Genomic DNA, 54,676 nt, shown 5'->3' on the forward strand with positions numbered 1-54,676 from the left:
TATTTTTTATTTTGATATTTAGCAAGTGTGTGAAACACATTCATATTGGACAAAAACAAAACGCTATTTAATGAGAAGTTGGAAATTGACGCTTCCGTAGAATAGGGGTGCACATGGGCCGGGTGAAGCCGAGTTCGCGTTAATCCGAACCCGACCCTAAATAATGATCGGGGCTATTTATGAGATTCTTACCCGACCCTAAACCCGATGAAATCGTGTTATTTTCGGGCCACACTAAAGCCGAGTCTAGACCGGGTGAAGTCTGGGTCTTGATCAACTTTATCACGACATCACTAAAAGTTGGATTCTACATCTCTTAAACCTCTAAATTTTGGAAAATAATTATTCCATAACATCACAACATTCACATAATAACACAAGAATCAACCTTTCTTCAAAATTAAAGCATAACCACAATCAATACTAATATTGTCTAATAACACCAAATATTTAAATCAATACAAATAACATAATATTATGCATTCCAAACATAAAATAATAAAATATTAACTTATAGTCTTATAATGACTAATAACACAAAATATTAAGGTTTACAATACTTAAATTCCACATAAGAATAGCCATAATTCATCACTAATAACACAAAATATTAATTGTGTATGATGACCGGGCCGAGTTCGGGTGACCCGAGTTATGGTCCGGACCCAACCCGAAATAATGACCTGGTCTATTTTTGAGACCCTTACCCGACCTTAAACCCAGTGAAATCACACCAAATTAATACTTAAAGTATTCGGGACTGGGCCGGGTCTTCGGGTCGGGCCAGGCCATGTGCACCCCTACCGTAGAAGATACTTTTAGAATAAAAAATATTTTTTCTATAAAATGTTTAGTTGGGGTGTTTACTAAATTTTTTTGGCATAAAATAAATAATATATTATATTCTATATAAATAATTATTTAATATTAAATTAGATGAGATTAGTCAATAAATTAGCTCAAATAGTATATTCTCTTCGTATTTATTTAAGAAGTAAGAATCACAAATTCAAGTCTCGTTATTAAAAAAAAGGAAAACACATTAAACACACGAATCTTGACAAGAGCAACACTAATCTTTAGCTCTTCATAACAAATTTGGAGTTTGAAGTTTGAAGGTTTGAACCTCTTCAATATAATAACAATAATAATAAAAAAATAAAATCATACAAATACTTTTTCCCCAAACAAAAAAATTACAAATATTTAGTTGGGTCCACCATATATCCAACAGCACCTCCTCACTGTGTTACACTCCTCATTCCCCACTCCATTCACTTCACTCTCTCTCTCTCTTTATATAAGTACATGCAAATAGCATTCATTTTCTTACTAAAATATTGTTCTATGTACTTTTTTTTTTTCTGTTAAATTTAATCTAAGCTGCAGGAAAGAGAAAAGGCAATAAAAAATAGAAGGGGGATGAAAATTGAAAGAAAAACTCAAAAACAGTGTCTTTCTGAAGCTCCCAACTTGTTTCTGGCTACCACTTCAATCATTCATTCACTGCAAAAATAAGAAAAAGAAGGATTAAATAATAGAAAGAGAGAGAGTTCATAGAAGACAAAACACAAAAGTGTGAGAAAGAATCAAAAGCCATTTCCATGTTACTTCCCTTCTTCATTTGCTTAGAATAACACAACCTGCATTTGCTTTTGCTTTTTGACTTTACCAAGCTGAAGGGGGGGAAGTGAAGGTCTTGTTCTTCAATGGTGAGCATGAGCCTCAAGCTCATAATGTGGAATGTGCTTCTTCCCCTGCTGCTCCTGGCATCTTCATTCTTTGTTTCTTGTAATGCTTCTGTGTCCTATGACTCAAAGGCTATCACCATTAATGGCCAAAGAAGGATCCTCATTTCTGGATCCATTCATTACCCTAGAAGCACCCCTGAGGTATTGCTCTCAGTCTCCTTTCTGGTTTCTGATGTTCTATTATTCTTTTTGCTCAAATGGGTACCTTGAAGTTTCTTCCTTTTTAGTGTTTTGTTTTATGGATTCCTGAGGTTCTGGTCTTTGCTTGTGGCTATTTCAGATGTGGCCAGATCTCATTCAAAAGGCTAAGGAAGGAGGTTTGGATGTGATTCAGACTTATGTTTTCTGGAATGGCCATGAACCTTCACCTGGCAAAGTAAGCTATTGCCTTGTGTGTTTTGCTTTTCACTGAGTGATTAATGGTTAACAAGTTTTTCGCCCTTTGGTAATTGTAGTATTATTTTGAGGGAAACTATGATCTGGTGAAGTTCATAAAGTTGGTGCAGCAAGCAGGCCTTTATGTGCATCTAAGGATTGGTCCTTATGTCTGTGCTGAGTGGAACTTTGGGTAATGAAAGCATTGATTTCCTTTCCTCCTAAGAACATTGGAAAAATTATTCTGGCACATGTTAGAACTAGAAATATCTTATAGCAGTTTTGCCTGATTGGATTTTAGGGGTTTCCCTGTTTGGCTGAAGTACATTCCAGGTATCAGCTTCAGAACAGACAATGGCCCTTTTAAGGTAAGATAGGAGACATAATTGGAAAATGTCAACCTTTTTCTTCTCCATTGATGTCATGTGAGCATCTTCTAATTAATCTTGACTTCTGCATTGCCATGTTGAAGTTTCAAATGCAAAAGTTTACCACGAAGATTGTCGATATGATGAAGGCAGAAAGATTATATGAAACTCAGGGAGGTCCAATAATTCTATCCCAGGTATGTGCTTCTGCAATTCCTCTAATAAGTCCAATCTCTTAATTTACATTATCTTGCAGACATCACTTATTTGTTTACCTTGTTTGTTACTTAGTCCAATCTTGGAGACTTGTATTGAGACTTTATATTTTACACTGGTGTCATTGACTCATTGTGCAGATTGAAAATGAATATGGACCTATGGAGTATGAAATTGGTGCTTCTGGTAAGTCCTACACTAAGTGGGCAGCAGATATGGCTGTAGGACTTGGTACTGGGGTTCCATGGGTCATGTGCAAACAAGATGATGCTCCTGATCCTATGGTAAGTTCAACCTAAACTGTAATTCTCTTTAGCATTCTCACCTAAGTGAGGATACTAAAAAGGGTTATATTTTTGAAGCCTCTATTATTGCATTGTTGATGCAATGCTTTATAGGTTTTAGGCAGCTTATAATTTCAATGTGAAAAACTTTTTTTCAGATTAACACTTGCAATGGTTTCTATTGTGATTACTTCTCTCCAAATAAGGCTTACAAACCAAAGATGTGGACGGAAGCTTGGACTGCATGGTATTGATTCCCTCTTTCCTGTTTATTATTTCTTCGGGGTTTCCATGAGAATTAGTAACATACAAGCTAGAGGGTAATGCCTGGTTTTTCATTTTATGACTCTTTACCTTTATGCTTTTTCAGGTTTACTGAATTCGGAGGTTCGGTTCCTTATCGACCTGCTGAAGATTTGGCATTTGCAGTTGCAAGATTTATACAGAAAGGGGGAGCATTTGTCAATTATTACATGGTAACTTAGTTTTTTGTTGGTATCAGTTTTTAGGTTCACTTTTTCTAAATACCCATCCTTTCTAACTATTTGTTCATTTCAGTATCACGGGGGAACAAATTTCGGTAGAACTGCTGGTGGTCCATTTATTGCTACAAGCTATGATTATGATGCACCTATTGATGAATATGGTAAACACACAGCATTCAAATACTTGACATGAACCATAAATACTTTGGTTTGTCTCATTATATACATTAGATTCCAAAATAAGAAATAATTTGAAATTATTCATTTTCAACATCTATTAGTAGGTCCTTTTCTGGAATTGCTTCATTCTTTCTCTTGTAGACTCTATCATACTATATGTGAAGTTAACTTGATTGACATAACACACATTTACACATTGGAGTAAATTGGACTATATTTTTCTTCCTATATTCAGGACTTCTCAGGCAGCCGAAGTGGGGTCATCTTAAAGATTTACATAGAGCAATAAAACTCTGTGAACCTGCTTTAGTTTCGGGGGATCCTGCTGTAACAAAGATTGGAAACTATCAAGAGGTATAACTTGATCTAGTAATGTGACAATTATCGATCCTGCGTGAGATGCTCTAATCAAAGTGAATTCCTAACTTTCATGTCCAGGCTCATGTCTTCAAATCAGACTCAGGAGCTTGTGCTGCATTCCTTGCAAACTATGACCCAAAATCATTTGCAAAAGTGGCATTTGGGAATATGCACTATAACCTGCCTCCTTGGTCTATTAGCATTCTTCCTGACTGCAAGAACACTGTTTATAACACTGCAAGGGTGAGCGGATCTTCTTTAGAATTATAATATAATTTGAGATTTGATTAAAGAGATATACCAAGTATATATGATTGAGTGAATTAATAGCATGCTTGAAATAAAGAGAAGGATATCCTCTTTCACCATATTCAAGATCAAGTATAGATTTCAGTTGAAGTGAAGTTGCAAATATCTGTACAGGTTGGTTCGCAGAAGGCACAGATGAAGATGACCCGAATTCCCATTCATGGAGGACTCACTTGGCAATCATTTAATGAAGAACCAGCCTCTACTGATGACAGTTCCTTCACCATGACTGGCCTATTGGAACAGTTAAATACAACTAGAGATTTATCTGACTACCTTTGGTACTCCACAGAGTGAGTGACATACAATTTCTTTCTATCACAATCCTTTTCTATAAACTTAACAGATCATATTCCAGTTATCCATTCTGGTTTTTCCATATCTTAAATTTGTCTTGCTCCATTTCTTGCTAGTGTTGTGATTGATTCCAATGAAGGATTTTTGTGGAATGGAAAGGATCCTGTTCTTACAGTGTTATCTGCTGGGCATGCCTTGCATGTGTTTGTCAATGGTCAGCTATCAGGTGAGCAGCATATTGCTGGTTTATGAATTTTCGGTTATACTTAATTCATCATAAAACAAGTTAGTGTATTGTATTTGAGATTTGACAAATTAGAAGATTGAATGGAATTAATATATCAGGGCGTCATCAAGTAATTTATGTACATAACACTTGGTGAACAGGAACTGCTTATGGAAGCTTAGAATTCCCCAAACTAACATTTAGCCAGGCTGTGAAGCTCAGAGCTGGTGTTAATAAAATCTCTCTTCTAAGTGTTGCAGTTGGACTACCGGTATGTTCTCCATCACACACACGTGCGCACACATACACAAACGATATTGTCAGATTCACCACCTTCATTTCCACTCTGCCAATTTTCATAATCACGAAATGTATAAATTACATAACTAACTTGTGTCTGTTCCTGACATGCAGAATGTTGGTCCACATTTTGAAACATGGAATGCTGGTGTTCTTGGCCCAATTACATTATACGGTCTCAACGAGGGGAGAAGGGACTTGTCTTGGCAGAAATGGTCTTATAAGGTTCTTCCTAAAACATTCATCATGCCATCTCTTTCTATTGCTTTATTTTGCTTGAGATTCACTTGAATGCTTGTTTTATTTAGATTGGTCTTAAAGGAGAAGCCTTGAGTCTCCATTCTCTCAGTGGAATTTCCTCAGTTGACTGGATTCAAGGGTCTTTAATTTCTCAAAGGCAGCCACTGACTTGGTACAAAGTGAGTATATCACAAAGCTTCTTTAGCATTCTTTTCGGTTGCACTTGTTGAAAGGCTTATGATAACATCCTACTCTCTTTTTCTTCTTTTCTTGTCTTTTCTTTATTAATTGCAGACTACTTTTGATGCTCCGGCTGGAACCGCACCATTTGGTTTAGATATGGGCAGCATGGGCAAAGGTCAAGTGTGGCTAAATGGACAGAGTCTCGGTCGATACTGGCCTGCTTATAAAGCATCAGGTACCTGTGATTCTTGTGACTATGCCGGAACTTACAACGAGAATAAATGCAGAAGTAACTGTGGGGAGGCTTCTCAAAGATGGTGAGAAATATACATACAGCTTTCTCTGAAGTTGTATCAATGCTGTTGAGAAACTATTCACAAACTGATGGCTGGCTGGTAATTTCAGGTATCATGTTCCTCATTCATGGCTGAAGCCAACTGGAAATTTATTGGTTGTGTTTGAAGAACTGGCGGGAGATCCCAACGGCATCTTTCTGGTTAGGCGCGATATAGATAGTGTGTGTGCTGATATTTATGAGTGGCAGCCAAATCTTAGAAGCTACCAGATGCAAGCTTCTGGCAAAGCTGACAAACCTATTAGGCCTAAAGTGCATTTATCATGCGGCTTTGGACAAAAGATCTCGTCGATCAAATTCGCTAGCTTCGGTACTCCAGAAGGATCTTGTGGAAACTTCCATGAAGGAAGCTGCCATGCTCACAAATCATATGATGCATTTCAAAGGGTATTGCTTCCTTTCTTGCAGAATCTTCAAAAAGTTCAATTGTTACTTTTACTTGGTTCATAAGTCAACAATGATTTTGTTGTTGCAGAATTGTGTTGGACAGAGCTGGTGCACTGTAACAGTGTCACCCGAAAATTTCGGAGGAGATCCATGTCCAAATGTTATGAAGAAACTCTCAGTGGAGGCCATATGTACCTGATAGTTCCATTATTATTATTATTATTATTTTTTCCCCTCAAATTCAATACAGGTTTATCTGGTGAAGTAAAGTTCACACTTTGTTAGAGCAGCAGAAGACAAGCATTGATTTTGGCTTCTTCCAAAGGTGAAGTTGAAGAAACCACAACACACCATCTGGTTGAAAGCCTGTAGAGATTGCAGACATGAATGTGGATATGTGTATATACATTGGTGTTCTGCTTGTTAATTGTTATACAAAAAAGGTGAAAGATTAAGAAGATTTGGTAGATGCACACTGAGACATGCTAATTAAGTCCATGTGCAATTGCTTTTTTTTTTTTTTTTTCTCTTAGTGTGGAAGCCTCTTGCTTCCTGTAATATTATTTTCCATTGTAAGCTTCATTCATATATGATATTAGCTTAAAATTCAGTCATATTTCCCACCTCACCCCCCCCCCCCCCCCCCCCTTTTTTTTTTGGTAAAAAACCATTTTAAGCCAATACAATGTAGAATTGACGTATATAAGCCAAACTGAAAATCGTTTCAGTAATGCGCCGGATCCTATTTTTATATAATTCGAACCGATATGGTTCGAATTGCATATGAGAGTAATTCGAACCAGGGCAGTTCGAATTACGAGTTGACTTTTCTTCATAAATCAAACCAAGGTGGTTCGAACTACGATTGCAACTAATTCGAACCAGGGAGGTTCGAATTATAGAGAGAGAGGCCGGCCATAGTATTTCGAACTAGGCTGGTTCGAATTAAACAAACCATAAATCGAACCGGGCCGGTTCGAATTAGTGGCAGTCAGAGCTCCATTTAACCGGTGTAAACGTGAGTTGGTCTCATTAGAGGAAGTAAGATGGCTAGTGAGGAGAGTTTTGTTGTTTTGGTTCACCACAGAGGATCCATTAAGAGGAAAACTCGTTTCGGAGTGAAGTTCACAGATAAAGATCCTCTCTGTATTGTCGTTACTCCTCGGACGAGCTATGATGACCTTGTTAGATCTGTACTGATGAAGCTCGGTCTGGAAGATGCGAAGCGGGTGAAGAAGTTTTTCTATCGCATTCCAGTCACGGTGCTCCAAGATACCGTGAAGTATGATTGTTTCACGATTAGTAGTGATGAGGACTTGCAGGTAATGTTTCTTTGTCGGCAGCAGTTTCCGGAGGTCAGGACTCCAGAGTTGTTGGCAAAGCTGGTTGATGTGGTATCCAGCTCAGGGGGTTCGAATCGGAATACCACCACTTTAGCCACACCAGCCGGTTCTAGTTCCCGGCCTGCCGTTGCTTCTTCCTTCGTCCCTGTTTACCAGCCAGTGGTCCAAGCTGTCGCCTCCCCGTCTTTTGCTGTTGATCTCAATGGCAGCGTAGGTGACGACGTACGTTCAAGGAAAAATCTGCCGAATGATTTACTTGGCGTTGCACCGCTTGGCGTTGGAGACGGAGTGTTGGGTGATCCAGATGAGGATGACGTCGAGCCGGATATGATTGACGATGACAGCGGCGATGATATTGGAGCGAGTGAGCCTGCATTGGCGGCGGGTAGTTCTAGCACTGGCACACAGCAGTATCCACCACATTTTTCCTCCTTGGACTTGGATGCCATGAGGCAGAAGGGGGTTTCTGGGCACTCTGTTGGATTTGGAGCAAGAGATGCGGAAGGGACTGCTGGTCTGATAGAGTTCCAGGTTGGTCAGCAATTCCAGGATAAAGATGAGGCCCTTCTAAGTGTGAAGACTTACAGCATCCGGCGAGGGGTACAGTACAAGGTAGTGGAGTCCGATCACCGCCGGTATGTGGGCAAGTGTTCCGAGTTTGGGAATGGGTGCACATGGTTGATTCGACTGAGCCTCCGGAAGCGCAAGGGCATTTGGGAGGTCAAACAGTATAATGGACCTCACACTTGCCTGGCCACATCCATCTCGAGTGACCACAGGAGTTTGGATTATCATGTGATTTTGGCGTTCATTATGCCAATGGTTAGAGCTGATGCATCCGTCAGCATAAAGGTGCTCCTGAACGCCACGGCAGCACACTTCAGGTTTAGGCCGACTTACAGGAGGGTCTGGATGGCAAAGCAGAAGGCTATTGCCGTCATCTACGGAGACTGGGATGAGTCATACAACGAGATACCTAGGTGGGTGCTGGGTGTCCAGCTGACGATGCCTGGTACTGTTGCAGTCCTAAGGACGAGCCCCGTTCGAGTTGGAGGACAGGTGGACGAGTCTCAAGCGTATTTTCACAGACTTTTCTGGACTTTTCTACCGTGCATCGAGGCATTCCGTCATTGCAAGCCGCTAGTCAGCATTGACGGCACACATCTGTATGGGAAGTATGGGGGAACGTTGCTCATCACGATTGCACAGGACGGAAACTCCAACATTCTACCTGTTGCATTCGCACTAGTAGAGGGTGAGAATGCAGAGTCCTGGACATTCTTTCTCTCGCACCTTCGACAGCACGTGACACCCCAACTGGGACTGCTGGTTATATCGGACAGGCATAACGGCATCAAGGCTGCCCTTGAGGCCCCTGACGGAGGTTGGTTACCTCCATCTGCGTACCGTGCATTCTGCATTCGACACGTAGCGGCTAATTTTGCCCTTACGTTCAAGGGCAAAGACGCAAGGAGGCTTCTAGTGAATGCGGCGTATGCGAAGACCGAGGTTGAATTTGATTACTGGTTTGATATTCTGCAGTCTGAAGACCCGGCGATGTGTGAGTGGGCGAACCGGATTGATTATCCGTTGTGGACTCAGCATCGTGATGCGGGGCGGAGATTCGGTCACATGACGACGAACATCTCCGAGTGTGTGAACTCAATCCTCAAGGGGTCAGAAATCTCCCTGTAGCGTCCCTGGTGAAGGCAACATATGGTAGGCTTGCGAAACTCTTTGTTCGCAAGGGGAGAGAGGCTGAGGCCCAGATGGGAACCGGACAACAATTCAGTCAGCATTTGGTGAAGTCTATTGAGGCCAACTTGAAGTCGGCCAGGTGCTTCACGGTGACGTTGTATGACCGGGATAACTCCGAATTCACCGTAGCAGAGACCACTCCGACAGGTTCTTTCTCCTTGGGTACTTACAGAGTATCACTTGCCTCTCGGACATGTGACTGCGGGTACTTCCAGGCGCTTCATTTCCCGTGTCAGCACGCACTTGCATGTTGTGCCTACGTACGGGTTACCTGGACCTCTTACGTTCACAGCGTCTATCAGATTAGTTCGGTGTTCAGTGTGTATCGGATGAGATTCACACCTCCAATCCGGGAGGGCTTCTGGCCACCTTACGACGGGCCCACGGTGATTCCGGGCCCTGACAGGAGGCGTGCGAGAGAGGGTCATCCTAGATCCACGAGGATACGGATGAATATGGACGAGGCAGATCCGAACTGGCCAAAGAGGTGTGGCCTCTGTCGCCAACCCGGACACACACGACGTAGCTGTCCACAGCTTGGAGGATTGTCTCAGACAGGGGGCCATTAGTTGGCATGTTGTTAGTGTTAGTAGTAATTATGTTTAACTTTTCCTGTTAGATGTTATGTTTGGGAACTTATGTAACTGGTTGATCTTTCTACATTGTACTGTGATTGTTGCGAGTAGTAATGACTATGTTGTGTTTCACTTTGAGTATTGCTACAATTCCCATAAATGCAAAATTTAATAAGTAAATGTAAACATTAAACTATTACATGATTCAATGATTATAAATAGTCACTGTCCCACTAAATAATTTCCAGGTTTCAAAGTACGTTACCATGCACAAATAACATAGGAAAACAGACTCTCAAATAAAAAGAAAAGTACATATGGCTATCATACATGATTGAACCATAAGGAACAAAAATACATGAAACGTAGATCATCTAAACAGATGCGAGCCAATACCACAGCGACGGGCTACCCGTGCCCTCTGACCTCTGTGGATAAACGGCTCCTCATCCTCGATGTCATCCCCGTCATCATCTGGGGCAGGCTGTGCAGGTGGCGTAACATGGAGGGGTGCCACAGACGGCCCAGCCACAGACTCTGATGCAGCGATGAAGGCGGATGGTGGGGTACCTCCGAGACCGAAATGGTCAGCAGCGGATGAAGATGGAGGCTCGTTCAGATCAACATCTAACGGTGCCTGCGTGCCTGAGGTCTGGCCACGCCTGTGGGGAGTCACGTCCCCCTGCATGATGGCGGTAATCTCCTCTAGGAAGCGTGGACTCCCAAAGTCCGCATCAAGCGTATCTGACCCAAGGAAGTCTGACCACTGTGATCCCGGAATAACCCAAGGGGTACCCCTGCTCAGGCTGGTCATCGGCTGGCACACCAATGAAGTAATGTCCAAGAGGTCCTGATCCAAGTCCAGCGTCACCTGTGTCAGCCCCGTCACCCATCCCTGAACCATACCACTCACCCCCATAACCGCCATGGTGTGTACTAGCACCAGCAGCTACAACAGCCCCTGCACCATCCCCACCAACGGGCCCATGTTGATCGTCGTGGTCGTCCCCACGGTCAGGACCAGGGTGGTCCTGACCATGACGCCCTCTCGCCCTACCTCCCTGGTCTCGTCGTCCGCCTCTAACGGGACCGGCGTCGTAATCATCGTCCATAGCATGATCAGGCCACCTCCACTCACGCTGGCTCCGCCGTGTCCCCACACCAGCTCTCCTCTCAACCCGCCGCCTGTCCGGCACGTCCTCAGCGCGATCCATGTCAGGAACTCGCCCCGGACCCCACTGTGAGGCCTCAACTGGAATCGAAACTGCTCTCGGATCCCCCAGGTGCGTCTCTGGAGACAAGAACCTCTTCCCATGCTGACTCCACCACTCCAGGAACTCATGCGACAGTCCGGGGTCGGCAACAACGTCAAACCGCATTACACTCTCCGCACGAGAGTCCCAATGGAGATGCCACTTCTGCAAATAATACGGGAACCATCGATCGCCGCCTCTCCCGTCCTTCGACATCAGAAAGTCGATGTTCAGGGCGGGATGTGGAGGGGGCTGCACCCCTCCGAACTGCGGAAGAACCCGATCTATCTGATGCCACTCTATGACGACAAAGTAGATCAGTGCGGTCACAGAGCGCCACAACGCCATATGCCGAGGCTCCAAAACCTCTGGATGCACAACCTGAAGTACGTCGGGGCTACTGTACGTCATCCATATAAACTGCACAAAGAACTCTCCATTGTCAGGGCAACTGTTGGACGCAACTCGAAAAGTTTTATTATAAAAAGAAACTTATTAACTAGCATACTCACCTCCCTGTCCTGTAACCGGTCTATCCTGAGCCTCCACATCTGCACTCTAGGACCCTTCTCGCTCCCGGAAGGGTTGTAACCTGACCATCTGCACCATACACATGTGTTACATCTACTGAAATATGTGTTTTCTGTATGTGATACACTATTAATGAATACGGAGTTATGTATGTTAAATTAAAATAGAGAAGGCTTAGTAGAGTACCTCGAGGCCAATGGCCAGCTGAACGTCTCATACCCTGCAGGCCTAAACCGCGGAAATCGCCAAAAGATCCAAGACTGAAGTAGGCCCACTAACTTGACGACATGTCTGTTCGTCACTCGGCACATGCACCAGTACAACCATACCAGTGCTGCAGAACCCCAGCTGTAGGTACCCATCTCCTCCAGCCTAGCTACGTACGGCAGCCATCTGATGTGAATGCGGTTTCCGGACTTGTCCGCAAACAGCTGCGTGCCCAACAACATCATGATGTACGCACGGGCATATCGGCGCACAATCTCCTCATCGGCATCCTCAGGGCACTCACCAAAAGTCTCCTGAAACCAGCTGTAGTTCATTGCGTACTTCTGAACCTGGCTAGGAAGTGGTATCACTCCGAGCAACTCCTGGAACCAGACCCAGGCTGGACGGCCATCCTGGATGTATATATGGAATTCTGATAGGCACCCGCTCACGTAACGCCCGTCCACTGGCAAACCCAGCTGGTATGCCACATCCTGGAGTGTGATCGTGCACTCTCCGAACGGCATGTGAAACGTGTGCATTTTCGGACGCCATCGCTCCACGAATGCACTGACAAGGGCCTCGTCTAACCGGAACCATCTGTCGTTCAGCCTTGCAAGATGGTAAAGACCGGCCATCTGCAAGTACGGAACGTATCTGTCATCGAGTCGCATGCCCTGCTGCCGCCGCATGCTCCTGATGCATCGCTGGGGCTGCGCATGAAATGCACCGCATAGTTAGAACCATCTTAATAACCAACGACAAGTTTAACCAGCACGATAAATCAGCAACAAAACAATGTATTAAATAAAACCGCATTAAAATCATTGAACAAAAACCACATGCAAAACAAACCCCTAAACCGCACAACTGAACCGCTAACATAAAACAGCGTAAATAGAAACACTAACATAAAACAGCTAACGAAAAACCATTAACATAAAACAGCTAGCATAAAACAACTACCACAAACCACTAACATAAAACAGCTAACATGAAACCACTTACATGAAACCACTAACGTAAACCACCTTGATAAACCACTAACATAAACCACCTACATAAACCACTAACATAAACCACTAACATAAACCACCTAGATAAACCACTAACATAAACCACTAACATAAACCACCTAGATAAACCACTAACATAAACCACTAACATAAACCACCTAGATAAACCACCAACTAAACCACCAACTAGCCCGCATGCAAAACCACTAAGTCACATATACCACTAGCTCGAACTTATTTCCGTACTAACCTCGTCGTTGATGACCCCGGCTATATGAGCAACTCCGTCCAAGCGATATAACCATGCCGGATCGTCCCCCATTAGCAGAGTATACCGTTCAGGTCTTCGTCGGAGAGAATCTGGGTCGTTTTCTCAGAGATTTGGTGGGGTAGGGGAAAGGAAGAATGGTTCGAATGAGGCTGATTCGAACTCCTTAAATAGCCGTATCACTACTAATTCGAACCAGGTAGGTTCAAATTATTAAGCCTCCACACAAAGGGAAGTTCGAACCAGGTTGGTTCGATTTACTCACGTTGCACTCTTAGCCATAATTCGAACTAGCCTTGTTCGAACTATGTAGGATTAGAGTTCGAACCTCATTGGTTCGAATTACTTGCATCGTTCTCCCAACCTAATTCGAACTGGTATGGTTCGATTTACTAAGGATTGTAATTCGAACCATGTTGGTTCGAATTACATAAAGATAGGTCCTGACTCATTGCTGAAACGAATTTCACTTTGGCTTATTTAAGTAAATCCCAACTATCCTTGGCTTATTAGGATTTTTTGCCCTTTTTTTTCTCTCTTTTTTCAGGGTCTTTTCTTAGTACTATTTTTCATGATTTGTTTTCTGGCCAATGCTAATGCTTTATAAAAAAAAATTAGTATTCACCGAAAATTAACTTATTATTAAAGGTTAAAAAATAATATTCTAAATTTTTAAATTTAAATTATTGATCTAAAATATAATAAAAAATAATTTTTTTTCGGCTCTCAATTTTAAGCATTATACAATTTTCGAATTTAGTGCACTAATTGTAAGGTATAGAAAATGACCACTAGACCAAGGTTCTACGTGTTTTTTGTATGGATTTAGTTTAAGAATTTAATTTTGATGCACTATAATATAAAATTGTTTTATACCTGTATTCAATTATTTAATTTTATATTAGTAAAAATAAATATTTTTTATATTAACTATCTAAATGATTATCCAAAAGAACATTATCCCAATAGTGCAAAACACTTTATTGATTTGTGGGCTATTCAAAACTCAAACTAATGTGAGAAAAGTCAATTAACCAAACCCAAACTCTTAGGCTGTTCGCTTCAAACTAAGTTGGGCCTTATCTTTTGGATCACAAAAAGGAATTCGCTTATGTTGCTTTTCTATTGGGTGATTCTGATTAATTGGTGTCATAAGTCATAACTCAAAAGCATAACCGACCTGACACGTTTACACACTACAATGCATGATATGATATGATCCATTCCTTCAAATGGTGGAAAAGATCTTCTTGTCTTGGTTAATGATTGGACAAATGCAAATCATTTTTCACGAACTTGTGGAATTTGTGCCTTAGTAGTCTTTGGATTAAATGCGAAATTATTAATGTAAGAGCATAAAATTATGTTTCCTTAAATATATATTATCCACTCACTAGTAGTCAAGATGCTGTCTCCTTAACTTCATCAATAAATTGCATCCAAATAATCATGTCTTTAAATAAAATGTCAAAATCTTGATTGGACCTCTAACTTAAATAGGACTACTACTTCTATCCTCTTATGTATATTTTTTTTAATATTTTTCTACAAAACAATATTTATTTTCGTTTGGTGTTAATTCAAAGTTCAAACGTTAGTTTTTTTAAAGAAGAAAATAACCTAATGTCTAATTTTTTTCCCTTCTTTTGGTCACTAACTAAAGTCTGATATGTTGCTTTATACTATAATCAAAGACTTGAGCTGCCTTGAAATAAATCCTCTGAAAACCAAATTATTTATTTAAAATTTTAGATGACGAATTTAGGATAAGTTACGTAAATAAATTAAACTAGTTTGGAGTTATGTAATTACAATTTTTTAAAATAAGTTATATATTTATATTTTTTAGTGTAGTAAATTATGTTAAAATGTGTGCAAAATAGAAACCGCTACAAAATATTGTGTTTATGAAGAAATTATCAAATTAGACCATGCACAAACTTCTATAGAATTCAGTGATTTATGTAAAAACAAGAGTGCAGGTACTTCGCTTAATTTTATAGTGATTTATGCATGACCAATTTTTTTAGAAATTGCGACACGCTGTGGTAATTTCTGCTTTGCATACATTTTTAACGTAATTCATTAAACTATAGATTTTTTGAAATTTAAACTAAAACATAAAAATTAAATTTTTATTTTTATTTATTTTAATATTTTTGATATTTTATTTAAATTTAATTAAAAATATTTTTTTATTGATATTTATGTTTTAAAGTTAATATAAAATAAATAAACAATTAACTTAAAAGTAGTAAATACTAAATCGAATTAAACTAATTTAATTTATATATATATATATATATATATATATATATATATATGCTGTATTAGTAGTAAATTGAATCAATTAGATTCAATTTACTACTCATAGACTATATTTCGAATATCAATCCTTGGTAATTTGAATCAAATAATTTTGATTTATCAATAATCCTATTAATTCAACTCAAATTGATTCGATTTAATACCAGAATATAGAATATGTAATTCGAATTAAATCAATTCGATTTACAACGATAAATGTATGGGGACATTTACTTAACGTTTTTCATTTTGAGACTATTGGGTAATATTAGTAGCTTCTTGTTTTATTTAGATATTTTATCCAAATTTTAGCGTCAGACATTTTTGTCCCTAATAAAATTTTATTATATCAAGATCTTTAAATTTTACAAAAGTAAGACACACAAATTTTTACTTTAGCCAGATTCATTATTTTTATTTGAACAAAAAAATTCTCAAAAATATAATAGAAGGATTTATATATATTATTTTTATAGAATTCAAAAATATCAACATAATAAAATTTTTGTGAACGAAAATCTTCGATACAATATTTTTAAAGACTATTTGAATATATATTAAAAATATAAAAAATTTACATAATTATTCAATTAAACTTATTTTTTAAATAACTCTTTAAACAATGAATTGAAAATTAATTATTTTTTATGATATAACAATATACAATTAGATGCCTATATAGAACTAGTTTATAAATATATAATTCATAAATATAATATAAGATTATGATAAATCATCTTCATCAATTATCTGATGGAAAAAGAGAAAAAAAAAAGAAGAAAGAAAAAGAATCTCTTTAAACTTGAACTTGAAAGCCTAACTTGGAAGTTGGAAGAGAATATTTTCATCACTTTGCTTCTCACTCTTCTCTCTCTCTCTCTCTCTCTATACATGACGCGCTTCTTCCATGGCGCCTCCACCATCCTATTCTCTCTTCCATGGTAACCCATTCTCACTTCACCTTCTTCACTCCCAAATGCACGATCCCATTTTCTTCTTCGCCTTCCTCGCTTCTCTCTCACTCCTCTCTCTCACTTTTCTCTCCTTCTCCATCTACAAAAGATTCTCCAAAACAGATAAACAACACCACCACCCTCCTCCGCCGCAGAACCTGGAAACTCCTAACGACCCAGTCGACGACGGGGTTCCTCGACCCGGAGAAAATGCCCCGACCCATTTGACAAGTTCGGTTTTTTTCGAGGTTTTGCCCTCCGATTCTGCGAAATGGGCGTGCTTGTTTGAAGATACGGATTCAGTATCTTCCGCTATGGAGGTTCCTGGAGCGGAGCAAAGAGGGAAGAAGAAGAGAAAGAAGGGGAAGAAGAAGAAAGCGAATTCGGGAGTTGAAGAGAGTGAAGGTGCCAATACGGGTTCGGATCCTGGGGTTCATTTTGAATCGGGTTGCCTGTACCCGTTCACTTCTTCAAGCAGCGCTATGCAGAGAAGGATCAAACTGCAGTACGATGAACTCGTCAAGTGCAACGAGTCCAAGAAATTGACACTCGCCCAGGTTAGAAAGAACACATTTTTCTTAGAATTTGAGCATGTTTTTGTTTTTGTTTTTGGTGTTTGAAACAATAGGAACAAGCTTTTATGGTTAGCTTTCCATGATTAGTTATGGTTTTTGAAACTGTTGCTATGTTTCTGAATTTTCTACCGACTGTTGGATTATGTGATGTTAGTTTAGTTTAGCTTTTGTTAATGAAATCATGGAAAAAGTTTGAGCAATTCTATCTCTTAGTTCTCCACTTAGTACCAGATGTCATCGTAGATTTTTCAGAGCCAAATGTTCTTGCTGCTTGCTACAGAGTAATCTTAACTTCTATGTTTTGTAGCAAGATGAGTTTTTGTTTTATATTTGAAATTCACAGTTCGTTTATTTTTGCAAATCATGATGTATGATGGTTTCCTTTTCATTTACATACATAGAAGTTGAAACTTATAATATTCATTTTCAAAATGAGATAGCAGCACCAATTTTATTTGAATGCCATCCACCTTCAAAATTTAATACTCTACTCTTTTGTAATGCAGGTTGTACAGTTTGCTAATTGTTTGGTTGATGTTAGGAATGAACTACAACACAAGTATGTTCAAGTTTATTCTAAAGCTGTTACTTCAGATTTTTCTATGCTTTTGTTTTGGCTTTTATTTGCTTAGAACTTATGTGATCTTATTCATCATGAAATTAAAGATTTTTGTTCATCTATTAACTAATGTTATAAAGACAGCTACCCTAAGGTTTTCAGTTGATACCATAATCTTGTGAACTTAATATTTTAAATCCAAACTGCTTTAACCTGGGGGCTATATATTCAAACTTAGGCTTTAGTAATAATATTCTTCTCAAGTTGCATAAATCTTTTCAAGTTCTGTTGACTGTTCTAATTGCTTTTACATGCTCTTTTTGTTATAGGGCTGATGTGATCCAACGTAAGTTTGTAATAACAAAGGCTTTATTATGCAAGGCAGACAGATCTTCTTTTGATAGACTGCGTCAACAGGTCGGTTAAGATGAAGCTAGCAAAACTTTTGTGTCATCAACTCATCAAGTCTGCATATGGCATCAATGAGTATCTAAAATTTTTTAGTATTACAGATATACAAGCTTGAATTGGAGCAAAAGAGATTAGAGGAGGATGCTTTTGTTTATAATTCACTTCAACAGCAGCTTAAACTCTCACCAGCATACCAGAAGGTATACTGTTAATTCGAGTCCATCATAAGAGGATCGATAAATATCTTTGCTTCAATTTTGTTGCAGAAATGTGTTAATGCTATTTAAATGATGCTTTAGTTTTCCTAAGACATTTTGTATTATCTAGTTAGTTAGCTTGGCTTCTGCTTATAAAGTATCTCTTACATCAATATATGCTATGTATTTAACAAAGATGCTTGAAGTTGGGGCTTGCATGGACAAGGCGAAATCCCGTGAACTAGAGAACAGAGACGACGAATTTGCTGACATTTCTTTTGAAGAATTATTAGCACAAGAAAAGAAGGATTCATTCTGGTTAGTTTCTTTTTCTGTTTCTCTTGTTCCTCTTTCCTTAAGCTTTTTAAGTTCATGAGAGCATCCTATTCACCCAACATTGTTTTGTATATTTGGACAGGCAAAAAAATGGGAAATCAAGACTGTGCTGAAGCTAATAACAGTTACTGGGCATGCTAACTGTAACCAGAGTTAGTTTAGTATGTAAATCCAAGGTTTACAACAGTGTACTGTCACTGTCACAGCAATGTTCTTTTTGGTTCTTTGTCTGTGCCATTTTTGCTTGTTTATGGGATATAGATATGAATACAAAAAACATTGAGTTTCTTGGTAGAATTTCTAAATGATATATCGGTATTGGAGTTGGAGAACTATCCGTATTTTGATAGATCACCGAAATAGACATTGTCACTCATATTTTGATGATGTCATTTTTTTAATTCATGTAAACATATAATATAAAAAAAAAATACTATTTAGACACTAAAATCAGCCACTAAAATACTATTTTGATAATGTTATTTTTTTTGTGTACACGTAGCATTAACATAAAAAAACATCATGTGTGAAAATATATGGAGTGACATTATCAAATGAGTGAAAATGTTATTTTCCTAAATCACTAAGCATTATAGGCAATACTCACTGCTTGAGAGAGACATCGATAAACTTTATTAGTGGTTGGTAGTTGATAGGTTCGTATAATGATGTGTACTATGGCTAGGGCCTAGGGGTCCAATGTTTCCGTGTTTGCCACATTTCATAGAATTGCTTCTTAATGATTTCATGCTTTGATGCAAGCATCCATATCTCTAAGCTCTTGCTACATACATTGTCTATAAAAAGTTTTTACTTTTTAAGCTCAACAGACCTTTTTAAAGTGTTAGAATATTAAATACATTAAAAAAAATAAAAAAAATTATGTATATACAGAATCAATTATCAAATTAATCACTATATATTAATATATAAATATATTTGTTTTTTTACATATATTTTATATTTTAATATTTATTTTATACAAATAATTGATTTAGTAATTTATTTTTTTATATATAATTATATACTATAATCATAAATATATATATTTGTTAGTATTTTTTTTAAAAAAATTGAGTTTTATCATTTATACCATTTTTCAATATATCTTTATCTATATTTTTATTTTTTGATTAAAGAGTGAACATAATTAAATACAATAAACAATTATTATTTGTAAAAAGATAAACTGCACTAAGTGATGAAAGTATTATTTTTCATCTACTAGAGAAAATATGATGGATTAATGTTAGCAAGGATGGAGGAAGTTAATGGGATGTGATATTGGTGGGTATGTAAAATATATATTCCTTCCCATAATAATTTTGTTGTTGGTGGTTATCTTGAAGATTTCTATAATATGATAAAGTATTTTATGGGAGAAAATGTTATTGAAAAATCTGATGGTGAACCTATTATTATAAGTTTTATTGACAACAAAAGTATAGTAGAATGGCTAAATAGGAAAAAAATGGGAGTGGATCTTCTCAAGTGGAAAAAAATTGGATAGTGTCCAATGTTAAATCTAATTTTTTATTATTTTTTTTTATATTTATTTTTTGTCTCACTTATAGAATTAAAGGTGAAAGATCACACCTCATTTTCTCAAATGTTAAAAAAATTCGAGAAAATCTATTTTCGGGAGAAAAGTACGTCTTGGGAGCAATGGAACTTAAGAAATAAAGCACATGAAATAAAATATTTGGTACAAAATATTAGGATAAAGTATAGGAGCATGAGAGATTTTAAAGCAAGACAGGAATGAGAGAATATGGCTATAACAAACAATAGTTCTTGGGTGAAGTAGATCACATAAATATAAATGAATGACAATGAATATGGAATGAATAAAGTGAGTCGGAGAAATTAAAATAGTATGATTGGTCAGCATGGTGAAATCATTTGAAAAAAAAATCAACACAAGACAAACATAATATTTAAAAGGGGAATGCTAGGAGGACAATGATTTTGTTGAACAATATGAACAACTACCAATCAAATTAAAACACACCACACCTCTAAGTTAACCCTCTAAATTTTAATATTAAAATAACCATTCGTACACTAGTAAAATGAACATTCGATATATCTATTGTTTAATATTTTTATTGTTTACCTATACTTTTCCTATTTAAAATGTTCAATAACAGACGTGAAGAGATTTATTCGTGTTTTATCATATAATGTTACTCATTATTTATTTGTTTGAAGATCTGTTATGTTTTGGTTATTAATTTCTAAACGTTTTTAGTGTGATGTGTATTTTGTTTAATTTGGATTTATCCTTGTCGAAGGGAATAATTCACAAATTAAATCTTCTCTCCCCAGCTTGGGTCTGAGTTCTGTAACAACCATCTAAAAAAAATCTACCAAAAAGAGTATTATTTCTCTTATAACAAATTAATAAAATTTCGAAACTTTAAAATGTTTCAAGTTTTCCCTTTTTTTTTATTTGTTACAAGTTTTCCTAAAATGAAGGATGCTGCAGTAAATCAAATTTTACATTGTTACTTCATTCTTCTCGTAACCGAAGACAGAATAAATTCTACACTAGATCGTGACCGACATACAAAGAAATCAAGGATTTAAGGGGTACTTCCTAAAATCTGGGTTCTGTATGTATCTAGCTCAGCCAACACCTCCTTCTCTGGCCGATAAATCAGATCAATCATTCGCCATACCTGCATCATAACAAATTATAACGTAATTCTTGAGTAATAATATTATATACATGCTGGAATGCCTTTATAACTTCGTTTCTTCACAATATTCAAATCAAGAATTTCAGAAACTTGTGTTTACCTGTAAGGTACCACCACCGCTAGTACATTCACAATCATCTGAGACACTAACAATTGTCCATGGGTCAAATGCATTCCAGTGGAAGTCAACGACCTTGTCCCTGAATACATAATAAGAAGTCAAACTATTTCAACATAACCAGAAACTGAGTGAAGAGTAATAAGAGAATTTCTTTGGTGAAAAGTAGAATTGGATAATGAGCAAAGGTTTTTACTAAATTTATAAAGAACATGTGCATTGCACAATATATTTCTTTTGTGGGTTTTTTCTTTACTAAAAGAAGCAATATACCATATCATTACCCGAGTAATAATTATGATTGTGTTTATAATATACATACCTATGGCCAGCATGCCGAAAAAATAAACCTGATGGAGCACTTGCTCGATATGGACCTGATGTCTGACCAACCTAAAAGTAGCAATTCCAACGTTACATTGAATAATCTTGGACAAGAAGAAATGAAAACGAGATACAACATAGAAGCACAAGACTGATGAGTATGAAAGAATCAACCTTCTCATGGTCCCAAATGTTTAGAAAGCCATCCTCAGCAGAGCTTCCAAACACAGAGGACTTGTCAGGACACCACTGAAGCATATGCATAATTATAGGTTAATATTCACTGTAGAAAAATCTCCATAGCTGACTGTAGACAAGAACTGCAAAATTAAAAGAAGCAACAAAAGCATGATCTCCTTGATACCTGTACACAGAGGATAGCTGCCTCATGACCTTCAAATTTATATACAGGAGACCCAACTCCCTCACTGTTAAGCTTCCGGCGATCGAACATTTTGACTGTGTTGTCAGCAGAACTGAAGCCAAAGCAACAGAAAATCATAATGAAGATCCAAAAGTTTGATAAATTGTCTGGTATCTGAGGGAAAGGCTCCAACTTCTAAGTTAATTCCATTTATGGCAGTAAGATGTAGAATGGAAATGCAAAAATTAATTAAAAGAATCAGGTGAAGGACATATAAATTGTAATTCAAGTTCATTTAAATGCACATGCAGCAAGTTAATACCCAGTCAGAATGAAATTTATATCATGAGGATTCCAATCAACACAATGAATATCTCCATCATGTGCCTTGTTGACCTGTTTAAGAAAGAAACACGAAAAAAGGGAAAATGCAACAACGTAGTCACATATACTAAATAGGAAATATTCATAATGGTATTTAAAGCATGAAATATCGAATAAGAATTACCAAGACGCAATTTATGCAAAATGAAATTTACATAATAAGTTGTATTCAGTATTTTTCAAAATCTACCACCAAGGATTAGGGCATAATAGTTCACAGGCTGCCAAAACCTTGATGCATAAAAATCAGATTCGACAATCAACTACTTGCAGTGATAAAGAAATACTAGAGGGGAAACTGGTGGAATTAAAGAATGTAATAGTACTTCGGGAACCAGGCCCACCTCTTTTAAAACTATATTTACCACAAATCTCGAAAGCTATAATATTGAAACTTATATCGTCAGAAGAAATCAACATACAGAAGTTAAAACAGTTACTGATATCATAAAGCTTAATTTTATTTCTCTCTTCGCCTTGAACTAATTTAAAAGTTACATTTCATGGTTCTAATCCTAAAGCAAGCAGCACTGATATAGATGAGTTGAGGAAATCAAACCTTGGCAGCTGGAACTGATCCAACTCGTGCATCCCAAAATATGAGGCAGGAATCATCACCAACACTACAGAACTCCAGTGCACTGCATTTGATAGAGACAAAATTGCATAGGAAGTATATCAGGAAAAGATAAGAAACTCATGGAGCCAACCTCTTAAGACAGAGTAGGAACGTAGATTTGCTTGAAATTTATAACCCCGTTAATAATTTTCAGGACTAAGAACTCAAGTGCACGTCTCCTTTTTAATAAATTAGATTTGTTTTATGATAAACTAAATGAAGTATATCTGTAAATATGTAATACAGATAATCTTGTAAGCAACCTTGAAATCCATAAATAATAATGGCTTTAGTTACAGAGTATGACACAAGTACCGATGAAAGCAAGAAACAGCTACCTTGATGGGCAAAATTGCACATCTTCAACAGTGTTAGTATGACCGTGGAAGATGCCACGTGGTCCAACAGAAGGACTTTCTGTAGCTTTCTGACTACTCTTAGAATGTTTAACATTGGAACCTGATTCAGCTGCTAAACTTGCAATATGATCCTGAATACTCCATAGGACCACATACTTGTCCTTCCCTGCCATTGAGAATTGTAACCGAGTTAACGAAATAAGTGTACAGCATAAAAAGGGCACCATCCAGAAAGAGTAAGAACCTGACCCTTTACTAGTGTGTGTTTTGTCTTTTTTCTTTGACAGGAAATTGATGTTTAAAAGTTTAACGTTATATATTATGTTAGCAACATTAACACGGTAATGTATGTCTATTACACATACATTTGTAAATGTATTTGTATTTGTTATTTTTTCCGAGGTCAGTGTCTAATACAATTGTATTTCTATTGTTGATAATATGTAAATTTTGATCTCAGTTCCTTCTAGTGAACCTAAAAAGCTAGTGCATGCATAAGGGGTAAGGTGTTTCTAAACCAACAGAAAGGAAACTTTTGATATCATTCACAGTTAGATGACAACTAAAAACAAAGAAGACTCTAACCTCCCGAAAGAACAAAGGGCTCAGTTGGACACATAGCAAGAGCATATTCAGCATTATCATCATGCCCAGTTAATACCTGCAACAAGGCATACCTAAAATTTCAGGTGGTCTAACACGTTAATTCAAATATATAAACAGCATAATGGCTAAATGATCAATTCAGCCCTTATAAGTGTAAACTAACACTAGTTACAATTACTACAAAATTTATTCTTTGGACAGTAATATATATATATATATATATATATATATATATATATATATATATATAAAATCTGAAGAAATTCCCCATGGGGGAATAATTTTTAAGAAAAACAAACCAGATCTGGACGGGAAGTGGGAGCACCCAGAAGAGCTTGGCGGTTGGGCTGAGTTTCAAGATCCCAAATAAACACCTTTTGTCACAAATAGAAAAAATAACAAAATTCCACATCAAACTTACACCAACAAGATTTTGGATAGAATAGCGTAAGATTGAAAATCTCAAATGATAGACAATTTTTACTTACTTCAGGACTATCAGTATGAGTGGCAACAATCTTACTATTTTGCCGGAGCTCCCTGATTCTATTCACCTGAAACATATTTATAAAATGCACAAAAAATTATAAACAATTTTTACATCGCAAAACGATTATCGGCCTTCGAATGTACGCATATGCATACCTCGCCAGGGTGTATGATAGTTTTATACTTCTTGACAAATGGAGAGCGCGATTCTTCATTAAACTGAGATAAACAACACACGAGTTTCAATTAACAACGGACAAAAACGCTAGATTCAATAATGAATGAACTATTATGGTTATGAAGTAAGTAATAGTGTCATTGAAACCTGAGAGATATGTTCAGCGGCGGCAACCCTAGGTTTAACAACTTCGACATTAGCTACAACAAGAGTGTTGGGAACACTGCCATCAGTCTGAGAGAGAGAACAAGCAAGTTTAAACACAAGTAATTATTATGATTAATGAGTATAAGCAAGATTAATTAGTATAATTGTGTAATTGAAGTGATGAACCTGTTCAGAGAGATAGAGACGATGGCGGTTCTTGTAGGTGGCTTGTTCGAGGAGAGGGCCCCACCGGCAAGAGAGTGAAGGCCAGACCAGGTTGTGGTTAGCCAGCCAGTCGTACAACACTCCCACCATTGACTTCCATTCACTGTAACGATCCTTCACTCCCATTACCACTGTCTTCGCCTTCTTCATCTCTCTCTGCTTTTTCAATTATGCTTCCATTTATATGAAGAAGAAGCAGTGAGAGAGAAACGCGTTTCGCTGTCACTTTCCTTTTCCCGTTTCATTTCCATTTTTTCCCGCCTTTTCCTTTTGCAGTTTCCCGCATGCGAATTGACAATATTACCCCTCTTCATCTCGAATATCCCTTACCAATTACCATGTCCTACACTATCCTGTTCCCGCCTTACCTCTAATCTCGCACTATTCAAAATTTTGTTTCAATGGTTATTAACAAATCACTGAGCTTCTATGCATTGTTATATTTCATCATGGAAATAATAATAATAATAGTCCTTCTAAGAGAGCCAATGGAATATTTGTACAATGTTTACAATAGGCTATTTATTTTGCCAATATAAGTTAAAAAATAAATTTCCAGGGTAAAATACTACTAATTTCTCAAACACAATACACCCATACTATCCAAATAACCATCCGGGTACTAGGAATAATAAACATATGATATCCTACTGAATCGAATAATCATCCGGGTACCAGAAATAATAAACATCTGATATCCTACTGAATCCAACATCCCTATACTCCCATTATACACATTGTATCTCATTGGCTCTATATACTTCCTCTAATAATAATAGTTACGTTGTAATCTTTTTCCCATTGTATCTCCTAATTATTAATCTATTCTATTGCGAATTTAAAATTTAAGGATCTAATGCTAACTTACACTGTTACACATATTAAAGAGATTCAAATTCTATGACTTATTTGAATGGACAAAATATCTTTTAACTTAAATATTTATTAGATTTATTCATTTTGTAAGACTTTAGTTGTAAACTTGTAATTTACTTTATTGTTGAGACTTATCTTTTTGGTATTTCAAAAAAAAAAAACAAATTTGAAATATTCTAAAGGAAAAATAAATAAATAGTAATGAAAAGAAAATATGCTGACAGCATTTCCAAAAATAAGAAAAAGGAAAATGGTAGTGTTAGTTAGTTTGAGATGATGGAAGGCAAAGGCATTGAAGGCAGAGAGTGATTATAAACACGAAAGGAAAGGGCAATGGTGATGACAGTGTGAGGCTCTCTCCCTTAACCATTTTTCGATCGCGATCTCATTCCACTCTCCCCTATGGGTACGTCTCTTCCTTTCACACATTTCATGCAACTCTTTTTCATTTTAACATTTGTAATTTGTTATTCAATTGATATTGGTTTGATTTGATTCATTTTGATAATTTGTATTATTGCGATTGTTGGATCACTACCGTTTATGTCAAAATGCAATGTTGCAATCACATTTGAACCTGTTCTTCTTTCTTGTTTTGCTTAATTTGTGTTAACAGCTTGGAAATTTTTATTTTACGCTTCTAAGTGCTAACGCTAGATGTGTAAATTGTAAAATTATGGTTATGCAGCGAAGAGTGAGATTCGTTTTTCTACTCAGCTTATTGATGGAGATGGCACGTTCAATGTTGAGGGAATTGAGAAGTTCATGAAGGACGTTAAGTTAGCTGAATGCGGGCTTTCCTATGCCGTAGTTTCCATCATGGGTCCACAAAGTAGTGGTATGTTCCATAAGCTAGCTTTTTGCTTCGGCTTTATGTTCAGATGATTCTTACGTCGCCTTTGGTAGCCGTGACAATACTCAATCGAATACAATATTTGAACTTGAGGATTTCTATTTTGATTATGCCAATCTTCTTATGTGGTAGACCGAGTAAGCAATATTTTGAAGTTCATCTTTCTATTTATTTGTTGGTAAGGAGTGACGAATCTTTCTATATTGGTGTAGTGTTCGGTCTTGGTAGAATTTTATTATCAAAGTGAGATAGATGCTGCTCATATAGTTAAGCAATATTTATACAATCTAATTCTTCCTTTCTGGCATGGGCAGGCAAGAGTACACTATTAAATAGTTTGTTTGGCACTGATTTTAGAGAGATGGATGCATTTAAGGGAAGGTGTGTGTTTGCACTTCCAAGATAATCACCTCAATGGTTCAACCTCATTCACGTAGCAAGGATGTTTTCACCTGATGGAATGCACTGATTTTTTTTCAGATCTCAAACAACCAAAGGAATTTGGTTGGCAAAATGTGCCGGCATAGAGCCTTGTACACTTGTGATGGACTTAGAGGGCACAGATGGAAGAGAAAGGGGAGAGGTGATTTTTCCCACCTTAACTTTATTTGATCATTATGAATATGGTCCAGATTCTAGGTTTTATCATGATTTTTTTGGCATCATTTGTTTATTTTATGCCTTTGATTGTTTCCTCAACATATTAAATTTCTTTCTCCCAGGACGATACTGCATTTGAAAAGCAGAGTTCTCTTTTTGCTTTGGCTGTTTCGGATATTGTGCTGATAAACATGTGAGTTCTTTTCCCCTTGTCCTCCTTTAGAATTCTTTTGTACAATCTAACTCTAGAAACTTCCAAGTATGTTTTGGCTCCTGTAATTCTTGCTTTCTGGATTGAAGGTACTCTTTTTTTCTCTTTTAATTTCGTTGTGCAACTGATTTTTTACCCTCCACATACACTTGTAAAGGTGGTGTCATGACATCGGCCGCGAGCAAGCTGCAAACAAGCCACTTCTAAAAACTGTGTTTCAGGTATCTTCTCTTGGCCTATTGACTACATGCAGCTATCTCCAATTTTAGAATATGTCTATTGTCCAGTTACACGATCGTTATTACTTTCAGGTCATGATGAGGTTGTTTAGTCCACGCAAAACAACATTGATGTTTGTCATACGTGATAAAACAAGGGTGTGTAAATAATATTCGCATGTTAGTCATGTCTATATCTTTATTTATTACGTGATCACAAATTTCCTTTTGTAGACACCACTAGAAAATTTAGAACCTGTCTTACGAGAAGATATTCAGAAGGTATTGCATTGCTTTATTTATTACATGATGCTGTTAGATTGGTCTCAGGAATTTCTGTTCACCTTTTCTTTCTTGGTGATTTTTCCTGTACTTTTCCCACTGCAGATTTGGGATTCTGTTCCTAAGCCACAGGCCCACAAGGAAACCCCACTGAGTGAATTTTTTAACGTAAGATAATCATTCTTTTTGGGATCACTAAACTTAATAATGTTCAGATGTGGTTAGCATTTTATTAGAGTTCCCTTGGTACTTTGCAATAATTGTTTGCTCTTGGCAAAAAATGATCAGGTTGAAGTTGTTGCTCTTTCTAGCTTCGAAGAGAAGGAAGAGCAATTTAAGGAGCAAGTATGAATGAACTGTGTTAATTTTGCACTACGGTGGAAAACAGAATTAGCCGTTTGTTTGTCAGTAAATACCTGAGCTAAGTTGTGTATGTGTTGTTACTTTTGATCAACTCTAAATGTAGGTTCATGAGTTGAGGCAGCGATTTGTTCATTCCATAAATCCTGGTGGGCTTGCGGGGGATCGGCGTGGAGTTGTTCCTGCTTCGGGCTTTTCTTTTAGTGCTCAGCAAATCTGGAAAGTCATCAAGGAGAACAAAGATCTTGACCTTCCCGCACACAAGGTAATATCTTGATACCTGATGTGATTGCTTTTGATTATTTTAATGGAAATATTACTTTTGTTTTAGTTGTATATTGATTTCATTAATTATTTGTGGTTGAGCCACTTGTAGGTCATGGTTGCTACTGTAAGATGTGAAGAAATTGCCAATGAGAAATATGCCCTTTTTGCTGCCAATGAGGTATTTGTTTTTCTTTAACTATGATTATCCAATACATTTTGATAGTCTTATATACTGTAATTACTGAAATTAGTTGAAATTACCACTCAGGACTGGCGTCAGCTAGAAGAGGCTGTGCAATCAGGTCCAGTTGCTGGATTTGGGAAAAAGCTCAATTCGCTTCTTCATACTTGTCTTTCAGAGTTAGTATAGTTAATTTTATCTGACATTTTATCCATGTAGTATATTCTATTTTATATGAAATATGGTAAAAATTGTTAATAAGCTTTGAGTTAACTCTCTAAGCTTTTCATATCATTTTATGGAAGTACTAAACTTAGCATGTTGATTAGTAGGTTATAACATATTTTCACATTTATAAACATCTGTATTTTTGTTTACCTATTTGTTAAAATAAGAAATTCATGAAGGTATATTGAGTCTCTTTTGTTTTTTCTTCTTTCAACATAGGTATGATGTTGAAGCCACTTATTTTGATGAAGGTGTGAGAACCGCTAAACAGAAGCACCTTCAAGAAAAACTGTTGCAAGTAACTATTATCAACTTAGCTCTTGTGCAAACATGCTTCTTAGACCTTCCCCTTTTCCATTACATAAAGGAATAGTGGTTATTGAAAGAGATAAATAAGTTGGCATTACGAATGAAGATTCATCATTTAAGATACTGGAATAGTCATGTCTATCTGTTCTATTCTGCCTTCAAATGCTTTTCCATGTTTGTGATATTAATTATGTTACTTCATTTCCCCTATTGTCTTTTCAATGGTATAGCTTGTCCAACCAGCATTCTACTCTGCCCTTGGACATATAAGGATTGGAACTTTCGATAAGTTCAAGGAAGCATTTGATAAGGCTTTGAATAAAGGGGAAGGGTTTTCTGAAGCTGCTAATAATTGCACAGGGATTTTTATGGCTCAGTTTGATGACGCCTGTGCAGGTATTCCAAGTCCAGCATTTGTCTATCCTAATTCATTAGGCATCAATAGATTAAAGTTGAAAAATATGTCAAGTTTGTTGTATGCATCTAACTTGCTCAAATGAATTACAATTTAACAGTGATATAATATCGTTGCAGATGTTGTTATTGAAGTTGCAGACTGCGATACATCTAAAGTAAGGGAGAAACTACGACGTGATATTGATGCACATGTTGCATCTGTACGTGCAGCTAAGTTATCGGAACTTACCACAACATATGAGGTACATGTCTGAGAATTGAGATTTATCATTCTCTTACAAATTTGTGAGTGTATCCTAGGCCAATAACAATGTAACATCATCTCAGATTAAATTTTCTCATTTCATTGTAGTATGAAGTTGGAACTAAGCAATAATTGCAGTAATAATACATTCATCAATGGGTTAAAAAGGTAGATTGATAAAATTTATTGTCAACATTTTGCCTGCTGTAATGGCATTCAAAATTCTTGTATGAAACTTCCTATGCTTAGCTAGTGGTTAATACTGTATTTGAACCGAGAAGTTTTACGAGATTTCTATTACTTGTGAGTTGTGTCATTTGCTATTCTTCTATAATTATCAAGCTAACTTCTTTGCATGTTTGCTGATAATATATATAATATACCTTTGCAGGAAAAACTAAAAGAAGCTTTGTCTGGACCTATTGAAGCACTTTTTGATGGAGCTAATAATGAAACTTGGCCATCAATAAGGAAACTCTATAAGCGTGAGACTGAATCAGCTGTTTCTGGGTTTTCTGCTGCGCTTACCAGGTTTGATGCAGATGAAGAAACACAAAAGAACATGATTGTGAGTTTAGAGAATTATGCAAGAGGTTTGATAGAGACAAAAGCTAGGGATGAAGCTTGCAGAGTCCTAATACGTATGAAGGAAAAGTATGAACCTTATGCAACTATCTAAGTTAACTTTTTTTTTTATTTATTTTTTCCAGTGGCCCTAATGTCAAATATGAAAACAGGTTCACAACATTGTTTAGTCATGATGCTGAATCAATGCCGCGTATTTGGACAGGAAGCGAAGATATTCGATCCATCACCAAGACTGCTCGATATGCTGTATGATAAAATCAAGAATAGTATTTGCCAATTGATTGTGTTTTGGCATGTCTTTTAAACAAAATTTTAAACATTTGCAGTGCCTGAAGTTGCTATCTGTTATGACCGTAATTCGTTTGGATGATAAAGATGACACTCTTAACATTGAGAATATTTTAGCAAAAGCATTGTTAGATTCACCCAATGAAAAAGAGAAGAAAATCACAACAGTTGATCCACTGGCTTCAAGCACTTGGGAAAAGGTGCATTTTGATCAATTGTTTACCCATTTCCCCAAATTCTACCTTTGCTTTGAACTCGGTTAGCACAACTAATTTTATGATATATTATAAGATAATAACATTATTTTTCATCATCACTATAATTATAATTAATATATACATATGATATCACTGCCTTTGGTTTGGTTTGCTATAATTTACTCTTTCTTTTCCAAAAATAAAATGCAAACGAATTTATTATGTATCGTCTGGTAAATTAATTTTCCTGACTATTGCATTTTGAGAACATTATCTATCTTAGGCATTGATCAGTTATTCCTGATCAAATTTTTATGCAGGTTCCAGCTTCTAAAACATTGATCACCCCTGTCCAGTGTAAATCTTTGTGGAGGCAATTCAAGATTGAGACAGAATATACTGTGTCTCAGGCCATTGCTGCACAGGCATGGTTTTTATTTATTTATTCATTTATTTATTTATAATATTCGAGGCTCCTCTTAATTACTCTACAATAATAACAAGAACAATTAAGTGTTATCTCAGAAGGTGGGGTTGACTACATGACACCGATCATATTCCCTTGATCATGCTATATTGGTGTATCTGTTATGACAAAATTATAATGCTAATTGCCTAATTCCATTTCAATTTCAGGAGGCCAACAAGCGTGGTAACAACTGGTTACCTCCACCATGGGCAATTGTTGCCTTGCTTATTCTGGGATTTAACGAGTTTATGACACTTCTAAGGTGAATGTTAGTTTTATAACGTGCAAATATATAATGTATTACTGTTAAATTTGTGTTGACGCAAACATCACTTTACTTCATCTATGTAATGTAACATGTCTAACCTAAGTTTGTTATTCTGTGGCAGAAATCCTTTATACTTGATTCTCATTTTTATTGGTTATCTTCTCATTAAAGCCTTGTGGGTGCAACTTGACGTTGCGGGTGATTTTCGCCATGGTGCAGTGAGTATCTCTAGACCGACTGCTAACTTGATTAATAGCAAATTCGTTAATCTAATAGCTAATGACTTTGGTTGCACACATTAATAACAATTCTATGCAATTTCATATGACATTTAATATATAAACTTTAGTATATGGATGCATATGGCTTGGGGAGTCTAACCAAGTTTGCATATGCCTTTTTCAGCTAGCTGGACTCTTATCCTTGTCTACTAAGTTTCTTCCAACTATAATGAATCTTATGAGAAAGTTAGCAGAGGAGGGGGTTCCTGAAACTAATAATCCTCAGCCAACTCCATCAACAAGTAATCAAACTACTGGTAGTTCTGTGTCATCTACTGCTTCATCTAAGGTAACTTTTTTAGAACGTGGAACTGAGTACACCGCTTCATCAAAAGAGGAATAGAGAAAGAAACTCGTCTTTGTGGCAGTGCCAAATCTTATGTTGAGGTGTGATAGCAATCCAATGCTGATTTGTGGCAATTCAATGCATTAAGAAGCATTGGTTTTTACATAAATGCAACATAGAATTTTTTTTAATTTTAAATTTTTGCTACAATTAACTTGCCCATCGAAATAGATATATCTTCCCCAATTCAGATTCTTTAGTTAGTTGGAGGAGCAAGGTTATTCTACCTGATTTTTTATGGCCTTGCATGCATTTAATTTTTTTTTTTGTTTTTGTTAAGAGTTGCATGGGTCCTCTAAATGTAAATGGTATATCGCGTTAACGTAAAATAACAATTTTCTCCCGTATGATTACTCAAAAATAACTTAGTAGTACTATTTATCAATCGTGTGAAATGTTAATTCATAAATCACAATCTTATATTCTAGTTAGATACATGCCAGAAGTGTTCATTTTTCAACCAACTCATAGGAATTAATTGCCAACCTGTCCAATTACACGTTATGTTATGGCAAAAATTCTCAATTTTAGCATCATATGTAAGGCTGATTCCACAAAATTTGGGGTCCAGCATTACCCAAGCTTGGTGGCAGAGTGGAGGCCATCATAAATGCAAATCAGCTAACAGTTGTAGATGAATTCACACCTTATATCCTGTCTGGCTAACTAACAAGTACATATGATTTGTATGGATTATAGAATCATCTTTAGATGCTAATGATGTATGATTCATGGGACGCATGAGGAAGTGAGGAACCGGTAGGAAAAACACTGAATAATAAACACCGGAAATCTAAGAACTTATTTGAGTGAACTCCTATAGAAAAATAAATAAATAAAAAATAATTTTGTATTTAGATATTTTACGTAAAAATATCTTTTTATTTAATAATTATATTTAGTTACAATAATATAAAAATATTTTTTTATTTATTTATTATGTTTCTAATATTTTTTACTTTTCCTACAAAAATTTTATCAAACACTCTAAAAAATATCTTTTCCTAACAATTTATGGCACTCGAACAAACACTAATTCCTAATGGCTTGTTGAGCTGAGAATCCTATTCTTGTGACCTCTTTTTCAGGGAATGATGCTCATAAATCAACAAAATATTTGAGTTCTAATACCTCTAAAAACGAATCAAGTTCCAATTGAATCCAGTCACAAATGAATATAACCCAAACACAACCCCCTGCCCCCTTTCTTTCATTTTATATTGAAATAAAATAGGAAAAGAAATACTTCACGAATAAGTGTTTTACTGTTTTTTAACAAAATCTTTAAACTATTTTTTAATAATAGAAATATAGAAATTTTATGAAACCAAATACAAAATCTTTTAAAATAGAAATTTTCTGAAGAAAAATACGACTTTTTTATAAAAATACAGAAATTTTATATATTTATATTTTATTTCTTTTTCCTCCTACATTTTTTCTTTCTTTCTTCTCCTCTTTCCTTTTTTTTTTTCAAAAGGTAAAAAAAGGGAGAAACATAACTAAAGAAAATAAAAGAAAAAAAAAAGGAGGAGGGACAAAGAAGAATGGAGATTATTGAGGGGAAAGAAGGAGGAGGAAGCTGGGGGGGATCTTTTGGGAACCTAGTTCTAGTTGGGAGCTTGGTTGAACAATTACATATTCAACTAGTACGACTCGAACAGGAAACATGAATAGTAGAGCAAAATAACAATTTTACAGAACAAGAAGATACCAGCAAATCAGTCAGGTATCACTCCAACTCAGTTGCTTCTTCTGAATCGGATAACGGTAACAGGGTACAGATTCCGAGCATGTGACCGTTCAGGCATACATAATACTCGACACAATCTTCATAGGAACCCAACCTGCAACTCGCACTTTGAGGGATCATCTTAGCTTGCAGCATGCTCCACAACTTTGCCTTACAGTAAGGGCAAACCTCTCTTGGATGGAGCTTGGCACCTTTCTTAATCAACATCTTCCTGACCTTCGAAGTCGCAAACGACTTAAAAACTCCACGGAAAAATCCTATATCTCCTTCCTCGCCCTGGTCAAGATGCTCGCAAGGATCAGACACATATAAAACATCAGTTCTACATTTCGGCAAAAGAAAGCTCTTTCCGGATGTTCCAGAAAATCGAGTCTGATACACAAAATGACCAGGGATATGAATGCTATTGAACAAGCCACCTTTCTTGCATCCTGAACAGTATAATAGCAGCTTCCCTAGGGCTCTCCAGTTCCCATCAACACTGTGACTTCCACTAGATTGCAGATCAAGCATCATCTTTGGAGCTCTCGTTCGACAAAACTCTTTCCATAGAACTCGTTTGGCAAAATCATCAAACCATTTGCACACACTTGACAGAGCAGCAATTAGCTTGGGATTCCAATTCAAATGTTGAAACACTAAAAATAAGACATTTTCACTTAAATGTCCTTTTGTGCATTGACAGCTAGCTGAGTGTATGCAGCGAAACTGCTTCGTGAGAATCATTCTCTTCACCTGGCAGAAATGAAAGACAAATTGAAAACAATTTAATGATACTAGGTTCATGAAGAACACTAAAGCACATACACCCTTTTAAGAATTCACTGGATCAAGCTGATTTCTATAGTAGTTCAAGACACAACATAAAATAAAATCTTTCTTCTTCCTCTAATTACATGGTATATCTCCAACTTGCAGTGATGGTCATTTCAGTAACTTAGTCTTACACTCTTACCCTCCACAAAACAAAATATCACCTACCCTTTCTCCTTGAGGAGATGTGAACTTATCCATGTCTAGAATCCCTAACTAGCTGGAAGACCCTAAAACAGATGACAATTTTCAACTCCAACAACAGAAAAAATCCATCCACATTTAAAAATATAAATAAAATAAAGCCTTTTATTTTTACAACAGCAATTTGGGAATGTTAGTCACCCAAATATCAAATGGAAACGAAATTCTTATGCACATCCAAGAATAGAAATGCAGAGGAAAATAAAATGCATAGTTGCTAAACCCTAGACACAAAAAAACCGAATTGACCCAGCTCGACAACTCACACAATGAACAATTAAAAAACTTGGAGGAAGAAAAACAGCATCAAAAGAAACCGAGAGTGGAATAGATCATAAATCACAGCACAGCTACTCGAAATTAAAGATCCAAACAAACAAATAAAGAAAAAAAGAGAAGAGCTTGTGGCAATTAATAGTGACTCACAGTGAACTCAAGTCAGCTTTGGGCATAGCCACCAAACCCTAGAAAAGACCAGCACTGCTCTGCATTCCAAATTGTAAATGCAAATCCAATAAAGAAGCACAAGTAAAGTTTTATGTTTATGCTTAAAGCTTAATTGGAGAAGCTAATCTTACAGCAAAACTTGGCTGACAAAAGCAGAACAATAAAATAATAATTAATAAGAACAAAATGTGGTAATTACTAATTAGTAATTAGAGGCGTAAGCAGGGGCAATATGGTCAAAAAGTGCATAGAATACGCGGAAAGTAGCAGTGGCAGTGGCCGTGGCAGAGATGGGGTTGTATTCTATCGCTATTGGGTCAATGGGAGGGCATTTTCGTAATATGCACCACACAGCATATTTTCTGATTTCTCCCTCCAAGTGTTCGGTTCACATTTTCTTAGAATACCTTTTAAAGATTTTTTTTATAATAAAAATATGTAATTTTTATACTTATTTTATTTATTTTTAAAAAACCCCGTAATTTGTGTCCTTTAAAAAGTATGTTTTAATTAAATGATCTTCAAGATAAAAAAAATCAAAAACATTTAGGTAGTCTTTGCAAGAGAATCTGAAATTTATTAACAAAAATTAAAATAAATGTTAGTATTATATTTAGTATAAAATAAGAAAAAGATCGAAATAAAAATAAATATTTAATTTAATTTGTATATAAAAAGTTAAAATTACTTAATTGAAATAGAAATATTTTATATATAAAATATTATTAAAATTTTAATTTTTATTTTTAAAAATTTTAATCCTCTATATCTTTATTTTTTAAAAATACTAAAATTTTAAGAATAAAAATTAAAATTTTAGTATTAATCTCTAAACAAAATACACATAATACTAAATTTTAATTTTTTCGTGTCTGTCTCAATTTTAAAGCAAACGCTATCTTAAGCACCTCTAGGATTTACTCAAAAACTAAACAAATATATATACTATGTTTCTTTTTTTAAAAGAAAAAAGATAAAAAAAAATAGTATATAATATATATATATATATATATATATGAACTTTTTTATGTTTATATATAGGGTGAAATCTATCTTGGTCACAAAATCCATCTTCCTCCAAGAAATTAAAGCCACCTCTGACCTGTTTCTTCAATTTGAGTTTTGACTTTTGATAGTAAATTACTATATTATTGTTATTTTCATTTGATAATTAATGTTGAAATTTATTGTCTTTAGAATCTTATTTATTCTTATCCTTTGGACTTTAGACTTTAGAGAGGCTTAGCTTGGCCATCTCCTCAACCACCCAAGTCACTCACTTTCCCTTTCCCTAGAAATTAGAATCAATCAATTTCATGCAATGTTCATCGTAAGGTATTCAATCATATCATCCTCAAATTCATTGCTTGCATATTCTCCCATTATTGTTCTTCATCTTTTCACCAAGACCTAGAACTAAGGTAATTAAACATGGTTTTGCGACTTACTAGATACTAGTTTATATATATACAAGCTAAGGTAATTTTCTACTACTTTAATGTACATCAAAATCATTTACTAGTATATATATATATATATATATATATATATATATATATATTACAAATAAATTAAATTTATTAATAAATATATTAATGACCAATTTTAATAGTTGATTGTAGCATACGAATAATATTTTTAAATTTTCTATAACTTTATCATTGATCCAAATTGATTTATGAGACTGGTAATTATTGTTTCTTTACCCCTAATGTTGTATACTTGTATTAATTAATTTTTTTTGTCATATTGCTACTATTAGAAATAAAATATAATGGCATAATTGAATTCATAACTAATTCCACTTACTATATTCCGAAATTTCCTTCTGGCATTTCATATATATATATGTCCTTCCGTAATTAATAATTTCCTTATGACATTGCACATCCACTTGATATATAAATTAGGGTGAATGTTATAGTGTCTATAATGTGGTGTCTATTTACTAAAAAGAATTAAAAGTTATTATTTTATTTAAAAAATATAAAAATAAATAATTTTTAAAAATTAAAACTTACTACAAAAAGTAAGTTAGACAATATTTAGATAAAAACTCATAGACACCATAGAATTGGCCATAAATTAAACTAAACAGTATAAATGCTCCTATGAATATGAATATGATTATGGTACAAATTATTTATATCCACAAAACCTATCCTCATTTATGTTCATACGTATACTATGTGAAAGGACATATACGTGAAAATCATAAATTTTATTCAAGTAGTAAAGTACGGCTCTATATACTCTTAATTCGTGATTCATTGTGCCAGGATTATGAAAGGTTCTGAGTAGCTGGAAATCAAGTAAAACTTAAAAAATAAAAAAATTAATAAAATAAAATATTTGGCTACTTGATTGAACTGAAAGAAGATCGAATAATATATAATATAGGGAATTAGAAGATATGATGGTAAAATAAACTTGTGTTATTGTAATATTAATTTGACTAGAATCATCCATAGAATTCAATAATGCAATTAACGTTACAAATGAATAAACTTGTATTATTTTAATAATAATTTGACAAGAATCATCCATAGAATTCAATAATGCAATTAACGTTCCAAAACATGGCATTTGTAATTATACCGTATCTCTGAGATCTCGTACAAAATTGAGTTATATCTTGATATGACTTATTATAAAAACGGCTCTATTCTAACAGAATGTTTCTCACAATTTCACCACAAAATCGATTATACGAAGATCTCGGATAAAAACAAACAATTAATTCCACATTAACTGGGTTATAAATCAGGCACAATACTGATGATAGAGAAGAGGACAAATTCATTCCAACAGTAACATACTATCAAACAACGTCCCGATCATAAGCACGCTTTTATTTAAGTGATTTCTTTACTGATTTGAGTGTCGGAGTCCTTTTTGTAGGTATCACGCTCGGGTCCGAGTTCACGAGGATATTCCCGGTTCGGTTCAAGCTATCAGACACACTGGGATTGACGTGAGGCCGACACATAGCTCGGGAGGAGTATCATTGCCAGAACATTTGGTGCCCACCGTGGGACCGCGCCTCACTTTTTAATTCCTTTTTATATAACCCCCTATATCCGCCTTGTACTCTCTTTTCTTTTCAGAAACTGAAGCATGATGGATCACTCAGTGTCTCAAGCCCCTCGAACCAACGTTGAATTAATGGCCGCTAATGCTGTTCTACTAGCCGAAAACCAACGAATGGTCGAACTCTTGGCGACAATGCAGAATAATGGCGAAGGAAAAGACAATAATAAGAAGGCAGACAACAATCAACACGAGAAAAACCAGACAGAATCAAATGCAAAGACGGGGGAAACACCCCCCAAAACAAAAAGATGACGGACCAATCCTTTCTCGGAAGAAATAATGAGTTTTGATGTTTCTTAATAGTGACTCCGATCCCATCTTGTGCCGATCATTTCCAACCTTTTTAGATGGAGCTGCATTATTATGGTTTTCTAATTTACCTGCAGGTTCTATAACCAGCTTTGACGAGTTCGCCAAGCTGTTCATAAATCACTTCGTAGCATCCAAAATTTATGTGCAAGATTCAAACTACCTCAGCACGATCAAGTAAAGATAGCACGAAAACCTAAAGGACTACATGACACGATTCATAACAGCAGCCATGGAGATCCCTGACCTCAATCCAGAAGTGCAGTCGCATGCCATCAAGAGTGGTCTTCCAACCTAGAAAGTTCCAGGAAGCTATAGTTGTTGCCAAACCGAAAACATTGGAGGAGTTTCGGGACATGGCCACTGGACAAATCAAAATAGAAGAGTTACGTGAGACTCGAAGGAGCGAGAGACAACCATCGCAAAAGGAAGAAGACAAGTCGTACAGGTCCCACAATAAGGACTCTAAATAAACCTTTTAAACTAACTCCAAAATTTGATTCGTATACCAGGTTCAATACCAAGAGGGGGGACATATCATTAAAGAGATACTACACAATAAACTAATAAAGCCACTGAACAAAACGGGAGCGTATCAAGACCAGAAGTATGTCAACAAGAATAAGCATTGTACATTTCACCAAAAGTTTGGCCACACCACCGATGAATGTGTGGTAGCTAGAGAGTTGTTGGACAGATTAGCAAGGCAAGACTTACTGGACAAATATGTCACTTCCAGAAGTCACAAAGAATCAACCAGGGACACAGACATGCCGAACTATAGTTTTGATCGCAAAGAAAAGGGGATATGGCGTGGCCCGGTTGAGACCCCTGCCTCCAAAGGAGTCATAAATTACATATCGGGTGGCTTTACTGGAGGCGGAGTCACTAACACAGCCAGGAAGAGAAGCTATCGATCCATGATGACAATGGAGTAATCTCATCAAAACCCACCAGTTTCGACCTCAGCCGCCCACATCAGTTTCAGTGCTGATGACTTTAAGTCTCAATCCCCGAATTTAGACGACCCAGTAGTGATCTCAATACGCGTGGGAGAACTAATCGTAAAAAAGGTCATGCTTGATCCAGGGAGCAGTGCCGATGTCTTGTTCTACTCCACATTCAAAAAGATGTGCAGCTAAGCGATAAGGCATTACAACCATCAGGTGGAGAATTGGTAGGGTTCTCAAGTGAAATAGTCTCTGTATCAGGTTACGTATAGTTAAGAACAACATTGGGGGAATCCCCAAACTCAAAAACACTAGACATCCAATTTCTGGTAGTTGATTGTGTTAGTCCTTACAATTTTATTTTAGGGTGCCCGTCCCTTAACTCTTTCGGACCTATTGTCTCTACCATTCATCTATGTGTCAAGTTCCCTTTGCAGGATAACATAGTGGCGACAGTGCATGCCGACCATAAGGAAGCCAGACAATGCTACAATGCAGGGTTGAAGAACATCATGAAGGAGACCATTCCGAGAATCCATTCTGTATACAACTCAAAAAGCATTCTCACCTTGGCTGAAATAGACCCAAAAGATAGCAACAATCTTCCCTCCCCAACGGACGACCTGGAAAAGGTACAACTCAGACAGATAAATCAGTTCACTAACATCGGTTCAGCTTTCTCTACAGGAACAAAACAAAATCTGGTAGGCATATTGAAGGCCAATGCCGACCTGTTTGCATGGACCTCTGCTGACATGCCAGGGATCGGCCCGAGCTTCATATGCCTTAAGCTGGCAGTCAACCCTAACGCTCGACCTATAAGACAAAAGAAACGCAACCTAGGCACAGAAAGAAGAAATGCAGTAGCGGCAGAAACACAGAAATTACTTGATGCAGGTTTGGTGGACGAAATTGTTATTCATGTGTTATTCCATTTTGCAAAATTCATTGCTTTTCATTCCCTGGCAATGGCGCCAAAAACATGATGCCAATACCATGGTTCACAACTCCGTTCAACTTAACCAGCAAGTGTACTGGGTCATCCAAGTAATACCTTACGTGAGTAAGGGTCGATCCCACAGAGATTGTTGGTATGAAGCAAGCTATGGTCACCTTGTAAATCTCAGTTAGGCAGATTAAATAGTTTTGGGTTTCGAAATTAATAATAAAAAGAAAATAAAAGGAATAGAAATACTTATGTAAATTAATAGTGGGAATTTCAGATAAGTGTATGGAGATGCTGTGCTCCTCTTGAATCTCTACTTTCCTATTACGTTCATCCAATCCTTCTTACTCCTTTCCATGGCAAGCTGTATGTAGGGCATCACCGTTGTCAGTGGCTACATCCCATCCTCTCAGTGAAAACGTTCCTATGCTCTGTCACAGCACGGCTAATCAGCTGTTGGTTCTCGATCATGTTGGAATAGGATTCATTGATCCTTTTGCACTTGTCATCACGCCCAGCAATCGCGAGTTTGAAGCTCGTCACAGTCATTCAATCCCAGAATCATACTCAGAATACCACAGTCAAGGTTTAGACTTTCCGGATCCTCATGAATGCCGCCATCTATCTAGCTTATACCACGAAGATTCTGTTGGGGAATCTAAGAGATATGCGCCCGGCCTAAGGTAGAACGGAAGTGGTTGTCAATCACGCGCGTTCATAGGTGAGAATGATGATGAGTGTCACGGATCATCACATTCATCAAAGTTGAGTGTAACGTATATCTTGGAATAAGAATAAAAGAGAATTGAATAAAAAGTAATAGTAATTGTATTGAAACTTGAGGTACAGCAGAGCTCCACACCCTTAATCTATGGTGTGCAGAAACTCCACCGTTGAAAATACATAAGTGAAAGGTTCAGGCATGGCCGAATGGCCAGCCCCCAAAACGTGATCACAGGATTCAAAATACAATCCAGGATCCAGCATAAGATTATGATAGTAAAAAGTTCTATTTATAATAAACTAGCTCCTAGGGTTTACATGAGTAAGTAATTGATGCATAAATCCACTTTCGGGGCCCACTTGGTGTATGTTTGGGCTGAGCTTGATCTATCCACGAGCTGAGGCTTTTATTGGAGTTGAACTCCAAGTTATGACGTGTTTTGGGCGTTCAACTCCAGATCATGACGTGTTTCTGGCGTTTAACTCCAGACAGCAGCATGTACTTGGCGTTCAACGCCAAGTTACGTCGTCAATTTCCGAATAAAGTATGGACTATTATATATTTCTGGAAAGCTCTGGATGTCTACTTTCCAACGCCATTGAGAGCGCGCCATTTGGAGTTCTGTAGCTCCAGAAAATCCATTTTGAGTGCAGGGAGGTCAGATTCCAACAACATCAGCAGTCCTTTTTGTCAGCCTTTTTCAGAGTTTTGCTCAAGTTCCTCAATTTCAGCCAGAAATTACCTAAAATCATAGAAAAACACACAAACTCATAGTAAAGTCCAGAAATGTGAATTTAACATAAAAACTAATGAAAACATCCCTAAAAGTAGCTTGAACTTACTAAAAACTACCTAAGAACAATGTCAAAAAGCGTATAAATTATCCGCTCATCACAACACCAAACTTAAATTGTTGCTTGTCCCCAAGCAACTGAAAATCAATTAGCATAAAAAGAAGAGAATATACTATAAATCCCAGAATATCAATGAATATTAATTATAATTAGATGAGCGGGACTTGTAGCTTTTTGCTTCTGAACAGTTTTGGCATATCACTTTTTCCTTTGAAGTTTAGAATGATTGGCTTCTCTAGGAACTTAGAATTTCGGATAGTGTTATTGACTTTCCTAGTTAAGCATGTTGATTCTTGAACACAACTACTTATGAGTCTTGGCCGTGGCCCTAAGCACTTTGTTTTCCAGTATTACCACCGGATACATAAATGCCACAGACACATAACTGGGTGAACCTTTTCAGATTGTGACTCAGCTTTGCTAGAGTCCCCAGTTAGTGGTGTCCAGAGCTCTTAAGCACACTCTTTTTGCTTTGGATCACGACTTTAACCACTTAGTCTCAAGCTTTTCACTTGGACCTTCATGACACAAGCACATGGTTAGGGACAGCTTGATTTAGCCGCTTAGGCCTGGATTTAATTTCCTTGGGCCCTCCTATCCATTGATGCTCAAAGCCTTGGATCCCTTTTTACCCTTGCCTTTTGGTTTTAAGGGCTATTGGCTTTTTCTACTTGCTTTTTCTTTTTCTTTCTATTTTTTTTTGCCATTTTTTTTTCACTGCTTTTTCTTGCTTCAAGAATCAATTTCATGATTTTTCAGATCATCAATAACATTTCTCTTTGTTCATCATTCTTTCAAGAGCCAACAATTTTAACATTCATAAACAACAAGATCAAAAGACATATGCACTGTTTAAGCATTCATTCAGAAAACAAAAAGTATTGTCACCACATCAATATAATTAAACTAAATTCAAGGATAAATTCGAAATTCATGTACTTCTTGTTCTTTTGAATTAAAACATTTTTTATTTAAGAGAGGTGAAGGATTCATGGATTTTATTCATAGCTTTAAGACATAGTTACTACATACTAATGATCATGAAATAAAGACACAAAACATAGATAAACACAACATAAAAACCGAAAAGCAGAAGAAATAAGAACAAGGAATGAATCCACCTTTAGTGGCATCTTCTTCTTGAAGGACCAATGATGTTCTTAAGCTCTTCTATGTCCCTTCCTTGCCTTTGTTGCTCCTCCCTCATTGCTCTTTGATCTTCTCTTATTTCATGGAGAATGATGGAGTGCTCATGATGTTCCACCCTTAATTGTTCAACATTGTGGTTCAAATCTTCTAAGGAAGTGTTGAGTTGTTCCCAATAGTTGTTGGGAGGAAAGTGCATCCCTTGAGGCATCTCAGGGATTTCTTGATGATGAGCTTCCTCATGCATCTCTTGAGATCCATGAAGGGTCTCTCTTGCTTGCTCCATCCTCTTCTTGGTGATGGGCTTATCCTCTTCAATGAGGATGTCTCCTTCTATGATAACTCCAGCTGAGTAACATAGATGGCAAATAAGGTGAGGAAAAGCTAGCCGTGCCATATTGGAGGGCTTGTCGGCTATTTTGTAGATTTCATTGGAGATGACCTCATGAACTTCTACTTCCTCTCCAATCATGATGCTATGAATCATGATGGCCCGATCCACAGTAACTTCAGATCGGTTGCTAGTAGGAATGATGGAGCGTTGAATGAACTCCAACCATCCTCTAGCCACAGGCTTGAGGTCCAGTCTTCTTAGTTGGACTGGCTTGCCTTTGGAGTCTCTCTTTCATTGAGCTCCTTCCACACATATGTCCATAAGGACTTGGTCCAACCTTTGATTAAAGTTGACCCTTCTAGTGTAGGGGCGTTCATCTTCTTGCATCATGGGCAAATGGAACGCCAATCTCACATTCTCCGGACTAAAATCTAAGTATTTCCCCCGAACCATTGTGAGATAATTCTTTGGATTCGGGTTCATACTTTGATCATGGTTCCTAGTGATCCATGCATTGGCATAGAACTCTTGAACCATTAAGATTCCGACTTGTTGCATGGGGTTGGTTAGGACTTCCCAACCTCTTCTTCGGATTTCATGTCGGATCTCCGGATACTCATTTTTCTTGAGCTTGAAAGGGACCTCAGGGATCACCTTCTTCTTTGCCACAACATCATAGAAGTGGTCTTGATGGCTTTTAGAGATGAATCTTTTCATCTCCCATGATTCGGAGGTGGAAGCTTTTATCTTCCCTTTTCCTTTTCTAGAGGATTCTCCGGCCTTAGGTGCCATTGATGGTAATGGAAAAACAAAAAGCTTATGCTTTTACCACACCAAACTTAAAATATTGCTCGTCCTCGAGCAATAGAAGAAAGAAGAGAAGAAGAAGAAGAAGAGAATATGGTAGAGAGGGAGAGATGTAGGTTCGGCCAAGTGGGAGAAGAGGGGGTTGTGTTGTATGAAGATGAAGTAGAATGGAAGGGTATTTATAGGGAGAGGGGGGAGTGTATGTTCGGCCATTTAGGGTGGGAATGGGTGGGAAAATGGTTTTGAATTTTTGAAGGTAGGTGGGGTTTATGGGGAAGAGTGGATGGATGTGAGTGGTGGAGGGGGTGATTGGGAAGAGGAATTGAGGTGATTGGTGAAGAGTGTTGGGAAGTGTGACATGGGGAAGAGTAATCACAAAAACTAGGATTAGGAGGTAAGGTGGAAATATGGTAGGTGGGGATCCTGTGGGTCCATAGATCCTGAGGTGATCCTGTGGGGTCCACAGATCCTGAGATGTCAAGGAATTCCATCCCTGCACCAAATAGGCATGTAAATTGCCTTTGCACACCATTCTGGCGTTTAAACGCCGTGTGGTGCACATTCTGGGCGTTCAACGCCCATGTAAAGCATGTTTCTGGCGTTGAACGCCAGTTTCATGCTTGTTACTAGCGTTCAGCGCCAGCTTTTCTTCTCTAGGCACATTCCTGGCGTTCAGCGCCAGAATGTTGCTTGTTTCTGGCGTTCAACGCCAGAATGATGCTCTGTTCTGGCGTTGAACGCCGGCCAGATGCATCTTACTGGCGTTGAACGCCAGCCTGTGCTTCCTCCAGGGTGTGAATTTTTTTCTTCTGCTGTTTTTTATTCTGTTTTTAATTTTTATGATTTTTTCGTGACTCCTCATGATCATGTACCTAATAAAACACAAAATAGCAATAAAATAAAAATTAGATAAATAAAATTGGGTTGCCTCCCAACAAGCGCTTCTTTAATGTCAATAGCTTGACAGTGGCTCTCATGGAGCCACAAAGGTGATCAAGTCAATGTTGTGTAGTCCCAACACCAAACTTAGAGTTTAGATATAGGGTCTTAACACCAAACTTAGAGTTTGGTTGTGGCCTCCCAACATCAAACTTAGAGTTTGACTGTGGTGGCTCTTCTTGACTCTGAACTGAGAGAAGCTCTTCATGCTTACTCTCTTTTGTCACAGAGGGATGGCCATGTGCCTTAAACACAAGGTAGTCCCCATTCAATTGAAGGACTAGTTCACCTCTGTTGACATCTATCACAGCTCCTGCTGTAGCTAGGAAAGGTCTTCCAAGGATGATGCAATCATCCTCTTCCTTCCTAGTGTCTAAGATTATGAAATCAGCAGGGATGTAAAGGCCTTCAACCTTTACTAACACGTCCTCTACTATTCCATAAGTTTGTCTCAATGACTTGTCTGCCAATTGTAATGAGAACAAGGCAGGTTGTACCTCAATAATCCCCAGCTCCTCCATTACAGAGAGTGGCATAAGATTTATCCCTGACCCCAGATCACACAGAGCTTTTGCAAAAGTCATGGTGCCTATGGTACAAGGTATTAAGAACTTGCCAGGATCTTGTCTCTTTTGAGGTAAAATTTGCTGAATCCAGGTATCTAGTTCATTAATGAGCAAGGGAGGTTCACTTTCCCAAGTCTCATTGCCAAACAACTTGGCATTCAGCTTCATGATAGCTCCTAAATATTGAGCAACTTGCTCTTCAGTTACATCTTCATCCTCTTCAGAGGAAGAATAGTCTTCAGAGCTCATGAATGGAAGAAGGAGATTTAATAGAATCTCTATGGTCTCTATATTAGCCTCAGATTCCTGTGGATCCTTAATAGGAAACTCCTTATTGCTTGAGGGACGTCCCAGGAGGTCTTCCTCACTAGGATTTTCGTCCTCCTCCTCCCTTGTGCATTCGGCCATATTGATTATATCAATGGCCTTGCACTCTCCTTTTGGATTCTCTTCTGTATTGCTTGGGAGAATACTGGGAGGAGTTTCAACGACTTTCTTACTCAGCTGGCCCACTTGTGCCTCCAGATTTCTAATGGAGGATCTTGTTTCACTCATGAAACTGAAAGTGGCCTCTGATAGATCAGAGACTATATTGGCTAAATTAGAAGTGTTTTGTTCAGAATTCTCTGTCTGTTACTGAGAAGATGATGGAAAAGGCTTGCTATTGCCCAGCCTATTGCGTCCACCATTGTTAAAGCCTTGTTGAGGCTTTTGTTGATCCTTCCATGAGAAATTTGGATGATTTCTCCATGATGAGTTATAGGTGTTTCCATAAGGTTCACCCATGTAATTAACCTCTGCCATGGCAGGGTTCTCAGGATCATAAGCTTCTTCAGAAGCTGCCTCTCTAGTACTATTGGATGCATGTTGCCATCCATTCATATTTTGAGAGATCATGTTGACCTGTTGAGTCAACACTTTGTTCTGAGCCAATATGGCATTCAGAGCATCTATTTCAAGAACTCCTTTCTTCTGAGGTATCCCATTATTCACGGAATTCCTCTCAGAAGTGTACATGAATTGGTTGTTTGCAACCATATCAATGAGTTCTTGAGCCTCTTCAGGCGTTTTCTTCAGGTGAATAGATCCACCTGCAGAATGGTCCAATGACATTTTCGAAAATTCAGATAGACCATAATAGAATATATCTAATATGGTCCATTCTGAAAACATGTCAGATGGACATCTTTTGGTCAGCTGCTTGTATCTTTCCCAAGCTTCATAGAGGGATTCACCATCTTTTTGTTTGAAGGTTTGAACATCCACTCTCAGCTTGCTCAGCTTTTGAAGAGGAAAGAATTTATCCAAGAAGGTTGTGACCAGCTTATCCCAGGAGTCCAGGCTATCCTTAGGTTGTGAATCCAACCATATTCTAGCTCTGTCTCTTACTGCAAAAGGGAAAAGCATGAGTCTGTAGACTTCAGGATCAACTCCATTCATCTTTACAGTCTCACAGATCTGCAAGAACTCAGTCAAAAACTGATAGGGATCTTCAGATGGAAGTCCATAAAACTTGCAGTTTTGTTGCATTAAGGCAACTAGCTGAGGTTTCAGCTCAAAGTTGTTGGCTCCAATGGCAGGAATGGAGATGCTTCTTCCATCAAATTTGGACGTTGGCTTTGTGAAGTCACCAAGCATTCTCCTTGCATTATTATTATTTTCGGCTGCCATCTCCTTCTCTTGTTCCAATATTTCTGAAAGGTTACCTTTAGAATAATGTAATTTAGCTTCTCTTAATTTCCTTTTCAGAGTCCTTTCAGGTTCTGGATCAATTTCAACAAGAGTGCCTTTTTCCCTGTTCCTGCTCATATGAAAGAGAAGAAAACAAGAAAAGAAGAGAATTCTCTATGTCACAGTATAGAGATTCCTTTATGTTAGTAGAAGAAGAAAGGGGAGAAGAATGTAGAAGAGGGGATTCGAATAATTAGATGGAGAGAGGTGAAGAGAAGTGTTAGTAATTAAATAATTAAATAGAATAAGAAAAGAGAGGGAGAATTTCGAAAATAAATTTAAAAAAAAGGGTTTAGTGATTTTCGAAAATTAGAGATAAATGTAATTAAAAGTAAAACATGAAACATTTAGTTAATTAAAAAGAATTTTTGAAAAAGAGAGAGATATTTTCGAAAATTGAAGAGGGAAAAGTAGTTAGGTGGTTTTGAAAAAGATAAGAAACAAACAAAAAGTTAGTTAGTTGATTGAAAAAGATTTGAAATCAAATTTTAAAAAGATAAGAAGATAAGAAGTTAGATAAGATATTTTGAAATCAAATTTTTGAAAAAGATAAAATTTTTGAGAAGGATAAGATAAAAAGATAAGATAAAAATTTTAAGAAAAAGATATTTTGAAAAAGATTTAATTTTTAAAAAGACTTAACTAACAAGAAACCACAAGATAAGATTCTAGAATTTAAAGATTGAACCTTTCTTAACAAGAAAGTAACAAACTTCAAATTTTTGAATCAATCACATTAATTGTTAGCATATTTTCGAAAATATGATATAAAAGATAAGAAAAAGATTTTGAAAAATAATTTTTAAAATTTTCGAAAATAAGAGAAAAAAATGGAAGAGATATGATTTTTGAAAAAGATTTTGAAAAGATAAGATTTTTTAAAATTGAAATTTTGACTTGACTTGTAAGAAACAACTAATTTTTAAAAATTTTTGACCAAGTCAACCCAAAATTTCGAAAATTTGGAGGGAAATAAGGAAAATATATTTTTTTATTTTTGAAATTTTAATTATGAGAGAGAAAAACAACAAAAATACTCAATGCATGAAATTTTTAGATCAAAACAATGAATGCATGCAAGAATGCTATGAATGTCAAGATGAACACCAAGAACACTTTGAAGATCATGATGAACATCAAGAACATAATTTCGAAAAATTTTTAATGCAAAGAAAACATGCAAGACACCAAACTTAGAAATCTTTAATGCATGGATACTAACAAACAAAAAATGCATAAGAAAAACAACAAACAACACAAAGCAAGAAAACATCAAGATCAAACAAGAGGACTTATCAAGAACAACTTGAAGATCATGAAGAACACTATGAATGCATGGAATTTTCGAAAAATGCAAGAAAAAATTTTTAAAGCATGCAATTGACACCAAACTTAAAAATTGACTCAAGACACAAACAAGAAACACAAAATGTTTTTGGTTTTTATGATTTTATGATTTTTTTATTTTTATTAATTTTTTTCGAAAATATTTTTGGAAAAAAAAAACGAAAAATAAAAGAAAGATTTTGAAAAAGATTTTTAAAAAGAAAATTACCTAATCTGAGCAACAAGATGAACTGTCAGTTGTCCATACTCGAACAATCCCCGGCAACGGCGCCAAAAACTTGGTGGACGAAATTGTTATTCATGTGTTATTCCATTTTGCAAAATTTATTGCTTTTCATTCCCTGGCAATGTCGCCAAAAACATGATGCCAATACCATGGTTCACAACTCCGTTCAACTTAACCAGCAAGTGTACTGGGTCATCCAAGTAATACCTTACGTGAGTAAGGGTCGATCCCACAGAGATTGTTGGTATGAAGCAAGTTATGGTCACCTTGTAAATCTCAGTTAGGCAGATTAAATAGTTTTGGGTTTCGAAATTAATAATAAAAAGAAAATAAAAGGAATAGAAATACTTATGTAAATTAATAGTGGGAATTTCAGATAAGTGTATGGAGATGCTGTGCTCCTCTTGAATCTCTACTTTCCTATTACGTTCATCCAATCCTTCTTACTCCTTTCCATGGCAAGCTGTATGTAGGGCATCACCGTTGTCAGTGGCTACATCCCATCCTCTCAGTGAAAACGTTCCTATGCTCTGTCACAGTACGACTAATCAGCTGTTGGTTCTCGATCATGTTGGAATAGGATCCATTGATCCTTTTGCGCTTGTCATCACGCCCAGCAATCGCGAGTTTGATGCTCGTCACAGTCATTCAATCCCAGAATCCTACTCGGAATACCACAGACAAGGTTTAGACTTTCCGGATCCTCATGAATGCCGCCATCTATCTAGCTTATACCACAAAGATTCTGTTGGGGAATCTAAGAGATATGCGCCCGGCCTAAGGTAGAACAGAAGTGGTTGTCAATCACGCGCGTTCATAGGTGAGAATGATGATGAGTGTCACGGATCATCACATTCATCAAAGTTAAGTGTAACGTATATCTTGGAATAAGAATAAAAGAGAATTGAATAGAAAGTAATAGTAATTGTATTGAAACTTGAGGTACAGCAGAGCTCCACACCCTTAATCTATGGTGTGCAGAAACTCCACCGTTGAAAATACATCAGTGAAAGGTTCAGGCATGGCCGAATGGCCAGCCCCCAAAACGTGATCACAGGATTCAAAATACAATCCAGGATCCAGCATGAGATTATGATAGTAAAAAGTTCTATTTATAATAAACTAGCTCCTAGGGTTTACATGAGTAAGTAATTGATGCATAAATCCACTTCCGGGGCCCACTTGGTGTATGTTTGGGCTGAGCTTGATCTATCCACGAGCTGAGGCTTTTATTGGAGTTGAACTCCAAGTTATGATGTATTTTGGGCGTTCAACTCCGAATCATGACGTGTTTCTGGCGTTTAACTCCAGACAGCAGCATGTACTTGGCGTTCAATGCCAAGTTATGTCGTCAATTTCCGAATAAAGTATGGACTATTATATATTGCTGGAAAGATCTGGATGTCTACTTTCCAACGCCGTTGAGAGCGCGCCATTTGGAGTTCTGTAGCTCCAGAAAATCCATTTTGAGTGCAGGGAGGTCAGATTCCAACAACATCAGCAGTCCTTTTTGTCAGCCTTTTTCAGAGTTTTGCTCAAGTCCCTCAATTTCAGCCAGAAATTACCTGAAATCACAGAAAAACACACAAAATCATAGTAAAGTCCAGAAATGTGAATTTAACATAAAAACTAATGAAAACATCCCTAAAAGTAGCTTGAACTTACTAAAAACTACCTAAGAACAATGCCAAAAAGCGTATAAATTATCCGCTCATCAAGGTTTCATCCAAGAAATCCGCTTTTCCTCATGGCTAGCAAATGTGGTCATGGTTAAGAAGAGCTCGGGAAAATGGCGAATGTGTGTAGATTTCACAAATTTGAACAAAGCCTGCCCAAAGGATTCTTACCCACTGCCGAACATTGACAGGCTAATAGACGACACCTCTGGATCAAGTACTAAGCTTCATGGACGCCTATTCTGGTTATAACAAAATACAAATGTACCCAGACGATGAGGATAAGACGGCATTTGTAACTGACCAAGGTAATTTTTGCTATAAGGTAATGTCTTTTGGACTAAAAAATGCAGGAGCAACTTATCAGAGACTGATGGACAAAGTCTTTAAAAATCAAGTTGGATGAAACATCAAAATATACGTCGACGATATGGTCGTCAAATCAAGTTCATAGAGACAGCACGAAACCGACCTTCAGAAGATTTTTCAACAACTCCGAAGATACAACATGAGGTTAAACCCAGAAAAATGCGCGTTTGGTGTACAAAAAGGCAAATTTCTCGGGTTTATGCTCACAAACAGAGGCATAGAAGCCAATCCCGACAAGTGCCAAGCCGCCATAAACGTGCAGTCACCAAAGACAGTCAAGGAAGTACAACATCTCACAAGTTGCTTAGCCACTCTATCCATATTCTTACCAGCAGCAGCCACCAGATCCTATCATTTTTTCAAAACCATGAAGAAATCAGACAAGTTTGTTTGAACAGAATATTGTGAAAAAGCCTTTTCCGAATTCAAAGATATTTTGGGGTCACCACCTATACTCAAGAAACCAAAGAAAGGTAAACCACTTTTCGTATTTCTTTCAATTTCAGCTAACACTATCAATTCCGTGCTTGTGACAAAAGCAGGAAAAGAGCAACACCCAGTATACTTTGTGAGCAAAGTCTTGCAAAATGCCCAGACAAGGTACCCGATGATAGAAAAATTAGCTTTTGACCTGGTTATCACTGCCCGACGTCTACGACATTACTTCCAGACACACCCGATTATAGTTCGAACAGGTTACCCCTTATACCAAATATTATCATGGCCAGACTTAGCAGAAAAACTGACAAAATGGGCAATAGAGGTCTCTGAATTTGACATCTCATACCAATCCCGAGGATCACCCAAACCCCAGGCGCTAGCCAACTTCATCTCAGAATTTACAAACGAAGACGAACCACCCAAAAAATGAGAACTATACGTCGATGGAGCATCAAACGAACACGGATGTGGAGCAAGAATCCTCCTAAAAGACGATATTGGAGTCCATGCCGAGTAGTTAATAAAGTTTTTTTTTCGAAATGACCAATAACCAAGCTGAATATGAAACTCTCTTAGTAGGCCTAAGGCTAGCTAAGGAAGTAGAGATCTCCAGCTTAAGGTACACTGTGACTCTCTCCTTGTAGTACAATAGGTAAACGGTCATTTTCAGGTACGAGATTCACTTTTGGAAAAGTATTTAAACTCGGTCAAAACCATGATGAAATTTTTACAAAATTTTGAAATACTGTATATACCTAGTAGAGAACAAAATTGTAGGGCCGATATTTTATCTAAATTAGCTAAATATAGGATAACTGATTAAATAGAAAAATTGAATCATCTCACACTAACAGAACCAAGTTTAGTTACCAAATATGTTCTAAACGTGTCACAGGAAGAAGACTGGCGAAGCCCATTTATTCGCTACCTAAAAATTGGGGAAACACCAGAGGGTGAAAACCTGAGGACATTCAGATATAAAGTGAACCATTATACCCTATTAGGGGCAAACCTATACAGGCGAGGTTCCAGACCATTGCTGAAGTGCCTTGGCCAACTAGAAGCAGAAGCCGCCATGGAAGAGGTACACGACGGGGTCTGCAGACACCATACCGGAAGTAGGAGTTTGGCTACAAAGATACTCTGAGCAGCATACTATTTGCCGGCATTAAGGAATGACTGTAGAAATAAGGTGCAAAGCTACGATGCATATCAAAGATGTGCACCGCTCATCCACAACCCGGCTGAGCTATTACATACCTCAGATGTTAGCTGGTCATTTCACAAATGGGGGATGGCCATACTCAGACCGTTCCCAGTTTCAACAGGATAGGTAAAGTTTCTTTTGGTAGCCATTGATTATTTCACAAAATGGATAGAAGCATAGCTTCTCGCGAAAATAACAGCAGAAAAGGTACAAAATTTCATTTGAAAATCAATTATATGTAGATTCGGTTTACCTAGAGAAATCGTATCTGATAATGGCAGGCAATTCACGAATAAGAAAATTGCTTCATATTTAACCGACCTGCATATCAAACATTGTTTTTCCTCCGTCGAACACCCACAAACCAATGGGCTCATGGAGGTGGCTAACAAGGTTATTTTGCAGGCCTTAAAAAAGAAATTGACAGATGCTAAAGGGTGCTGGGCCGAGCTTATACCAGAAGTGCTGTGGAGTTATGAGACAACACCCCAAACCACAACAAACGAAAGCCCGTTCCGACTAGTCTATGGTGCAGATTGTATGATACCTATTGAGATCAGCCAAGGGTCTACTCAAACTAAGTACTTCGATGAACAGGATAACTCGGAAGCCGAATCGGCCGAACTTGATCTGATAAGTGAAGAACGAAGCCTAACTGAACTAAGGCAAAAAGCCATAAAGGAAGCAATGCGAAAGCAATATAATAAAAAGGTACGACCAAGAACCTTAAAAGAAGGAGACTTGGTACTAAGGCAAATGGAAGAAGTTCGAAAATCACCAGGACATGGGAAGCTAGCTGCTAATTGGGAAGGCCCCTTCCGGGTCTACAAAGTCATTGGAAAAGGAGCATACTCTCTTGGAACACTAGAAGGAACAACTCTCCCCAGCACTTGGAATATTTCATCCTTAAAAATTTATTATAGTTGAATCTATATTGTAAATGTGAAGTGGCCAGTCACTCTTTTTCCTGATCACGAGGTTTTATCCCTAAGAAGGGTTTTACTCGAATAGGTTTTAATGAGGCCGACCACCTCTCACTTTTCTCGAAGGACTGACTTCGCATACAAATAAATTTATTGCTTTCTACTCAGTTATCCATATTTCAGATTTGTCAAATCAATAGTATCAAACCAACAAAACCAAGTTGGAAATTACATTCATATTACTAAATACTGAAGCCAACCATACACG

At 36.9% G+C, this 54,676-nt stretch overlaps 7 protein-coding genes across 7 annotated transcripts; 5 read left to right on the forward strand and 2 right to left on the reverse strand.

Moving 5' to 3' along the window:
- Positions 1-1,360: 1,360 nt before the first annotated feature.
- LOC130946449 (beta-galactosidase 1-like) lies at positions 1,361-6,921 on the forward strand. Its single transcript, XM_057875206.1, has 19 exons — positions 1,361-1,892; positions 2,032-2,127; positions 2,207-2,319; positions 2,428-2,494; positions 2,599-2,691; positions 2,851-2,994; positions 3,153-3,241; positions 3,365-3,470; positions 3,553-3,640; positions 3,895-4,013; positions 4,098-4,262; positions 4,443-4,621; positions 4,742-4,851; positions 5,013-5,122; positions 5,266-5,376; positions 5,460-5,570; positions 5,686-5,891; positions 5,980-6,316; positions 6,405-6,921. Exons 1-19 carry the CDS (start codon positions 1,710-1,712, stop codon positions 6,513-6,515), a joined length of 2,538 nt encoding a protein of 845 aa, XP_057731189.1. The 5' UTR covers positions 1,361-1,709; the 3' UTR covers positions 6,516-6,921.
- Positions 6,922-7,362: 441 nt separating this feature from the next.
- LOC130945248 (uncharacterized) lies at positions 7,363-9,354 on the forward strand. Its single transcript, XM_057873979.1, has one exon. It carries the CDS (start codon positions 7,363-7,365, stop codon positions 9,352-9,354), a length of 1,992 nt encoding a protein of 663 aa, XP_057729962.1.
- Positions 9,355-9,428: 74 nt separating this feature from the next.
- LOC130945249 (uncharacterized) lies at positions 9,429-9,986 on the forward strand. Its single transcript, XM_057873981.1, has one exon. It carries the CDS (start codon positions 9,429-9,431, stop codon positions 9,984-9,986), a length of 558 nt encoding a protein of 185 aa, XP_057729964.1.
- A 6,428-nt stretch (positions 9,987-16,414) lies between these two features.
- LOC130945036 (uncharacterized) lies at positions 16,415-19,051 on the forward strand. The gene is made up of 6 exons (XM_057873687.1): positions 16,415-17,084; positions 17,609-17,661; positions 17,991-18,078; positions 18,174-18,272; positions 18,466-18,587; positions 18,688-19,051. The coding sequence occupies exons 1-6, from the start codon at positions 16,482-16,484 to the stop codon at positions 18,716-18,718; spliced, it is 996 nt and encodes a 331-aa protein (XP_057729670.1). The 5' UTR covers positions 16,415-16,481; the 3' UTR covers positions 18,719-19,051.
- A 2,006-nt stretch (positions 19,052-21,057) lies between these two features.
- LOC130946302 (WD-40 repeat-containing protein MSI4-like) lies at positions 21,058-25,280 on the reverse strand. The gene is made up of 14 exons (XM_057874977.1): positions 25,082-25,280; positions 24,896-24,982; positions 24,727-24,789; positions 24,570-24,635; positions 24,381-24,455; positions 24,061-24,136; positions 23,455-23,641; positions 23,057-23,138; positions 22,436-22,509; positions 22,114-22,225; positions 21,924-21,998; positions 21,748-21,809; positions 21,408-21,507; positions 21,058-21,286 (listed from the first exon to the last, which is right to left on the reverse strand). Exons 1-14 carry the CDS (start codon positions 25,268-25,270, stop codon positions 21,191-21,193), a joined length of 1,344 nt encoding a protein of 447 aa, XP_057730960.1. The 5' UTR covers positions 25,271-25,280; the 3' UTR covers positions 21,058-21,190.
- A 1,073-nt stretch (positions 25,281-26,353) lies between these two features.
- LOC130946694 (protein ROOT HAIR DEFECTIVE 3-like) lies at positions 26,354-32,807 on the forward strand. Its single transcript, XM_057875532.1, has 23 exons — positions 26,354-26,402; positions 26,685-26,834; positions 27,164-27,230; positions 27,330-27,432; positions 27,572-27,642; positions 27,818-27,881; positions 27,972-28,037; positions 28,113-28,160; positions 28,266-28,328; positions 28,449-28,505; positions 28,627-28,785; positions 28,897-28,965; positions 29,056-29,147; positions 29,416-29,494; positions 29,736-29,901; positions 30,040-30,164; positions 30,558-30,820; positions 30,904-31,000; positions 31,081-31,242; positions 31,560-31,664; positions 31,876-31,970; positions 32,098-32,194; positions 32,382-32,807. Exons 1-23 carry the CDS (start codon positions 26,399-26,401, stop codon positions 32,598-32,600), a joined length of 2,421 nt encoding a protein of 806 aa, XP_057731515.1. The 5' UTR covers positions 26,354-26,398; the 3' UTR covers positions 32,601-32,807.
- A 204-nt stretch (positions 32,808-33,011) lies between these two features.
- LOC130943513 (EID1-like F-box protein 2) lies at positions 33,012-35,983 on the reverse strand. Its single transcript, XM_057871418.1, has 2 exons — positions 35,800-35,983; positions 33,012-35,091 (listed from the first exon to the last, which is right to left on the reverse strand). The coding sequence occupies exon 2, from the start codon at positions 35,080-35,082 to the stop codon at positions 34,336-34,338; it is 747 nt and encodes a 248-aa protein (XP_057727401.1). The 5' UTR covers positions 35,083-35,091; positions 35,800-35,983; the 3' UTR covers positions 33,012-34,335.
- Between the last annotated feature and the right edge of the window lie 18,693 nt (positions 35,984-54,676).

Source organism: Arachis stenosperma, chromosome 8 (assembly GCF_014773155.1).
Source record: "Arachis stenosperma cultivar V10309 chromosome 8, arast.V10309.gnm1.PFL2, whole genome shotgun sequence".
NCBI lineage: Eukaryota > Viridiplantae > Streptophyta > Magnoliopsida > Fabales > Fabaceae > Arachis > Arachis stenosperma.

Bases quoted from the DNA above. Each gene is read 5' to 3' on its own strand.
- LOC130946449 (XM_057875206.1), top strand. From the start codon at position 1,710: ATGGTGAGCATGAGCCTCAAGCTCATAATGTGGAATGTGCTTCTTCCC. The intron at 4,622-4,741 runs GTGAGTGACATA...ATTTCTTGCTAG, and splicing joins TACCTTTGGTACTCCACAGA to TGTTGTGATTGATTCCAATG. The intron at 5,892-5,979 runs GTGAGAAATATA...TGGTAATTTCAG, and splicing joins GGGGAGGCTTCTCAAAGATG to GTATCATGTTCCTCATTCAT.
- LOC130945248 (XM_057873979.1), top strand. From the start codon at position 7,363: ATGGCTAGTGAGGAGAGTTTTGTTGTTTTGGTTCACCACAGAGGATCC.
- LOC130945249 (XM_057873981.1), top strand. From the start codon at position 9,429: ATGGGAACCGGACAACAATTCAGTCAGCATTTGGTGAAGTCTATTGAG.
- LOC130945036 (XM_057873687.1), top strand. From the start codon at position 16,482: ATGGCGCCTCCACCATCCTATTCTCTCTTCCATGGTAACCCATTCTCA. The intron at 18,079-18,173 runs GTCGGTTAAGAT...TTAGTATTACAG, and splicing joins TTGATAGACTGCGTCAACAG to ATATACAAGCTTGAATTGGA. The intron at 18,273-18,465 runs GTATACTGTTAA...TATTTAACAAAG, and splicing joins TCTCACCAGCATACCAGAAG to ATGCTTGAAGTTGGGGCTTG.
- LOC130946302 (XM_057874977.1), bottom strand. From the start codon at position 25,270: ATGAAGAAGGCGAAGACAGTGGTAATGGGAGTGAAGGATCGTTACAGT. The intron at 24,790-24,895 runs GTTTCAATGACA...TGTTTATCTCAG, and splicing joins CCGCTGAACATATCTCTCAG to TTTAATGAAGAATCGCGCTC. The intron at 21,999-22,113 runs GTATCAAGGAGA...CATATGCTTCAG, and splicing joins CAGCTATCCTCTGTGTACAG to TGGTGTCCTGACAAGTCCTC.
- LOC130946694 (XM_057875532.1), top strand. The intron at 26,835-27,163 runs GTATGTTCCATA...TGGCATGGGCAG, and splicing joins CATGGGTCCACAAAGTAGTG to GCAAGAGTACACTATTAAAT. The intron at 31,243-31,559 runs GTGCATTTTGAT...ATTTTTATGCAG, and splicing joins CTTCAAGCACTTGGGAAAAG to GTTCCAGCTTCTAAAACATT.
- LOC130943513 (XM_057871418.1), bottom strand. From the start codon at position 35,082: ATGATTCTCACGAAGCAGTTTCGCTGCATACACTCAGCTAGCTGTCAA.